General features: G+C 49.2%; 1 protein-coding gene across 2 annotated transcripts; it reads left to right on the top strand.

The window, feature by feature from the left end:
- The first annotated feature begins 325 nt into the window (after window positions 1–325).
- SCARA3 (scavenger receptor class A member 3) lies at window positions 326–33,820 on the top strand. Of its 2 annotated transcripts, XM_079139949.1 has the most exons (7): window positions 326–607; window positions 15,196–15,288; window positions 17,314–17,412; window positions 18,622–18,741; window positions 21,190–21,288; window positions 22,758–23,801; window positions 32,866–33,820. In XM_079139949.1, exons 1-7 carry the CDS (start codon window positions 601–603, stop codon window positions 33,315–33,317), a joined length of 1,914 nt encoding a protein of 637 aa, XP_078996075.1. In that variant the 5' UTR covers window positions 326–600; the 3' UTR covers window positions 33,318–33,820. The 2 variants fall into 2 exon arrangements, with proteins under 2 accessions (XP_078996075.1, XP_078996076.1); XM_079139950.1 differs by lacking the exon at window positions 15,196–15,288 and having other exon boundaries at window positions 327–607.
- Window positions 33,821–58,035: the final 24,215 nt, after the last annotated feature.

The following is a 58,035-nucleotide window of genomic DNA, read 5'->3' as shown; positions in this document are numbered from 1 at the left end:
AGAAAGGGGAACAGTGTCGGGCAAGCCGGAACAGTGGGGGCTGAGGCTGGATCCCAGGAATGCTTCCTTCTCCTGGTCCCTCGACCTCATAGATGATAAGCAAATCTGCGGGGCTGTGAAATCGGGGTCCCTGCTTCAGCCGCGAGGCAGTCCCAGGCGTGAAATGCACTACGACAGACCGCCCTCCCCGTGCGCCCGTGCAGCCGCGACGGCACAAAGAGGCCCGGCCGCGGCAGTTTTGAAAATACCAAGGAAGTTGATCTGGGCCGGGGCCCAAGAAGTGACGAGCGGCAGGGCGGGGGAGCGAGGCGAGCGGGCCGCGGGAGGAGGCGGCGGGGCGCGGGGCGCGGCAGAGCTCGCCGGCTCGGCGGGCAGCGCGGCGGCGGGGCGCGGCGCGCGGCGCCCGGCGGGGCGTCCCCAGGCGGCGACCCCGCGGGACCCTCCCCTCGGCCGCCGCCTCCGCAGCCGGCACGCGGCGGCATGATTCCCGCGGGCGGCGCGTAGGGCTGCGAGCGCTGCCTGGGGAGCACCCGCCGCCTCCGGTCCGTCGGCCGCAGCGCCAGCGCCGGCAGCGGGGCCCGAGGCCGGGCACACGGGACCATGAAAGGTAAGCGGCAGCCCCGCCGGCCGCCGGCCACCGCAGCCCTACCCAGGCCCGGACCCGCGGGGCGCCCTTCCGGCTGGCAGGGCTGGGAGCAGGGGTCTCCTGCCGTTGCGATCACCCCACGACAGGCATTGCGGGGGCTGCGGGGTGGGGGCAACGCCGAATCGTGAAGCGAAGGGCAAGGGATTGAGAGGGCTCTCACACGCCCCTGCGGAGCCCTGCCCTGCCCCTCAAAAACAAAGTCCAGAGAAGCTGCCCGCCCCGTAGCCAGTCAACACAGTCAGCAGCCCAAGCTCCAGCATGTAGCCCCCACCCTGGGTACCCGCCCCAGAGACTCCTGCAGCCCCCACCTACCCTTCTGCCCCACCCCAACTTCAGCCCCTTCCCCCAAAGAGTCGCAGCCCTCCGCTGGGCCCTATTCCTGCCAGCCTTCAACCCTACCTGTCCTGCCCTTCCCTCTGGCCTGGTACTAAGAAACCTGGGAAGTCCCATGGGCCAGAACTGAGTCCAGGTAGGGGCCATCCTCAGGTGGTCCTTTAGCCAGTTGTGGGCTGGAAATAAGAAGGACCGTGGTTGGGCCTAGCTTTCTGAGGCCCCGGGGAAGAGCATGCTTGATGTTCAAGCTCATTTCAGGGCTAGGAAAGAAGCAGACTTTGGACACAAGAACCTTTGCAGGAGTTTAGTGCCCTCTCCAGAGCCGTTTGCTAGTCCTCTGATAGGAGCCCTTCAAAGCTCAGGTGCCTAGCAGTGAGAACCTCACCGTCTCACCCTCAAGGGCCTCAGAGATAATTTGTGATGCTCTAAACGGTGCTTTCAGGTGTTGTGGAGAAAGGTAAGGAGGCATGGAGGGGATCCAGGCCTCTCAAGTCTGCCACAAACAGAGCAGCTGTTTGTCTCTTTGATGCATGAGTCTGGGGGTTTATTTGAAGAAAGGGCTTCACCAGGAAAGCTCTGACTGAAGGCAGCCTCTGCATGGCAGGGTTGAGGAAACTGAGGCCTGAACACGCAGACCGGCTTCATGAATGTGCGACTCCAGTCGTCCCACAGGGCCATGCACTCAGTTTGTTGCTCTGCTCATCCTTGTCTTGAAATTCATCATAATTTTCTAACAAGTGACCTCTTCTCGCTTTCCTTTTGCTCTGGACCCCCCCAAAGTCTGTAACTGGTCCTGTAGAGAAGAGACTTGCCTAAACCTGCTAGCTAGTCGGGGGACCAGAGTCCAGGGCTCCTGGCTTCCAGTCCTGAGTCCACCCCTGCCTCTCTGCTGCTCCCTTCCATCTGGCCTCTGGCACCTTCTGCCTGTGCTTCCTCATGGCCACACCATGTCTTGGACGGTCTGAGATGAGCCAAGCAAGTTATCAACCCCAGTGACCTCCTTTGGCAGCAGAAGGGAGCCTCACCCACTGAGCTCCTGCTCCTTGCTGCCACATCTCTGGAGCTCTCCCTTCCCTAGGGAGCAGGCCAGAAGACTCTGGGAAGCTCTTAGCCACATCTTACCACTTCCTATCGGCCACAGGCTGCCCTGGACCTTGGAGGATGGTAAGATGCTGCGCAGAGCGGTTTTGGCTGCACCAACATTCCAGACAAACACTGTAAGAGAAATTAAGAGTATGGGAAAGACAGGCCCCCTGAAAGCCCACAAAATGGAGGTGGAAAGAGCCCCTGCGAGTGAATATCTAGGAAGAGGTGCCTGAGGGGGAGCTGCTGACATGTGTCGCCAGATTCCTGAGGCCTCCTTTCAGCTGATGGGAGGCCGTGACTTCCAGAATGAAGCACCAACCCTGCCCTCTCGCCTCCTTCCCCTACTCTGAACCAGCAGCCTCCCTAGGGCCAAGGAACTCCTGGCCACTGAGGCCTTTAAGACAGCTCTTTGGAAATCCTCCATGATCTCCTGCTGCATCCCAGGGCCCCATGGGTGCACTGCTGCTGGGGAAGGCAAGGGTTGGCTTCCAGCAAGCCTCCCTCCCTCACAGCCAGAAAAGCCGCCACCTCTACCTGAGATGGAAACAGCAGGGCAGACGGCAAATATTTGGCCTTTGGGATCTGTGGAGTGTGAAGAACCAGGATTTTTCTCACCCAAGTGGAAAAAGGAAAGTGCCCCTCAGAGCTGGGCGGTGGCCCCTTCCAGAGAGCCTTTCCCTGAGGGGAGGCTGGCTCCACAGGCTGCGTCAGAGCTCCCGCCAATCTGCCAGTTACATCTGTTGGCAAAGGGTCACCGTCCCTTGCTCAAAACAAACATGGTGATGTGGTGTTTCATGGGGAAAGGGGCGTGGCGGGGACTGTACTTAAACAAGAAAACACGCCTGTGGAGCACACAGCCCACCAGTGGCTGAGTGCCAGGGCCCACTCTGCCAGCCGGGCTGTTTCCTCCAGCCAGCCAGGCCTCCCAGGCAGCCACGTCTTTTCATGTAAGCTGGCACCTGGTCCCTCTCACACAGAACCCTGAGGGACATTCAGCTGCCACCAACCCCTTGGTGACAAGCCCACCTCAGAGCTCCCACTGCTTTTGTGAGCCATTAACAGTCACTTGTGGGACCGTTTCACACCACCATCACAGGGTCTTGATGGGAGAGTCCTCCCAGACCTCCAAGAAGCCGTCAGGTTTGATTGGAGAACAGGTTGCAGACTGTCGTCCTAGTCCTGTCGAGTTCCCCCTGTGGGCCCCTTTCTCCTCTTGGGTGGTCCCTGAGGCCCAGCAGCATTTGGGGAATTGGAAGCAACTCAGTGGAGGGTGATGGGAAGCCTTGCCTGTGAGACCTGTGTGCTCGGCCGGCTGCCTGCCTTGCACAGGGCAGAGCCACCCGCTGCGCTGCAAGCTTGAGAGGAACAGGCCCTCCCAGCAGAAGCGGGTGGTACCACATAAAAGGGAGAAAGGGGGGCTGCACAAACAGCAGCCCTCCGCCTGGAGAAGGCTGCCTCCCAGCTTGGCAGAGGAGATGACCTCCACTTGGTAGCTGGCAGGCTGGGCTTCCATCCCTGAACCTCAGGGCACCAGGAGGGACCTGGGTCAGAGGCAAGGAACTGATGTCACAAAGATGAAAAGAGCCACCAAACAGCCTGATTCAGGTGGGCCTAGAGTCCTTAGGGTTCAGATATTAGAAATCCTTTCCAAACTCTCAAACATTCCCCCACAAAAATTGTCACCCTGTCATTCATTTGGGTGACTTTAATAACAGAAGGCTCACATCCCAGAGCTAATTTGTGAAAGAGGAAAAAGCATTTGCCATAGGCGTTGGTGGACAGCTTGGCAGTTTCCGTGGACAGGCAGCTGCTCTGGGTGTTAGAATTGGCACCCAGGCCAGCATGACAGCCGGTGCCACTCATATGTGCACCCCAGTGGGGTGTGTGTGTGTGTGTGTTGGAAGCACTGAAGCCCTGAGTCTGCCCAGTCCTGTTACAGACCAGCTTTATCCCTGCAACAAAGTCCCTGGACTTCTTGGGGCTTAGTCCCCCTCATCCAAAGACACTGAGTGACCTCACAGGGCAGTGTCAGCGTGAGTTTCGTCAGCAGGGTATCTGCCTTTTCCCTAGCAATTGGGGGCAAACGTGACATTTACTCAGTGTAACATGTGAGTCCCCCACTGGGCTGAAGTCCTCAGCAGCAGAAATCATACTGGGCGTCCTCAGGTCCTAACACAGGTTTCCGTAAAAATACAGGCTTCTGTTTGACAGCTATAGACCAACTGCCGGACCCCAGGGTCTGCATGTCTGCAGGTGTCTAACAGCAACGAAAGGTACAGAGGCCAGACATCGTCCTTTCTCTGAAGGCACTTAGCTTCACTAACGCCCTTCAGATTTGCGCCTGAATCATTCGAAAAAGACGTTTAGTGGTAGGTGTCGTGTGAGCGTTCCTGAGGAGGGTGCCTTTGGTTCTCTTCCTGGCTCCCTTGCTGCTCTTCTGGATGTCCCTGGCTTTGGACAGACTCCTGGGCTCTTGCTGAGCTCCTTCCCCACAGTCTCTCAGGTCTCATCCATCCAGCATGTGGGGATAGGCTGATGGCACCACCGTACTTCTCTGAGCTCCAGACCCACATTTCCAGCGGTGTCCTCCACCTCTCCTTCTGGAGACCTGCAGACACTTTCTTCACCATTCAGATGAGATACCCCCCCACCTGAATCCCGGCTGGACCCCTGGCTACTCTAGAGGCCATCTCACACTTTTTAGTCGGCCACCAGGTATAAGCACTTGCGTTTTGGAGGAAGCCTGCCAGCTGAAGGGAGGCAAGGGTGCTTCCTGCCGGCTGGGCAGGACAGGACACACACATCTAACAGACCTGAATACACAAGGCACATGGTGCAAAGGAACAAAGGAGCAACATGAACCGCGGTCCACAGAGAGCAAGTGAGCCCTTCTGAAAGGCTTCATTCAGCCCAAGGGTAGGGTAGCCTTGGACCAGGTCAGGCAGGAGAGGCAGGAAGTAGTGTTGGCCGGAGTTGGACATTAGGTTCCCAGGGTTTTGTGGTGGCCAGTAGAGAGATTAGCCTGAAATTGAGGGTTTGCCAAGAGAGGCCGAGAGCCATAGGTCTGAGTGGCCTTGAGTGCCACCTGAAGGACCTGTGATCGCATCCTGTCGGGGTGGAGAGCCCTGGAGAGTGTGTCAGGAGAAGGTCTGTTTGCCACTTCTCCCTGGAGACACCCTCTCAAGACTGTAGCTCATGCTGGGAAATCTGCACTTTGAGAGTGGGAGGAAGAAAATGTGCCTATGGCAGGGCCAAGAGGAGTGGTCAGGGACACAGGCAGAGACGAGGACGGCAATGGAAAGTGAGAGGGGACACTCCAGAGGGAGGAAAGGGTCCACCAGAGTGAGCCCCAGGGGTAGCTGCTTGGGAGAGGGACAGCTGCCAAGGGGGAGGGGGGGGAGCCAAAGGCTGGAGCAAGAAGGGACCTCGGGTTTGAGACGTTTCAGGAAAAAAGGAGTAGGTGGAATGAGAAGCAGCCAGGCAGAAAGGGACTTTCAAGGTGAGGATGGCCAGTGCTCCTTTGAAAGCAGAGGGACAGGAGAGAAGGGGAAAGAGCTGGGCGTGGGGAGGAGGGGGGAGAAGAGGTCCTCTGTGTGGGGACACAGGAAGGCACAAATGGTACAGAAAACATGAGGTCTTTGCACTCCTGACCCCATGTCATCTCTGTATGGTACTCGTTTCAAAAACATCAAAAACTTCAGAAAAGGGAAAAATATAGCTCTCCACATGTAATCCCACTCCTCAGAGATAATAAATGACAAGACGTGGATGAACGCTCTTCCAGAAATCTTTGTGGACACTTAGAGTGGACTTCACCCTCCTAACCCCACGTAGGAAGGATGACACCATCCATCTTCTGTCATATGAACTCTAAAATTTAAACAGAAAGGGCCAGAGGTGTAGCTTAGTAGCAGAGCCTAGCATGCCCAATCCCTGTTCCTTTCCTACTACCAAAATATGCTTTTTAAAAAAATCAGTAAAATGCTAGGCACAGTGGTGCACACCTGTAATTCCAGCATCTCTGGGGTTGAGGCCAGGAAGATCTCAAGTTCACAGCCAGCCTCCTCAACTTAGTGAGAGCCTGCCTCAAAATAAAAGTAGAAAGGACGGGGATGTAGCTCAGTGGTAAAGCACCCCTGGGTTCAATTCCCCAGGACCAAAAAATCAACAGAAGCACGTAGATGTCTTTTCCAGGCAATACACGTAGAGCTGTTTTGGGATGGTTGTGTAACATTCTGCACTACAGCTCTCACTGCTGGGGAGAGGCACGGGCCACTCACATACCCCTGAGGTTTATCGCAGCATGTAGCGATCTTCTCCACACACATCTTGTCTAGTCCTCCTTGACCAATTATTCTCCTAAGAAAGGTTCCTAGAAGAGGGTTGCTGAGCCAGAGAGCAGCTATTTGTGCTATTGAGATCCAAAACTGAAAGGGTCTCTTTCTACACCCCTCCCTCTGCTGGGTGTGGGGTGTAGACTTCTGGAGGGAGCTGGTGGAAGGTAAAGGAGTTGGGACCTAGTGGTCTTCATCTTTTTGGAACAGAAGGAGGTGAGCTCATCCTTGGAGAGTGACCATGGATAGAGAGGAAGAGGAACTGGGCAGTTGGAAGTGAGGGTCTTGATGGCAGGACTTGGTTGGAGCCAAGTCCATGCCACTCTCTGACATGCTGCCACTGGGCTGGGTGGGGAAAACCCACCTCAGTGCAGAGAAAGTAGGCTGAGCACTGACTGGGGCCTTGACTGGGAGCGAGCAGCAGGATCCAGGGCCCAGGCTGGCCCTGCGGCAAGGCTGCTCTTGGGGTTCAAGGTGGGTGATGCGTGAAGGAAAGGGAGTCAAGGTTTAGAGCAGGAGAGATGAGAAAAAATAATTGAGGGGTGCAGAACAGGAGCCAAGATCACGCAGGTGGAACGGCAGTAAGCTTGTGCCCAGAAGGGGCAGGCGGAGCTGTGGGCAGGCGGTGCTGCGGCCAGCGTGGAGACTCCAGGTCAGGGAGGCTCAAGTTTCCACAGAAATGTTGCCTCCAAGCGAGGGGACGGCAGGAAACAGATGAAGAAATGATCCAGCCCAGTGATGTCATTTCCTAGAACAGCGTTCTCCAAAGGGGGTGTGTCTCTGAATAACAGTCCCATAGAATTAACAGGTGTGTGTGTGTGTGTGTCTATTATATACACACATATAATATTATATACATATAAAACACACACACATACATATATGTTTTTTAAGGTTGACAGGAAGTGCTATGGTTAAATAAGTCTGAGAAACATGGAATCAAATATAGATTTAAATAGGCTTTTTTTGGGGCAGTGCTTTTCAAAATGTTTGCTATGCTAATGTGACTCTGATGGTGATATGTGCACAGCACTTACTTAACCAAAGAACCCCTTTATCACGAATATTTTGGAATTACTGTTTCATAGGACATTTTGAAAAATGCATTTCTTCAAAGTTGGAATTTTTCCTGAGTGATGGGGATTGGGATGTAACTGCAGACCACAGCCACAGTTCAGTGGGGTAGGCTAGAAAAACAACCCTAATAAGAGCCCCACATGATCCTTTTTTTTTTTTTTTTTGTATGAGGAATTGACCCCACAGGTGCTTAACCACTGAGCCACATCCCCAGCCCTACCCCCTTTTTTTTGAGACAGTCTCACTAAGTTGCTTGGGGGCCTCTCTAAATGGCTGAGGCTGGCTTTGAACTTGTGATCCTCCTGCCTTCGCTTCCTGAGCATTCACTGCGTGCCAGGTGCGCTTCATTTATCATCTTACTGGATTTTCACAACTGCCCTGGGAAGTGGAGGCCTTAGACCCAATGAACAGGAAGCTCAGAGAAGGGACACTGAGTGCCTTGGAACACACAGCATGGACCTCGAGTGGTGAAAAATAGCATGTGGGGTTTGAAGGACCTAAGGGGATGAAAGGGATCCGGCCGACTGGGGGCTTCCACCCTCCCATCCTGCTGAATTTGTGGGTTCAGGGAGTAGAAAAGGGGCTGTCCCCACGCAGGAGACCAGTGTGGATGTGACGGAGTGACTACTGAATGAGTGAAGAGCCCAGTTCTCTCCTCCGTAGAGGAAACGCCACCCTTGAGGGGTCACTTAGGAGTGGGTGGGCGTTTGGGGTTGTCACCGTGACCAGGATGTGAAATGCCTGCAGCGAAGATGAATTCCATCTAAGAAAAGTTGTGTGACCCAAACTGCCTGTGGCGTCCCCGTAAGGAAAACCAGGGGCAGGAGAGAGAGGACGGTCACCGTGGATGAGGAGGGTGTCGCATAAAGGGGGCACTTACCCCCACGCTCTGTGGTGACCGAAGCCACAGTGCAAGCAGCAGAGGAAGCGTGGCAGGGACTGGCAGAGGAGCCACCTGCCCCAGGGTAGGAAGGAGCAAAGGAACAAAGGAGCTTGAGGGTGGGGACCAAAAGGGAGGCCGCTGGGGGAAGGAAATGGCAGACAGCGAGGAGGGGGAGCCGAGCTGCAGGATCCGAGGAAGGCCAGCCTGTCTGGAGCTGAAATGGCCAGAAGCTTCCCACGGGAACACAGATGCACCGCAAAGGAAACCCGAGGGAGGGCGGTGGCGGAGGGCCCTCCTGCGACAGCCCCTCGCCTTGATTGCAGCCTTCAGCTTAAACTACAGCCGTGCTGCGCCCCTAACCACAGCATGGGCCTCAGAAGGCAGCAATCTTTACTTTTCCTGACCCAGTTGGCTGTTTTGAAAACCCACTCTGAACCCTGCTGAAGATAATCATCAAAATATGGCCCTTGAAGTGCGGGAAGAAAGGCTTCGATTCACTTCCTCGAACCCCCCGCCCCACCTCCCTGGCTGGATGGAAGAAGGCCGGTGTGAGCGGCCCCGTGGAGTCCGCAGCTGGTCAGAGGTGGGGCTGCTCTCCACCCCGGAGGGTGAGGGAGCCAGGATCAACCCCAAGAGCATCGGCAGCCCCCCGAGCCACTCCAGGACCGGCGCCCCCATCAAACCTCCACGTGGCTTGTGGGAGGAAAGGCTTAAAGACGTTGGCGTTCCTTCTCCGTGGCAGTCCTTCCAGTGTTCAGGTTGGATATTGTGGCCCATGGATGACAGGGACAGAGGCCCCTTCAGAGCTCCAGTGACCCCTTACTTCAGGTCTGCTCTTTGCAGCGCTGGCCTTCAAAGGCAGTTTGTTTTTTTGTTTTTTGTTTTTTTTTCCAAAGCACCCTGCCTGTGATTTGGGCACGTGGCCACATGGAGAGCAGACTGGGCTGACTGTGCCTAGATAATCCATGGGGCTGGTTTCTTGATGACGGGACTGGGGCCTGCCTTTGTCACGGCTTGGGTCCCTTGGGGCCTCGGGCAGGGGAGGCAGCTACTGAGTCAAAGAGCCTTAGGTGTTGGCTCCTTTATGATTCCCAGAGCAGCCCTGGTGGCTCCCCCAGGTTCAGACATGGCTTGTCTTCTCCAGTGTCTTCTCCTACACCCACCCCCTCGTGTCCTTGATTCTGAAGTCAGCAAAATAAGAGGGAAAAAGAAGAGAGAAAGACCGTGCGCCTGAAACAGGCCATTTCTGGACGCCCGAGGCCTCTTCTAACATGATTTCCCTGACATTCCCAGCAATCTGTGGGCTGTATACCCAGGTGCTCCTCAGCTTCTAGCATGTTGGAAGTTTCAAATTTCAAGGATGTTTCTGTGAGGCACATATGAGAACCACAGCCTTATCACAGGGGGCCGTGGAAATGCAGGCAATATTCTAAGACAGTTAGCTGGGACCAGTGGGGGAAATAACCCACCCCACACAGCCGAGAGCCCTTCTAATTGTAGGAGAACAGTAGCATCTCTCCCAACTGTGAAGGGGAGGCAGCAGGGCCTGCATCTTGCTGTGCCTGCTCACCCCCCAGCCTGAGGCCTCTGTGTGCTAATTTGCTCTCTGCTGCCTTAAGCCTCTGCAGACTCGGGAGCACTCCCCAGCACTCCCTAGCCAGAGAGCTCTAATAATAAACCAGATGTAAACCATATTTGAAGTCATTAATCTTCATTTATTTTAATAAAAATGAGCTCATGATTAAAGCAGCAGTGGGTGACAATTAGCTCAGGACACAGGCCCTCAAAGGGTCAGCAAGCCCTGAACACCCACCAATGGCATCAGCCCCAGGCTGAGAGGAGCAGAAGGGAGGTTTCCTGAAGTGAAGAGGGGACAAGTTGCTGGGACAGAAAGGTCTCGTCCAAGCTGTGACCTTCCTGAGCAGGGCAGTGCGTCTCTGCAGGCACTTGGTGTATGTCTGGATCTTGCTCCAGATCCTGGACATCTGGAAACCGCTGTCAGGCCGGTGGGTCACTTAGCCATGAGCCTTTGTAACACAGCGGAAGTGACTCTGTGACGTAAGCTCCCTTCCCACCCTCCTGCCTGTGGCTTGCTGTCTCTGAAGATACTTCCGAAGGCTGGTGCCCAGCACTAAGTCAGATGGCCCAGAAGGCAGCAGGGGAAGAGTATGGGGAATGGGGGGAGGGCCTTCTCCCATCAAGGTCCACCCTGCTTGGCCCAGTGCAAGGCGGGCGTCCAGCTTCCTGGCTGATCAATCATCCTCTGATCCGTCACACCTCTGTCTTCTGCCAGGCTTTTCTCCTTCTTCACGTTGGTGTGTTCATCTGTTCTCAGAGCAGAAAATCTGTCTAACGTGACTTCAGTGAGCCTGAGCTTGTGAAGGCTGGGCCCATGTCCGTCTCACGAATGTTTTGGATCACATTCTCATTAGCGGGAGCAAGGCCAAAGTGGCGAGTTGCTGCCATGTTCCAGACGCGGGTGTCTCAGGAGTCCCTCATGCCCAGGGCTCAGTTCTGGAGAACGGAAATCCAGGGATTAGGAAAAGGAGAAGCCATCTTTAGGGACCAAGGAGGGCTGTGAGTTATGGAGCTAGATGTCAGCGCCGGGAAAATGGCCAAACGCTTTGTGCGCCCCCCACGCTAGTGATCTCTGGGCTGGCAGCTGTCACTTCCGTCCCTTAGGCCCCTCCTCACCACAGCAGAAAGCGGCCGTTATTGATTCCCACTTGCTAGGGACAGCCAGTGTGAGGGGCTCTCACTGAAAGAACAAGGTCATGACAGAGCTGTGCTCTGGGAGAGTGTTTGCTGAAGGCTGGTGTCCGCCTCGCCTGATTTAAGTCATCCCAGATTCCGGCAGAGGCTGTAAACAGCAAAGTGACGAAATTGGCCTGGGAGCCAGAACAGGGAGGAGGCCCAGTCACAAGGGCAGGCCCAGGAGCACCACCAAGGGGTGGGGGGAGGGGGGGCAGGGCCGGAAGTCATCGTTGCTCCCGGGAATGGCAGGAATCCCTCCCTGAGCACCCGGGCAGGGCCTCTGCAGAGCCCGGGGGGACGAGAGGCCCCAGCGAGCTGGGTGGGGTTCAGGTCAGAGGAGCACAGGAGGCACTGGGGAATTCCAACCCTCTGGTGGGTAGGAAAGACATCAGAACCCTGTGACCAGCCAGGGAGCTGTCCCTATAAACCGTTGGCAGCTTGATGATGGAATGGCAGCCCGAGCCGCAAAGCAGGGTCGTGAGGCTGATTTTGCAGGATAACCATGAGATCGGCGGCACCCCACCCATCACTCTTCTTTCCCTCCTTCCTCCTCCCACTCAACCACCCTCTGCAAAGCGCTCACCTACACACCCAGATTCACACATGCACACCGTTGTGCCACTGGCCAATTCCATGGAGAAGAAAGCCAGGATTCAGGAAGTCTTGCACTAGTTGCTCTGTGACTTAAGCCAGGCAGTAAAGACCTGATCTCTCTCTCTCTCTCTCTCTCTCTCTCTCTCTCTCTCTCTCTCTCTCTCTCTCTCTCTCTCCAGCTCTACCTCTCTTCCCCTCTCAGCTCAGTTTCCCAACCTGTCAAGTTGAGAGACTGCTTCTCATTCCATTCCAGAGTTAGTGATCAGATGGGACAGTGGAAATGGGGGCACTTCCCAAGTCTCAAGCCCTGGTCGCCAGCTCCATTCAATCAGAATCTCTGGGGATGGGCCCCTGACCCTGTTCTCTGAGTCAGGGTGCAGCATAGAACCACTAGCAGAAACCACAATACAAAATTATTCACCACTTCTTTCAAAACTGTGTTCATTGAGCCCTTTGGTGTGCCAGCGACTGTGTCAGGGGCTCTGGATAAAGCGGAGAAGATGGATGCAATCCCTGCCCTAAGAACTTAAGTCCTGGGCGAGAGAGCCGTCAGATGAATAAGGACAGGCACCTTTGATTGCATCCTATAAGGGAAAATACAGAGCATGAGGAAGCACGGGCAACAAGGGTTTACTGGACTGCAGCCCAGGGAAGGCTTTGCTGCAGAACTGAAGTTTCTTAACTTCCCTGCTAGTCTGCTCAGGGCTGCCTTTGCTCAGCAAGTCTTCCTGGGGACTCTGCATCTCAGTTTCTGGCTGGTCACAGTGGTCACAGCACAGTACTTGGGAAATTGGATTGCAGATTCTAAAGAGGTTTAAGGCACAACTCAAGACAATTAATGGTTGTTGTCAGAGGCCTGGAGGCTCTGCATGCTCTGTACTGTGCTTGTCCCTCCTCCTTTTGACCTCATTTGCAGAAGCTAGACCTCTTAGTACTTTGCAGTGCCTTTGTGCCTTACCTTGGTGGAGGAGTTTGGTGGGAAGATGTCCGAACTCAAGTCTTGGCTTTGCCACTTATATTCTATGCTGTTGAGCAACTTTCTTCACTTCTTTGAACCTCCATTTTTTTGTCCATAAATGTGATACTTTGGACTGTAACATTTATAGGGTTGTTGCGAAATCTGCCTTGGGGCAAGAACCAGAACTTCATCCCATTTGAAAAATGAAAATGGAGAAAAGCAGAAATTGGAGCTTCTGCTTCTAGCACTAATGACCTACACAAATTCTCAGGCTATAAAATTTAGGTACTAGAAAAATAATAAACACGCAATGTGTAGTTAAATTTGGAAGAAAATAGAATGGAACTACAAGGATCAGAAGGAAGAAAGAGAGGGAAAAAATAAATTAAAGCTGAAACAGATGGTAAAATAAACAGAGAGGACATCAAGACAGAGAGCAGAGTCCTGGATGCATGAGAAGACAGGGATGAGAGGAGAGGGGACCTTGAGAGGCATAAAGCCTGGGCAGCTGGACAGAAGTCTGGTATGGTACATCCTGGACCCTGGAAGGTGCTCCTCCCGGGGTGCCACACCATCTCACCCTGGACCAGCCCCCGTCCTTCCTGAGTGATCACACCCCACGCTGACTAGTCAGTGCCAAGCCATACCTGTTGGTGAGAATTTTTACTCACCCCAGGTAGTCTGCGCTCTGAAAAATGGGGAGGAATGGAGCAAGAGGCAAGGGGGAAACTTCCATCTGCCAGACGGCCTGTCAGGAAACCTGGCATCTCCAGAGTCTCCAGGCAGTCCAGAGTCTCACTGGTAATTGTGTGTGTGTGTGAGTGTGCGTGCACACTGGAGATTGAACTCAGGGCTGCACATGTGCTAAGCACACACTCTACCACTAAGCTACACACCCCCGCCCTTCACTAATAATTTTGAAGTATATAAAATAAAATATGGAGATCCTTTGAATTAAACTCATACTTTTTATGATGAAACTCATTGGGATAGTCTAGCAGATCTGTATATAGTCATATGTAGTGTGGGTAGAAATGTAATTTGTGTACTCTGATGATAACTTGTTAATGAAGCAAAATGTGTCCTTATGATCTAAACCAGTAAATTTACTTTTAGGAAATTGTCTTAAGAAGATCATGGGTTCATAACATTTTATGCATCGGGATTTTTCACTCTGGTACACATTGCAGTCTTATTCACACACCCACATATATGCACACATATATGCACACATATATGCACACTTCATTTTTTCTAAAGCAATTGAACATGACCTACATATATCATAGTTGCTTATCTCTAAGAATAGGAATATAATCAGAGAAAAGTTAAGAATTTCATGAATTTACTTCATCTGATCTACTGGTCATATTCTAGTTTGGTCAGTTGACTGATATGCTCTATAGATGTCCTTTGCCCTCCAACCCAGGATCCAGTCTGTTCTGTGACCAAGTATTGCAGTTTGCTGTCCTGACTCTTTCACCTTTAATTGTCTTTGATGACTGATTGTTTAGACTAGCTGACTTTTATTTTTAATAGGATGATCCTTGTGTTGTATATTTCTCCTGTTTCCTTACGCATTCTTATTGAGTAAAATACATAGGTGATGGAGGATGCCTCTCACAATGCCCACCTGTCCCTTCCAGGTGAAGTCACTCTAGATCACCTGGTCAAGGTGCTTCCTGATTTCTCCAGTGTTTAAGTACTGGGTTTCCCCCTCCCTGCAAAGAACAAGGCCCCAGTAAGGAGATGCTTTAAGACCTTGCATACCTTGCTGCTCAGCAAAATTGTCCCTCAAGACACCACCCACCGATAATTCTTGCCCGATCCAGTCTCTACCATGATTGCAAATGCTGATTTCCCAACTCCAGCACCACTATAAGAAGGAGTCTTTCCTTCTCCCTTTCTGTTTATATATCTATCATTGTGAATTCATGAATTCCTACTTTTTTAATGACATGTAATCTTATCATTATACCTAATTATTTTAGTACTTGAATTGTCCCTGTTTCAGCCAGTGGGAACTTCTTCAAGCTGATTGTGTTTCTTGTGACATTTCATCTTTTCTTTCTTTTCCTCTTCCCTTTCCCTTTCCTTTCCTTCCTTTTATTTTTTAAGCAATTTTTAGAATAACAAAATGGTCCATGTTCATCTCCCTCCCACCCCAACCCTGGAATCAGACAAGATTTCTCCAAGGAGCCCTGGCTCTTTTTAGTGGGAAGTGGTCCTAGAGATCAAGACCTGGCTCTCAAAGGGTGCCCACTGCTGTCATGGCATCCACTTCCGAGGCCTTTCCACAGGCAAAGTTGTACGTATATACATGCCTACAAATATGGATACACACAAGCACATAATTATGAAGATCTTAGAAATTTGAAGTTCAGGTTGATGTCCGTTCTCGAGGGTTTCTTTCTTGACTCTCCCATTCCATATTCCAGTGTCCCTTTACCCAAGCAAGAGCCCTGGGCCCAAGCTACACCACCACATCGACTCATTCGCCCAACCCCATTTTAATCTAAAATTATTTCAGGATGGCTCCAGCCATGCTACAACAAGAAGCAAACATGCCTAAGAAGTTCAAGGTTCGTTTGCACTTTCCCACTCACACCAACCCCACCCCAAGGTGAGCCACGTGGTCTGTGTCATAACTTACTTAATGTTGGTTCTTTTCTTCTTTCTTGGTCCTCCCGAAAATACGAGTCTCTTTAGTTCCAGTTTTTCAGTTTTATTGATTAAATTTCATCAATTTAATTTCTTGAATAGTAACCTATTTTCCAAAGCCAGAAAATAAAAAGTTAGTCTCAGAGAGGTGTCACTTCTTCCTGTGGTCCTTCTGCCTGTGTGCCCTCTGCCCAAGCCCTAGCAGAAAACGGCCTCATTGCACTCTGGTTAACCCTCCTGGTATTCTTTTTATAATGAAAGCAGACATAGGTATGATTTCTAAATTTCTCTTCTTTCATATAAAAAGGTAAGTTGCTATATATGCTCCTTCACACCTTATCTTTTTCACTTATTACCTCCTGGAAATTATTACATATCAATTAGTAGCGATTTCCCTATTTGTTTATACAGCCGCATAGAGCCAGCCCCTTTGGTGAATACACACCACCGCATATTTAACCAGCGTTCTACACTCGGATACAGTTAGCGCTTGTGTTTGGAATTATAAATAACCTTGCAATGAATAACTGTCGCATGCATTTCCACAATGTCAGAGGTGTATATTCTGGATGTATTCATGGAAGTGTGACTGCTGAGTTGAAGACTAGATGCATGTGGAAGACTAAATGCACATGTCAGATCCACTCCATAAAGCATGGGCCATTTTGTGTCCCCACCCCAACTTCCCACCGCCCAGCCAGCAGACCATATTGTCAGGCCTCTGTATTTTTGCAAATCTCATGGGTGAGAAACTTCATCACAGTGTGGTTCTAAATTACGTTTATCTTATTAGTAAAGTGGAACATCTTTTCGTTTGTTCAAGGATCATCCTATATATTTTTCATAAAATGTGCAGATCTTTGGCCCATTTTTCTATAGGATTTTTGGTACTTTATTTCCTTAATCTTTAGTACTCTGTATATTTGGCACATCTGCTCTTTGTGTACACGTTGTGAACATTTCTCCCAGTGTGGAACTTGTCTTTTGATTCTGCTTCATGCTGTTTGTTTTCTGTTTCTGTTTTGTTTTTGTTTTTTTGCTTGCCGTGCAAAACTGGTTTTGTTTTATTGTCATGTGATTAAATACATCGAGATCTTTTATTGCCTCTGGATTTGGAGGCAGTTTTTAAATGCCCTCTCTAGAATTTTCCAGAGCAACCTAGGTTTCATACCCAGCTTTCCTCCCTGCTTCCCAGAACAAAATCCCCGGTCAGCTTCCAGGAGGCCAATGCTCATTTTGCAACACCCCCCAGGATTTGGCTCATTCCCCCTTATTTTAGGCATCTTCCTCCTTGTTGTCCATAAAAAGCCAGATCTTATTAAGGGGTCTGGGAAAGAAGCACAGCCTTCTGAATGAGGGAACACATCGTTTAGGTCTTATGGAAGGACCGAGCACTCCCAGGGAAGAAGCACCAAATTGGCCTCCGGACAGGGACTCTTCTTCCCCAGGACCCCTTGGCATCCCAGTGGTCCTGGGGGAGGCATGCAAGGCAGGAGTTGGTGCCCCTCCTGTATCCTCCCACCTCCTGCTTCCTCCTCTCCTTGGATCCCCAGGCTGGGCTGAATGCCAACTTGGTAGAGACTGCCGAGTCCAGATTCGGTCTTGTCCCTAGAGAAGAGGAATTTTGTTTCCCTCACCACATATCAGGACATGAGAGGACACTGAGCCATGTCAGTCAACCAGCTCTTATTTCTTCCTGCTCCGCTCCCAGAGGTCTGAGCAAGATGCAGATGGAATAAGTCACAGAGCTGCCCCAGCCCCCAGTGTCTTTCCTCATCCAGAGGGGTGGGACACACGACTCCCCCACCTCCTAAGTCTTAACTCTGTGCCCCTTTTCTTGGGCACCACCTGGAGTTCAGGTGGACTGGCTTGGACTCCAGGGTACGGTGGGCATGGACTGTAGGGACTGGTGCTGAATGGGCAGCTGGAGAGGGACGGGTGTGGGCCAGGGTACAGCCTGGGTCTGATGGCACTGGTTCCACTGCAGTGAGGTCGGCTGGTGGTGACGGGGATGCATTATGTGTTACCGAAGAGGAACTGGCCGGTGAAGACGAGGACATGCCGTCCTTCCCATGCACCCAAGAGGGTAAGAGCCCTAAGGGCTGCCCCATCTCCCCTCTGGGCTGAGAGCTCCCTGCCCCATCTCCAGGCTGCCCCATCTCACTATAGGGCTTCAAAGTCCTGATTCTTGATGCCTTCCTGCTTCCTGGAGAGTGAAGGATGGAGCCGGGTGACCCTGGGCGGGGCAGCGTGGAGGAAGCCAGCATTTGACCCAGATGCGGTCTATCACCTATGCTCCTGAGCCCTGTCAGGGACCTCACCCTCCACCCTGGTCAGATACTCTGTGCCCACAGCCTGCCTTCTAGCTGTCCCCTGATTGTCCCCTTTATTGTCTCCCACACCACTGCATTGCTATTTGGGGTAGGGCCCTTGGTGGCTTTCAGTGTGGATTAGAGCTCTTGGTCTCCACCTTGGCTGTGTGCTGTGATCAGCCAGCCACGCCTGAGACTACGTTTCCTAAGTACAGATTTGTTGTAGTTTGGAGTGAGAGTCAGGTGACATCAGGACTTTAGTCATTTCTGGTCCTCATCCTGTGCAGATGAAGTGGAGTTCACCTGGGAGTCTCACAGTAGCGGCCATCTCTGCCTCCTGGTGGGCACTGGGCACCTGCCAGAGTTTCCAGGAGTATCTGGTTCCCTCCTCCATCCACACCAGCAGCCTAACTGGTAGATGGTCAGCATGTGTCTGACTTCCAGAGGGACCGCTGGTTAACTGCCCAGTTTGGGGACTGGTGACCAATGTTCTCGTTTGCCAGGGACTCAGGGGTTTCCCAGGGTGAGAGGCTTTGAGTATTAAAATGTAGACAGTCTCTGCAAGGAGTTCCCACCACAAGAGAGTCTGGGTGCTAAAAGCCAGAAGGTCCAGGGCAAAAGGGAGCAAGTTGGTCACCCAGGGGTACAACAAGGCTGCCCCTGCTGTGGACCATCACCAGGGCCACCGAAGAGGGTAGAGGTGTTTCCCCACCCCAGGGTGAATGAATACCATAGAGAGAGAATGACCACGTGAGGGGTGGAGGGTGCTCTTTGAAGACCCTGACTCTGTCTCCTCTACTCCAGAAAGCTCTAGGACCGAGAGAGAGAGATGGGAAGACAGGTGGAGAGTGAGCGTGGGGGCTCCCCTTGTGGGCCTGGTTTGACAAGCGATGAGACAGCTCAGTGCAGGAATGTGGAACTGACACTTCTACTCCAGCCTCAGTCCCTGGCCTAAGCCATTACCCTCCTTCTGTCCCCCACAGGTCGCCCGGGACCCCGCTGCAGCCGCTGCCAGAAGAACCTGTCTTTACACACGTCAGTGCGGATTCTGTATCTCTTCCTGGCTCTGCTCCTGGTGGCTGTAGCTGTGTTGGCCTCTCTGGGTGAGTCCAGTTCCTCCATCCCAGGCTGCAGGGGAATGTCTGGGCAGGAGTTCAGCACCGAAATCTCCCCGGTGAAGACCAGCCCCTAACATCTGTAGCCCAGGCCTGAGAATCAGCATATTTCTGACTAGGAAATCTTAATGTTTGATCCACCTGGGAAGATCAGCTCCTCATTTCTGACCTGTGTGGCCCGGAGCAAGGCACTCCCCTGCTCAGGACCCTTCTTTCCCCACGGTAAATGAGATAGTGAGATGTGATCAGTGGTTCTCCACATCAGCTCCTTGTTAGAATGATCTAGGAGCTTTAAAAATTATTGGTGCCTGGACCCCACCTTGGGAAACGTAACCAACCCAGTACCTTCCAGCTCTCCAGATACCTCTGTTGTGCACCCAGAGATGAGATCACTGCTTCAGGGATTTTTAAGTTCCTTCCCTGGTCTACATGAGTGTTTCTGGAAGGGAGTTTGGGCGCCAGCCTTCCTGCATCGAGATCACCGTCAGCATTGACTAATAAGCAAATTCCTGGGTCTTACAACGGACCTACTAAGTCAGAGCCCTGCGGGTGGGGCCCAGGGATCTGAAGCGTGGTGCTTCGCATAGATACTCCAGTCTATGATGGTGGTAGCTGACCCAGGGGATAGTGTGTGGCCAGGTTCAGGTAACTTCTGCCTTCTGGGTGTTCATCCCAGTTGAAGGTAAATCAGTTAAAAGAAATTTGGTGGTGTCTCACTACAATGCCATTCCACTCGTCACTTCAGACTTTGAAGAAAACGGGCTCCAAGAGTTTTGTTTCAATCTCCTAGTCATCAGGGACAAGGCTGGGAGGAGCGAGGGGCAAAGGAGGCAGCAAGGGTGGCCTCCCTGTAGGTGCCAATGCTGAGAGGTCCTCTTCCTGATTGGGAATATTCAGTAACCAACGTTCTTGACGACAACACCATCAAACAGTAAGGAAAACAGTGAATAAGTTGATATATAAAAGACAAGTGGATTGTGCAAAGAGGGTGATGTATTACACGGAGCGAGCCCTTGCTTGCTGCTTGGAATGCAACTTCATGGAGCACCAGAATAGGAATCAAAGCCATTCGATCTCTGTACCACCTTTCCTCGGCTATACAGGGGTCCTTAATTGAGAGGAGGCTCAAATGGAATCATAACTGCTGAAAACTGAAAAATACTCTAACAGCGGATGGTTTTTCCTAGGCTGTCACCTGCTGCTGTCACTGAGTGACTGTGTCGATGTCTCTGAGACATGCGATGTTGAGTCCAGAGATAACAATTAGAAATCATAGAATTTTGAAAGCTGATGAGAGCCTTAGAAGTCATCTAGCTTTACTTTTTTATTTTATAGCTGATTAAATTGAGCTCTGGAAAGGTTAGCTGACTTGTCCAAAGTCACCCACCAGTGTTCATACCGGTTGCGTCTAGCAGTTGTTTTATCTGGCTCTTAGGGCAGAGCTGATGCTGTTCCCCCACACTTGACCTTCGAAGGATCTGTGGGAAGCATCTCGTCAACCTCCAATCCAACTTGCACCCCCACCTCACTTCCAGGCCCCTGTTGGAGAACATCAGGTGTCCTAGTGCTGCTGGGACCCCCCAACTTGGTGCCCTCCGTAGGGTTCCAGATTGTAGGGGTGTACGTGGTGTAAGTTTTTCTGGAGGGCGATTTGGCACCTTCTACCACGGACTTAAAAATGTTGGTGTCCTTTAACCCAGTGATTCTATTTCTAGCACCTTACCCTAAGAGAAATCGTACGCACACAGCCATCACACATGAGGCTTATTTCTAGGATCAAACTTTATTCGTTTTCACATGTCCAGTTTTATTTATAAGCTCAGAAGAGGCGGTACCTGAAGCGTACCCAACAACAGAAGGTATTTATGTCATCGCTGTTCCATTTCCATAGAGGACCATGCAGACACTAGAAGGAATGGTTCTGGAGTGACTTATTGAGGGAAAACGCCCGTGACATGTTGCCAGGAAGGGCAAGTGAGAGAAAACAGATGGAATATTCAGAACATCCCAAATTTGCTTTCGTTTTCTAAATAAAGTATTTATCTACATAGATGTAGAATGCCTGTTGATGTAAACACAACTAGGAGAAATGCACAAATATATTGCTGGCAGCACTTTCCAACTGGCAGGATTAAGAATAGGGTTTTGTTTTGTTTTGTTTTGTTTTTCCTGAAATTTCCCTATTCTATCATATGGTCAAGTCCTATTTCTAAAACCTGGGGTGGGGCATGATTTACTTTTTTAAAGGAATGTGTTTCGAACTTTAGCCTTTGGAAGCATCCTTCCTTACTATCACTGGGAAGCCTCCTTGGAGAAGGGCCCCACCTGGGTGCAGGGGGTGGTTTTGCTTGCAGAGGGCTGATAACAACGCTTCCTCAACAAGTGAACACTTTCACTGACCCAGGACTCTGCCCCGTTTCTCCTGTTTCCCTATAGTTTTTAGGAAAGTGGATTCTCTCTCAGAAGACATCTCTTTGGTCCAGTCCATTTATGACAAGAAGCTTGTGTCAATGCAGGAAAACCTCCAAGGACTGGGTGAGCATTTAGTGCCCGGCTGTGCTGATCCTGTAGGACCAGGCTTCATGGGGGTAGGGGGGTAGGGTCCCCCATGCCTTGGGCTTAGTTCAGGGAAGGCGTTGTCAGATTTCTGGGTGCAAGACCTGGACAGCCACGGCTCCCTGCTTCTCTCTCCTGAAGAAGGCTGCTTCCCTGGCTTCGCCTGGGACTGAGGAGGGGTGTTCTGCATGGGCAGATCTAGCCAGAGTCTAAGTACAGAAGGAAGCCAAGTATAGTCCATTCCCAAAATATCCTCACGCGTGGCAATGATCTTGTGCGCGAGTTACTGGGGACTGAACCCAGGGTCTCACGTATACCAGGCAAGTGCTCCGCCACTGAAAGACATCCCCAGCGCCCTGAAATGATTTTTAAGGCCTCTCAAAGCCCCCTACATGTCAGCCCTTACTCGTCACTGCCCTAAGCTGTAGCACAAGTCCCAATGCTCTTTATCCCCAGCTTTAGCCGGAACATTCTAAGAGAAGGAGACCAAAGGAGCCATGATGATAGGCAGCCGGGCACAGCGGGACACGCCTGTAATCCCAGCGACTTGAGAGGCTGAGGCAAGGCGATCACAAGTTCAAGGCTGGCCTCGGCAACTTAGCAAGACCTTGTCTCAAAATAAAAAGTAAAAAGGGCTGGGAGTATAGCTCAGTGGCTGATCACCCCTGGGTTCAACCCCAGTACTGCCAAAATAAACAAACAAAAATAAAAGTGGCAAGCTCTGATGCAGATGGAAAGTCCCGGTCTGCCACTGACTGGCTGAGTGCTATCTGGCAAGCCACACTTCTGTGCCCCATTCCTCCTGAGTCACAAGGCGAAAATCCCTGCTCTACTTTCCCACAAGCATACTGTGAGAGGGTCGAATAACAGGCAAAAAAATATTTGGAGAAATGTTTAAATAAAGTACAAAAGGAGGTTCTTGGCCACCTCAGAGAAGGTACTGAGATCTGGTCTTGAGAATGCAGTGACCAGGTGGAGAAAATGTCCTGAATTCTTCAGATCAGATGACAAGGACATTTGGTAAAAAAAAACTAAATTCATAAAGATGACAAGGCTTTTCTGAGAAAGATTCCATAGCAAGACTTGGGAAAGGAAGCAGGGTCAGGAAGCCCCTTCCAATTCATTATGCTCTGAAATGTTTAGTTTAAAGAAGCACTTATAACCCGTCGCAGTGGCTCACGCCTGTCATCCCAGCGGTTTGAGAAGCTGAGGCCCCAGGATCTCAAGTTCAAAGCCAGCCTCAGCAATTTAGCAAGGCCCTAAACAACTCAGTGAAACCCTGCCTCTAAATAAAATATATTTTTTAAAAGGGCTGGGGATGTGGCTCAGTGCTTAAGTGCCCTTGGGTTCAATCCCTGGGACCAAAAATAAATAAATAAATAAAAATAAAGAAGCACCATGTCCCCCAGTTATTCAGCAACTCAAAATGTTGTCCCTTTCTCCTGAAGACCCGAAAGCCTTGAACAACTGCTCTTTCTGCCACGAGGCTGGGCAGCTGGGGCAAGAAATCAGGAAACTTCAGGAAGAGCTGGAGGGGCTTCAGAAGATGCTTCTGGCCCAGGAAGTCCAGCTGGATCAGACCTCTCAGGCCCATGAACTGCTCTCCACCACCAGCAATCAAATCTCTCAGGAGATGGGCGGTTGCTCCTTCTCTGTCCACCAGGTCAACCAGTCCCTGGGGCTCTTCCTGACACAGGTGAGGGGCTGGCAGGCCACTACCACTGGCCTGGACCTCTCCCTGAAGGACCTCACCCAGGAGTGCTACGATGTCAAGGCTGCTGTGCACCAGATGAACTTCACTGTGGGGCAGACTGCTGAGTGGATCCACAGGATCCAGAGGAAGACAGATGAGGAGACCCTCACCCTCCAGAAGATCGTCACTGACTGGCAGAACTACACCCGGCTCTTCGGTGGCCTGCGCACCACCTCTGCCAAGACTGGGGAAGCAGTCAAGAACATTCAGACCACCCTGGGGGTCTCCTTGCAGCGCATCAGCCAGAATTCCGAGAGCATGCATGACCTGGTGCTGCAGGTCATGGGCTTGCAGCTGCAGCTGGACAACATCTCATCCTTCCTGGACGACCACGAAGAGAACATGCACGACCTCCAGTACCACACTCGCTATGCCCAGAACCGCACAGTGGAGAGGTTCGAGTCACTGGAGGGACGCATGACATCCCACGAGATTGAAATCGGCACCATCTTCACCAACATCAATGCCACCGACAGCCACGTGCACAGCATGCTCAAGTACCTGGACGACGTCCGGCTGTCCTGCACGCTGGGCTTCCACACCCACGCCGAGGAGCTCTACTACCTGAACAAGTCGGTCTCCCTCATGCTGGGCACCACGGACCTGCTCCGGCAGCGCTTCGGCCTGCTCAGTGCCCGGCTGGACTTCAACGTCCGCAACCTCTCCATGATCGTGGAGGAGATGAAGGCAGTGGACACGCAGCATGGAGCAATCCTTCGCAACGTCACCATCCTGCGAGGTAAGAAGCGGGTCAGGCAGGGCTGCTGTCAGGCTCTCAAGGGCCTTTCTGATCTTGCGCCTGGTTTTAGGCTGAAATCCTGGAGGGCTAGCACTATCCTGTAGCACGTGTCGAAAGCAGCGGGCAGTTTAAGAAATATTCTTACAAACCTCTTTGGTGGCTTCTAACTTTGCTCATCATATAAACCTGGGTTGTTTTTTTTTTTTTTTTCCTAGATGTTGGTGGACCTTTATTTTGCTCATTTATTTATATGTGGTGCTGAGAATCAAACCCAGTGCTTCACACATGCTAGGCTAGCGCTCTCAGTGCTACTGAGCCACAACCGCAGCCCTAAACCTGGGTTTTTATATGTGGATTTGTTTAATTCGTCCCATTAGAGAAATAGGTGCCTCGGCTTTCAGAAACTCTCTGCTCCTGTCTTTTTCCTTTCCCACTCTCTCATTAATACCCTCACCTGCCCATCAGTTATCTGCCCCCCAGAAGCCCAGCACTCTGAGGTACCCTTCTCCTCCTATACACCCCCATACACTTCTGTGTTTCTCTGAGTTCTCCAGAGAAGCAGAACCAATAGCATATGGATGTAAATATGATAGATTGCTTTTATAAGCAATTGGGTAATGTGATTTTGAAGGCTGGAAAGTACAAAATCCGCAGAGCTGATGTTCCAGTTGGGAGACAGTAAGGCAGAAAATTCTCTTACTGAAGGGAGAGTCAGTTTTTTGTTCTACTCATGCCTTCAACTGCTTGTATGAGGCTCACCCATGTTAGGGAAAGCAATCTGTCTCACTTGGTCTTCCAATTTAAATGTCAATCTCATCCAAAATTACCCACATGGAAACACCCAAACTGATGTTAGACCAAATATCTAGGCCTCCCACAGTTCAGTTAGATCAGTACATAAAATTAACCATGACAAGTCCGCTCCTTGAGCTGGATGTGGTGGCACATGCCTGTAATCCCAGCTCCTCAGGAGACTGAGGCAGGAGGATTCCAAGTTCAAGGCCAGCCTGGGCAACTTAGCAAGACCCTATCTCAAAATTTAAAAAAAATAAAAAGGACTAGGGATATAGGTCAGTGGTAAAATGCCCCTGAGTTCAATACCCACCAAAAAAAAAAAAAAAAAAAAAGTTTATTGCTTGTCAATTTGGCAGCCATATACATTTCCTGAGACCACCACACTTAATTTTCAAATAAAAACAATAGCAAGGTCATACTTCTCTGTACCATGATACAACTGTCCTGTGTACCACCCAAAACACACTAACCCTTTCCCAGAAGAGTGAAAGTCCTCAAGTGATTCTTAATTTTCTCTTTACATCCCATAACTCAAATACTATGATGTGAAGCTAACAATATTTAAATACTATGATATAAAATCAATGAAACAACAGCTGCAGTTGAAGACCCCACCAGTTAAGCCTATAAAAACCCACTGTAGCTCTCCAAGATCCAGCTGTCTTCTGCCCTGGGAAATAAGAGTTGTACGGGAAGGCGGTGGGTATCACCGCCCTTCACCTCAGTCTTTCCTGGTGGCATTGATCTCTGAAGTGCCTCCAGCATTGCAGCATGGCTTTTGGTTTACTGTTGTCCTTGGTGGAGACAGCTGTAGTCTTTCACTTGACTTTTCCCACCATAAGAGCCCTCGCTCCCAGGGCAGGGAACCAACATGGGGGTTCTGCCAGCTCTGGGTGTATCTATGCCACCTACACATCCTGGAACTGGATGTGGTGGGAAGTCACAGGGTGGATTTAGGGTCCACTGACCCCACTGTGAGCCAACAGGAGCTCCCCCATTCATTTCACCAATCTAGATGAAAGACCACCCAACCTCCACAAGCCCTGACTCTGACTAGGGGGCACCGTGATGTTTTGGGTTCATCAGTTCAGAGCCAGGGTCCAGTAGTCCCTCCCAGTGTGGGTAAGCCATAACAAAGCCACTCCAACAGCTCCGTCTCCTAACCTTTGCGTCCTTCCTCCACACCATCCAGGGCAGGTCTGGCACTTGCAACCCGTTTACTAGGGGTCACATTTTGGTCCATGCTTCAGACAGGTCCAACTCACCAACCAACCTGTTACAGTTCTTTCTAACTCCCTGGATGTCCCAACTGGCAAGGAGTGGACCCAGGACTCAAATCCAAGGCTGCTCAGATCCTTGAGTGACCTTCCACTCCAAAGTCACACATTCTGAAAGCCAGCAGGGGAACAAGACATGCTTTCCAGTACAGATGGCCCCATGTGCTTACTTCAGTCACCTCTGGTCCTCTTTCCACCAAATCCCAACAAGGATTAACTTCTCCCAGGCAACTGTACCAGCGACTTGCCCTCAGATTCACATTTTAGAGAGTTCTAAACTGAATTCCCCTACACCAGGAATTTGAATGACTCCTTGAATCCATCCCCAGAATGGGTTTGTCTCTGTGAGAAAATTTAGCAGATCTTGGTTCTAGAGAATAGGGTAAGTAGGCACTGTAACCTGGTGGTTCCAGAAGCTACAGCTAGATGTCTTGGCCCAATCACCCGGAGAGCACCGAGAGGTAGGTGGGGGACCTCAGGATCCCAGACAACTCTTCTCTCCACAAAACTCAGGCTTAGCACCAACCTTTCTCATCCTCTGGTTCTCTTTGGCCATTTAGTTCCAAATCTACGTTGACATCCTTTCATACCTTTGAGCGTTTCTACTGCCGCTAGGACTAATTTATTCTTTAGTTTTGATGAATGAAGCATATGTAGAGAGATCCTGTTTGCTCATTGTTATTTTTTAGTTTTGCAGCTAAGCCAGGTACTGAGTCTTTTGATGGAAACCGAAACCTTTGTCCAGTATGTCACCTAAAATGTGTATCTGTGGCCTCTAAGGAGCCATGTTCCAGTGAAGGCACCGGTCGGTAGTTCTTATGGATGACAAAGCCCATCCACACACTTCGTTACATGTCGGCCTCACAATGACCCTGGTACAGTGCCCCCCACAACTGTGGTTTCAGCTGTTCACCGTCAATTGCAGCAACAACAAAAAAGGAAAATTTCTTATTTTGAGAGAGAGAAACAACAGTGATATGTTTTATCTTGGCATATTTGTTATAGTTGTCCTATTTTATTAGTTATTATTTTACTGTCTTCCTGAGCCTGGTTTATGAACTGAACTTCACCATAGGCATAGTTGTATGGGAAGAAACACAGTGTATATAGGTTTTGGTGGCATCCCTGGCAGGCTTGTAGAACATGCCCTCTGCAGAAAAGGGGGATTACAGTGCAGTAGAAAGGTAGATGTTGGTGTCTCTGTTTCGTAGGAAGGTAGGTGACAGCAGGGAGGAGGTGGTTGAGGAATGAGCTCAAGGTCACCGTGACCCCTCACTATAATTCCTAGATGCACACATCCATTGCTCACCCGGAAAAGCAAATGAGGAGAGCTTGAGGCTTCACATACCCCAAAACATTTCTGCTCAGGCCTGCTGAGGTGCAGGGTGCTGGGCAGAATGGAGGAGAAGGAGACAGTACCGAGGGTCTGGACAGGAGAACGGCCTCGCAGACGAACACTTGCCTCTGTGCTGACTATGGCAGAGTTCTCGTCAGGGGGCCTCAGCTTAGCTTGAGAACAAAGTGGGACATCTGTTTGAGTGACATGTGACCTTTGGTTCAGCCTCTGAACAACTATTTAAATTGCGTCCATTGGTCAACAAACCTGCTGGTCCTTGAAGTCACCACATGTAAAATCTCCCAAATCTGAAAAAAAAAAAATTGGGGGGACATCATGCACATCCATCCTGAAGGGACCTGGTCACTTATTCATTCCTCCACAGGCAGCCTCTGGGCTCCCTCCGCCAGAGCTGAGCTGCTGACTGGAACGAAGGGAGAGGGTGACAGTGGCCTCAGGTGACAAGGGCAGTGCCGAGAGGAGCCTGGCTTCGCTGGGTCTCTAGGCAGAATCACCCCATCTCTCTGGCCCTCTGCTCTTTGTCACCTGTGAATGAAGGGGTAAGGCCACTTATCTCTGAGTCCTGTGCCAGCTTGAATCCCAGGCCTCCGCTGACTCACCCAACGCCTGTGGTGCTCCCAGGGTGTTTGCGCTTCTCTAGAGCTTTTCTCTCTTCCTGCTCTGCGGGGTTGTGTCTGGGTCTGAGCTAGACAGTGTCTCTGCCAGGCCTATCCTTTGGGAATGGAAGACAAACCCATCACCTCTCATTAACCGAGCCACTCAACCACCGAGCGCTTGGCTAGTTTCAACTTCCTTTCTTCCACCACAGATGGGAATATCAATACCTGCCCTGCCTGTTCTCCCTGGGGTGTTTGTAAGGATCACTGGTAACTCTGAAAGGGTGTCCTAGTGTAGGGGATTGTCATGAAGCGAAAGTGCTTGAAGGCCCAGGCTCTTTGTCCTACTTAGAAATACCCAGCTGAGTGTGTGGCCTCCAAAAGGTACTCAAGCAATGTTTGCTTGATGGACAAATAAATAAAAATATGAACAAGGAATAGAAGCCAAGAGTAGTGGGGGTGGGGGGCAAAGCAAGGAGGGGTCACATTGGCGAGCGTTTCCTATAGGCTCCCCCTCCACCCCACTGCCAAACCCAAAGGGCCCAGGGTTTGCATTTGAGACAGGAAAGGCAGAGTGGTCCCATCTTTCTGTCGTTCAAGGAGGGAGCTATGGCCAGAGGTCAAGGAAGAAAGGATGGTACCCCTGGACCCAGTTTCTCTCTCCCCTGACTGTGAAGCCACCGAGAGCTCTACTCAGCACCTCAGCCTAAGGACTGAAGCCTTTTGTTGGGCTTCTCAGACTCTCTGCCCAGACCAGTCACTAGCCCACAGAATGCCTATGGAGGAAAGCAGCCACAGATGCCAAGTAGCTTCAGAGAGCCCTTCCGCTGGGATCTCGGCCTTCGGTGTTCTCGAGGGCTCTCAGAAAGATGCTTCGGCTTTTACCTTGCGGTTCTGGTTGCTCTTGGTGGGAGGTTTAGTCTGTGACAAACTATCCATCAGGGCAGGAGCGCAAGTCCCTCAGCAGTTCTTCAGAGCTCCCTGGGAGACCACAGTCAGGAAAGAATCCCTGGAAGTGCCCAGGTCGATATTCTCATGAAACAGGAGCCAGAGCCCAGCCACTCAACATGCCAACTCCAGAGCTGGCGCTCCCACCTGGGCCCCATGTCCAGGCCAGCGCACTTCCACTGGGGCCATCCTCCATTTTCTAGTCCCTTCTACCCTGGTACACTGACTCTGTGAGAGGCACTGGGGCTCCTCCTGCCCATGCCCCACCCCACCCACGGGTGGGCACTGTCAGTATCTTGAGAAATTGGATACTTCTGGCTACCCCTGTGTCCCCCTCCCACATGGAGTGCCGACCACAGAGCTGACCACCCTATTCATCTCAGACATGCAGTCACTTGTGGCTGGACCCTAATGGGCCTGACAGACTAATTACAGCCTATGGCTTCCTGAGTAATTATGGGTCTCCCCAGGACTCCAGAGTGCTCTGGTCCCCTCTCCCAGCTCACACCTCAGCCACCATTGCTGGAGTTTCCTCCTCAGCCTGAAAAGTCTCCCCTCTGCTAAGAGCAGCAACTAATCCTCCCCTCCACCTCACCCTCATCCCATTTCTTATCACTGGCTGGGTCAGGGGCACCTGTCCTGGAGAGGGCCTTGGCAGCCTCCAGCCACTTTCCTTCCCCCTGTGATAACTGCAGGTCGTTGGCTTTGTCCCCAGACAGACCAGGTCCCACGCTTTACAATTCTCATACCCATGCTGTCCAGAGGGCAGCAGGGGCCCCAGGGGCTCTGGAGCCCTCTCCCTCCTCCAGGAAGCTCCCAGACCGGTCAGCCTGGCCCTGGGAGACTGGGAGTCACTGCCACAGTGATGAGGGGCACGGGGGAGACAGCAGGGTGTGGGGGAGGACCCTGGGCCTCAAAGCCTCTCAGGCCTGGGCAGCATCCTAGCTTCACAACCAACTGGTTAGTGGTCTCAGGCAGGTTGCCACCTGTGCACAGTGGTTTACCACCTGTAAAGTGACAACGACAACCTAACGCCAGCCACACAGCAGACTGAGTTGACAGACGGTGACAAATGTTAGCTACTGTCAGGACCCTTTCCTGCCCGAGTCTGTAGCACAGGCCCCCATCAGGAGCCCCCACAGATGCCCAGCCCTGACAACCTTCCTCCACTTGGTCTCCTGTTGCCTGGGACCCACCCCAGTCTGGGTTCTCAGAAATGGGGTCAGAGGTGGCAGCTGTGGCTGGGCAATCCAAACCTGGGGCAATAAAGTGAGCACTGCGCCTGAGACTTCTGCCCAAAGGTCCAGCAGGAGTGCATGGGCAGTTGGTTCCTCATCCAGAGATAGCATGGAACTGCCTGGAAAGAGGAGCCAAAGAGGGGCTGGCAGTGGGGAGAGGAGGCTTGTGTCTCTGCCTTTGCTCCTCTACTGCTGGTATGGAGACCTTTAAAAGCCCTCATGCCCAAGCCACTATGTCCCTTGGACCAGGGAGGAGAGGTCACTTACCAAAAATGGTGGCACCAGAAGGAATGGGTCCCAGGGAGAACAGGAGAGGATGTCAGCTGGTCCTGGGGAAGGGCAAGGCGTCCTTGTCAAGATGAGACTGCTCAGGCTGGAGATGGGGCTGTGGCCGCTCCCACCCAGAGGTCAAGGGCAGAGAGAGTGGAGAACCGGGGAGCTGGGGGCAGGCCTAGGGGAATCTCAGTCCCCAGAGTAGGCAGAGGACAAACCCAAAGGAGCCACTGTGGAGGAGCAGGGTCAGAGGCAGGGAAGAGTGCCCAGACAGAGAGGGAAGGGTAGAGAGAGGGGACAGAGAGCTCCAGGGGCACATGCAGACTGTTAAGTGTGACCCTCAGTTGCATTGACTCAATTGTGTGAAGTTGTATGAAGTGCAACACAATTGTGCTACATTATATTAAGTGTAACTTAATTGTGTGTATTAAGTGCAACTCATCTGAGAGTCTCAACTGCATTAAGTGCAATTCTCAATTGCAGTCTGAGTTTTGGAATGGGGAGGGACTTGCCCAGTATCGCCTCACCGCCCACACAGCCTCATGGGCCTCTCTGCCTCTGAATGGCTTTCTGCTTTTCCAACTGGCCCAGGTGCCAGGAGGAGAGGTAAGATGAAGACAGCTGCCGTGGCTTTGTCCGTTGCCAGCAGGGCCTGACGAGATGAGGGAGGCAGCCCCTCAAGGGTGTCTGCTTCAAGGGCGTCAAGCCCAGGGGCTTGCTGGGCACCAAAGGGCAGGTCCTGCCTCCTGTCCTCTCCAAAGCGAAATGGGTACCATCTCCTGCCAGTTGCCCCCACCCCCCATCCAACCAACAACTGAATCTAAGCCTCTGCTGCTGACATGCCACGTGAGCCAGCCATGCAGGGCCACATCCCTGAGGTGGGATGAGAACAGATGGGAAGGTCTGCATCGGCTCTGGGGGCTGGCTCTGTCCGGGCTCTGCTTTCCACTGTAGGTCATAATAGGGACAGTGTTCTCCAGTGCCGTTCCACACAGAAACACTCTGAGGAAGATGTAGACGAGGACACCACAGAGGCCGGGAGCATAGAAGGTGGAGGCAGAAGGCTGCAGGCCACATCTTCCAGGAAGAAGGGGCCCTGATGCCACAGAACTGGATTTTAGCAACACAGAGAGTTCCCAGCTCCCAGCACACATCCCTTCCCGCGACCTGGCTTCCGCTTTCCCCTCGGGGGGCCTTGGGGATATCCCTTCACCTCTCCGGACTGTGGTTGACTCCTCTGTCAAATGAAAGATTTGGACTAGATTCCATTTAGTTGGAGGATTTATATTACATAACAGAAATAGATCCAAATATATTCTACTGTCATGTATAACTAAAAAGAACCAATTAAAAAAAAAAAACAAAACAAAACTATAGGATTCCATTGCAAAGCATTTAATATAAGTTCTCATAGAACCTCAGAACTCACAGCCCCCATCAACCCTAGCCCTGACCCCTGCACAGGCCACCAAAGACCCAGATCTGCCCTGGGCCCTGGGCTAGTGATGGCGAAGCTGTGGCTCTCCATGGATGCCATCCTCATGAGGCCAGACGTTTCTCTTTGTGCTCCTAGGGCATTCTAACAGGCCTAGCAGTGACAGTCACTTTCTGCTGTGTCCTTAGGGCGGAACAGCTCTGAGAGGTGTCAACTCTTCAGCTGGGAGAGCATGTGGTCCTCTCACCCCTGGCATGGACGCACCTTAGGTGTGGCTCCATAAGGAAGCCACGTGTCCTTCCTCCCCAGGTCCCAACCCAGAGCCAGCCCTCTAGCAGGGGTCCACAGCTGCCTGGTGCACCGCCCTCCTCCAGCGTATTACTGAGTCTTCTTGACTACACACCAGGCTCTGAGCCTAGGGAGGCACATGAGTCATGGCCCTCCCTCACTGTCTTTCTGGGGCTCCAGAGTCTAGTAGTGCCCACCAGGTGGGCCCCGGGCATTGGCTTTCACTGTACTGTGGTTTCTTTCTGTGTGTCAGCTGAAAGATCCAGAAAGCAGTGGCCTCGACAGCTCAGAGAAGAGGCTGGAGGTTCAGGGTGGGCTTCCTGGAGCAACAGCCTCTCAGCTGTCACTCTGCGTCCTCACTCACTCTGGGACACTCCCGCTCCTCGCGCCTTACTCTCCTGGCCTTCTCCTCCATGTGACCAGACTCCAGCCCTTTTCTAGTTACCTGAGAGGTCGTGGAGGTGGGTCAGGGGGTAGGGACATCAGGTATAAACCACGAGGAGGTGTAGAAGGCCAGACCAGCCTCCAGAGCTGGACAGACAATCCCAGATCACCTTGGCCTTTACCCAGCACAATCTGGCTCTCAGGGTCCCCAAGTGGGGAGCCCATGTGGAGCTGCAGGCGGGCCTGGAAATCAGAACACAGGCCTCGTGCTGGTTGCTGGCATGTGTTGTACACAGAAGTGGCTGTTACCGGCACCTCGCCAACGGTGGAGACATCGGCCTGAATGCCAGAGGGGGCAGCCCGGGCTGGGCTTCTTCCGACCCTCTTTGTCACTGGGCTCTGCCCTGTTTGTGGGAAGCTTTGTGAAGACAGCTCCTTATGACTGACATGTCCCCTCTTCTCTTCCATCCTAGGTGTCCCCGGCCCTCCAGGACCAAGAGGACTCAAAGGAGATGCAGGCATGAAAGGATCTCTTGGTGGCAGAGGACCAAAAGGAGACCCTGGCAGCTTGGGCCCCCCCGGACCCCAGGGTCCTCAGGGGCAGCCTGGGGAGCCTGGACCTGCTGGAGAAAGGGGGCCAGAGGGCCCACGAGGCTTCCCTGGCCTCAAAGGCTCCAAGGGCAGCTTTGGTAGTGGAGGGCCAAGGGGACAGCCAGGCCCCAAAGGGGATGTGGGACCCCCAGGACCAGAGGGGCCACCGGGGTCTCCAGGGCCTTCTGGGCCTCAGGGAAAACCAGGGATTGCAGGGAAGACAGGGTCACCAGGCCAGCGGGGAGCTATGGGGCCTAAGGGTGAGCCAGGGATCCAGGGTCCCCCAGGCCTGCCTGGGCCCCCCGGCCCACCAGGAAGTCAGAGCCACTACTGAGAAGGGTCCGTGGCTCAGACATCACCACACAGAAGGGGAAGGGAGCTCAGGGCAGCTCAAAAGCCACAGAAGATTGTGGTCCTTTGATTCCGATGTGGGGGTGTTCCCCAGAGCTGATGCTGCAGCTTTGGGCTCCCCAAAGTGACTCTACCATAGGGAAGCAGCCCCTGCACATGCACACACACACACACACACACACACACACACACACATTTCCCTGCTGGCCAGGGGCCCGACGGGGTCTCCTTGGCTAGGCAGGAGGACAGGACAGAGAACCCCTCTCCTGTGACTGAGCCTGCCAGGGAGTGTGGCTACCTCAGGAAGAAGGTCCGAATCCATCTGAATGGTGACCAGCTCCCGTCTTTCCAGCGTCTTCACATTCCCGCTACCTGGTTTCCTGGGGCTCCCCCTGGTCGAAAAGACCCAGGAAATGCTTTGTGGGGCATTATAATTAAAACTCCAGGGACGGAGGGCTTGGCGATAGGAGGCCCCACCCCGTCGTCACAGGATGCTGTCTCACTTGCACAGGCCCTGGGACCCTGCCCAGGCTGGCATCTTCAGTCCCTGCGCACAGTGCCCCTGAAAAGGTGGATTGTCTAGAAAACTCCCGACGTCAGTCTTGCCTCAGGCTTCAGCTAGAGAGGGAAGGCAGAGGCGGGCAAAGCCACCCCTGCTCCCCGCAAGGCTGGTGTGCCCTGTTCCTATAGAGCACACCACACCACGGTGGCTAGAGACCAGGCTGCAGGAGGGCCCTCCCTGATAACAGTGTGACTCTCACCCCCGCCTCCTGCTGCCTCCTGCCCCCAGCTGCGCATCGACCTAGAAGCACTGGGCACTGGGACTCTGAAGGCTGAGTCTTCTCTGAATAAGCAGTGAGTGGACTGAGCAGGGGAAGAGCCTGAACATCTACGGGTGGCTCCTTTGACATCGCCCCATGTCCTCCATCAATTTTCTGCACACACTAGCAGAAGGGGATGCTGGGAGTTGGTCAAACTCACTGTAAAGGCCCCCACCCCCGCCACATCATGTCAAGCAGATTCCGACAGCCCTGGTGGGGCATGGAGCTGTCTCCTCCCCAACATCGCCTCAGAGACCTGCCCTCTTCCTGTTCAAAGCCTTCATGACACCGTCCTTTAATACAGATGTGCAACTGGTTTGTACCCCCTTCCCCCCACCACTGCCATGTAATTCTCCTGTCTACGTATGATAATACCACGCAACATGATATTACTGACCCAGTAAAGAGCTGTTTCCAGAAGGGAGTTGTCTTCTAGTTCTTTCTGCCCAACCTGGGGGCATGATCTTTCAGGGCTTTGCCTCACATTGATCTTTGAAGGGTCCCACTGGGAACCTGGGTCTAAACCCCTGGTCCCTTGTTCTAGAAGTGCTGAGCTTTGCTGGGAGTTCCCAGTGGTTTTTGGAGAGCCACCCCGAGAGGGCAGGAACCAGGCAGTGTTATGGGGAAAAATTAAGAACAGACTGATCACCACTGAGAAGTCCAAATTTGAGAGTCTTTATTAAGCTGGCCAGCTGACTGTCTCACACAATGCCCCAAAAAAATGGCTATTGGGAGAACAGCCCCAACCACAGGGTTGTAGGGGTTTTTATACCAAAAATCACATCAATCATAAGTGTTGCTATGATTTAAAATTACAAACTAACATCATGAGATCATTCACAGAGGGGGAAGTGGGTCAAACTGACCCTTACCTAGGTACAAACTAAAGAATGGTTGCTAATAGCCACACAATTATCATTTACATGGTACATTGGTTACTACATAGGAGTTGCCATTATATATTATTAAATATGTCACGCTAAGTAACTGATGATGGGTACAGAGGCGGAGTGTTCCCATGGGAGAAGCTTATTTCCTACATAACATGGAGTCTCAGAGCAAAATGGAGTCTGTTTAGTCATTTCCCTTAGAGTCTGGCCTATAACATTCTCATGGAGTCAGATCTGTCAGCCTGTCAAAGCAGGGGTCACTGAGCCCTGTGAGTCTTGCAGCATGACCCTGTTGTTCTTTGGCTAAGATGAAATTGGAAAGTTGGACAGTCCTGGACACCTGAGGGATACCTCATCCTTCCCCCTTTTGTCTCTAAGACAAAAGGAGAGAGAACAGAAAAGAAGGAAGAGACTAGACCAGACCTGTCCCAAGAGACCCAGGCCACAGGTTCTGCAGGAACAGAGGTCAGCTAGGCCCCTGGAAGTCAGCCAGGGCCTGCTCCAGGAAGACTTGTAAGGCATGGTAACCTCATTCACTCATTCACTCGTAGAACATGGCTTAGTGCCAGCCCAGGGCACTGGTTCACTTTTTTTAAGGGGGAGGGGTGCTTCAGAGGAAGTAACAAAAGTGCAGAAGAACAGGGATGAGGCCGAATAGGGCCACCATACAGAGGTCTCCTGCCCCCTCACCATCTGTGCAGCATGAAGGCCCCTCCCACCAGCACCTGAGATGTGTGGGGCACTGAGCTAGGTGCTTTGAGGGTCCTGGGGTGAGTGAGGCCTGAAGCCCACCCATCCTAGGGGAGAGGAGCACACAGTGAACTCAGTTTTCTGCCTAGAGCAGGATGGAGAACAGGCCAGGGCTGCTGGGTGGAAGGATTCCTGGGGCAAGTCTGGCAGGTGAGACTGGGAGATCCAGGAAGGTTACACCCAGCTGGTGGCACAAGAACAAACGGAACGTGCCTGTGGATTCAGCTCACAGCCCTAAGCAAACCTCCAGGGAACTTGAATTACTGGTTGTCGGGCGGATGGAGAATTCTTCCAGGAGGAGCAGGAAACCATCCAGTGTGAGGACCAGCCAAAGTCCTAGAGTCAAACTTCCCACGAAAGCTAGATATAGGGTCAGATCCACGGGCCAAGTTTGGGATCAAAAGGAGACACAAGACCACAAGTTACAGAACAATAGATCTGAGAACATAAGAGCAAAGACAAGAAAAACTCATGAGACTGGACAGTTGCCATGAACTAGTCCCTGGCTATGTGGCTTGATCTAAGGACACAGGACAGAGGAAGACACTGAGCATACCCATGCAGTCACAGGGGGCCTCTCAAGCTTCATGGAGAAGTAAAGAAGGAATTCCTGGGGTGACCCCAGCAAGTGAACTCCAGGCTGCTGAAACTGAAGTCCTCTGAGCCCATGGGTAGCAGGAGGAAAGCTATCAGCACTGAATGCTGTTCTCTTCACCCCAGAGAACTTGCTGGTCTCTCATCTGTCTGTCCATAGCCACTGATCTCCGTGCACCTGTCCATTTCCTGTGCCCAGCAGCTCCTGTTTGCACAAGGCCCAATGGAACAGGACACTTAATTCACCACCAGTGGAACTGGCCCTTAATTACCAATTCCCAGTTCCTAGGTGAGAAGTCCCATTTTTAGCCCCTGACCAGTGTTGACCCTGATGCTATGAGCTAAAGACACAAAGGGGAAGAAGGAGGTAGTAGCACAGGTGGTAAAATGAGAGACACAATAGCAAGAAAGACTGTGGGCAAGCCGGCAAGGAAATCAGGTGGCACCTTAGAAACAGGGCAACGTCAACAGTCACAGAGAACTCCCGTGGAGGCACTAAAACGCAGCAGAACCCGTTTTAGTAACTCGTTCAGTCTTCTCTGATTGATAATATACCTGCTGTGATTATCCCTACTATGCAGATGAGGAAACTGAGTTTTGGAGAGATTCATTAACTTCCCAGTCACAGAGATAATGACTCCTTCGATGTATCTGTGCTCAACGCAGCCTTGAGCAAGTGACTTAACCACTTATGCTTGTTTCTTCCCATGAGATCCGAGGAACTTGGTTTGCTCAGGCTGCCCTAACAAAACTCCACAGATGGCACGACTTGAACAACAGAGCTTCATTTTCTCACAGTTCTAGAGGCCAGGACGTTCAGAACCAAGGTGCCAGCTCTTCCTGGTTTGCAGATAGCCACCTTCTCACTGTGTCCTTACATGGCACCAGGCAAACTTCCTCTTCTTACAAGGCCACCCTCCTATCAGATTATGACTTCACTTAACCTTAATTACTCCTAAAGACCATATCCCCAGATAACTGGGGGTTAGGGCTTCACCATAGGAATCTTTCAGGACAGAAGTCAACCCATAGCACCTGGAAATGGTTGACACTCCATGAACATCAGCCATTGTCCCAAGGGTACTCATTTCGTGACTGTGAAGTTTCTTGAATCGCAGTGGGCACTGCCACTGTCCTTTGCAGATGAGGGCCCCTGTATACCCCCGTTCCCAAATGACCCCTGTACTGTGAGAGCCAGGAGAGACCTGTGAGTCAGGCCTCACACCTTTGCTCCAAGTGAGAAGGCGAAGCCTGACACCCAGGACGTGAGCACAGGCTCTCGGTTCCTGGGCTCTGCAGATTCTCGTGTCTCTGGCTCCTCTGCCACTCCAGTTCTCAGCCACCTCCCGGTAGGTCAGAACCATTCAACGGCTCCTGCTGAACCCTCCCCAGGAAGTGTCCACCCGCCCCAGCCCTCCCTCTGTCCCAGATCATCATGTAGTGCGGTCATTTATGGGTGCCACTGAAACTCCAAAGAGCTGACCGTGGGGCGTAAGGCGTGGGCAGTCAGAACCATTCAGCCTGAAGCAAACTCTATGAATCAATAGGTTCATAGATCTTTCGAGATGGATCTGACCTGCCTCACAGTGGAGAATTAGTGGTCCATGATGGAGGTCCCTCAGTGGACATGGAAGCAGGAGAGGTCTTATTTCTGCCCTGCTGGGCCCTTCATCTTTGTGGGACCGCAGACCCAGCACTGGCCCTCTCGGACATTTAGTCTCTTCAGAGAACAGAGAGTGGGCCAGTCTTGACTGCACTGGGCCAGCATGCTGCACGCTCTGTCCTGTGACTCTAATACTTTTAACTGAGCATTCTTCCTCCTGCTCAGCTTGGTTGCTTTCCTGGAACTTGCCAGGGCCAAGGCAATAAAGTCTGAACCCAAACTGAAAGGCGACAGCTAGTGGAATTTCAGTCACTGGATTAGAAGCACAGATTCTGTCGTTGGGGTGATTTTAATTCCCACCAGATTTGCAAAACCTTGAAGTCACTCCTGAGCCTCCTCAGGAGAGCAAGGAGCTTCCTGGAAGCTGGAAGCCTGGACTATGGCCCCCGGGCACCTCTAAAAATCCTGGGCCCACCCATTCACTTCGCCCCAGCTACCTCACCATTCCTCCTTGCCTTCAGTGCAGGATGGAGCTGGGCAAACCTCCTGACCTTCCTCCAGCTCCTCTCCCCAGGGCCAGGGCTGAGCTGGCAACTTCTGCTGTGCCAGCCTTGGATACACCTGTCAAAATAGAGTCACAGGAGGGGAGAACAGGGAGCTGAAAAACATGATCTGACCACACTGAACTTTCCAGTAAGGCTGGGCTGGGCTGAGCTGGGAAAGGCCAGCCATTCCGGAAAGCCTCATTTTAACCGTGCTAGAGCACTTTCCTGGAGATATTGGTTGACCTGCAAAAACCCAGGTCATTTGTTTTCCTTGCTTTTTCCTGCCCAGTCCTTTTGTTGTGTTTTGAACACTTGCAAGTGTGAAGTTCTGTGCTTGGTGTGGTCAGGTTACAAAAGCTGGTGGAGAAGGGGCCACTTGATGGGTATGACCACCCAAGAGAATGTAAAGATACAGTGTGTGCATCTCTACCAGGACCCACTGATTCAGAAGGGCAGAGATGGGGTGGGGTGGGAAATGTGCACTTTAAGCAAGTTCCCCAGGGAATTCAGACGCCCCATAAATTTGAGAACCACAGATACAGGAGACAAAGAAAGGGACATACTAGATTTTGATCTACGTGTATTATCTCTTTTAATCCTCACAAACAAAGTGCGCTTGCACGTTATTGGTCAGAAAACCAAGGCTCGGAAAGGCTGTCATTTGCTCAAGGCCACACAGATGTCAAGTGGATTTGAACCTACAATTTAGGGAAGTTGCATATACTGAGCTACCTTTTACAAAATGGAGGGATTGGAAAGTCATTGAATCCTGTGTTTGTACCTGAGAAAGTTGAAATCCACAAAAGAGGACTTGTCCAAGGTCCCAGAGCAAGTGGGTGACAAAGTTGTGACAAGGTCCCAAGTAAAGAACTGCCAGTGTTGCTGAACACCAAGAGACAGAGCAGTGTGGGAGGGAGAGACAGGAGTGTGCCTCACCAGGAGCGCTGAAGCCTTCTCAAAGGAAGCCAGGTGCTGCCTTCAGGTGACATCCACTCCCTTCTTCTTCTAGACATAGAAGTGTTTAACATCTTAATAGACAGTTTAACATCTTAATAGTGTTTAACATCTTAATGAGGATCCTACTGAATTTGTTCTCCCATCCACAAATAGTGAGCTTCCTCTGGCTGCCATGTGCTGCAGCAGGCACAGGAGAGTGGAGATCCAGAGTCTTCTCAGCTTCCTGCCCACAGATGCTTTCCAAACTGCCAAACAGAGAGGTGGACCCATACAAGGGGCAGCGGTCTCATGGGTGTAGAATAGAAATCGGGGGTTCCAAGGCACCTGGAATTGGGTTCTGGACAAGGTACAGGGCAGGAGAAGCTATGCAGAGAATGAGCTCAGAAATCCACAAAGACTTCCCCTAGAGCGGTCGGTTCTATGGGTAGGGCAAGGATGCGACAGACCCAATACCTCATTTCTCTTTCTTACACACGTTTCTATTTCTTCTTGCGCAGGGTGCACTTCTGTGTGGCACTTTGGAAGGAAACCCACCCACACCTGGGAGCACTTAGTCTATGCTTAAGACTGTGCTAAGCACCTGACATGTGCATGATGTTATCTAATTTCATGTACTGACACTACTTGTCCCCTGTTCAGAAAGCTCCTCCGTCACCTGGTAAGCTCTGAGCACCCCTTCAAGACCCAGATCACATGCTGCCTTTCATGGAGACTTCCCTGGCGCAGACCCGGGATCGCCCTCCTCTGAGCTCTCAGGGACCTCTGTCATCTGGGCACTGGGCAGCTGTGATGCAGCCACCTGCACAGCCTCAGGAGTGTCTCAGGAAAAGTTCTCTGCCTCACCAGTCACTTGGGCCAGGCCTGACGGTGCCTCAGAAATGTTTACCTAATTCATTTGGATTGAGAAAAAAGTTCCCCAAAATATGCAAGTGAAGCCCATTCCCAGGAAAAGCAACATGACCAACAGTTAGATCTTTGAGAAAACAAATAAAGATTATAAAACCCTAACTAAACTGATGGGGGGGGGGGGTGGAAGAATAAACAATATTAGCAATGAAAGAGAGGATATTGCTATGGACCCTATAGACAATAAAAGATATTAAAGAATATTGGGAGTAGTGTTATGTCACCAAATGCAGCAGCCTAGATGCACGACAAACAAAACCTGTAGAAACTCATACAATAAATGACAGAAAATTTCCATAGCCCTATGAATATTTTAAAAATTGAATTCACAGTTTAAAACTTTTCCCTAAAGAAAACTCTAGGCCTAGAATGTTTCATTAATAATTTATTTCAAACATTCAAAGAACAAATAATGTTGATCTTATCCAAACTCTTTCAAAAGAGAAACAGGAAAATATAATCAGATAAAATCATAGATCAATAATTCTCACAAATATAAAGCAAAGATTCTTAACAGATTGAATTAGCAGACATAGAAAATCAAATGTGGCCATACATAAAGAAGGCAAGGCATTGTGATTAAGTGGGGTTCACCACAGGAATGTCAAGTTAGTTGACCATCTTAAAAATCAATCAATGTAGTTCATCATATATATACAATTAAGGAGAAAACCCAGTTTATCATCTTGATAGTTAGAGAAAATGTGATTCAGATTCAGCAACATTTTGTAATTAAAACTCTCAGCAAACTGGGAATCAAAAGCAACTTCAACTAAAAATAAAATCATCTGACTGACGTCATGCAGTGATCCCTCCTTATCCTTGGGGGACCCCCAAGGATGCCTGAAATAGCAGATCGTGCTAAACCCTGGAGATACTATGTTCTTCACAATCTGTACACACACAAAATTAACGATTTTGCATCTTAACTAAACACTTACACATTGTGGTCGTAACTTTTACAGTTTGAGGTGTGACAGCAAAACTATCATGAATTCATTTTTCCTTTTTCACAATTTAATGGGAAGAAGAAGACTCATTCATACTTCCTTGGAACTTAGCTATCTCCACATACAATTTTACTTCTGTCACCATCTCACTTAATGAAAGCATTTTAGGGGTTCTCTTTGGTGTACCCAAATTGCTGGCATCACTACTCTCATGCTTTGGGACCATTATTAACTAGAACAAGGACTACTTAAACACAAGCACCGCAACACCATGACGGTTCCTGTGACAACTGAGACAGTACTAAATGACTAACGGGAGAGTAGAATATGCAGCGTGGACACACTGGACCAAAGGACGATTCCCGTCCCAGCAGGACACAGCATGATGGCATGAAATTTCATCACACTTCTCAGAATGGTGCGCAATCTAAAATTTGTGAATTGTTTATTTCTGGTATTTTCTGTTGAATATTTTCAAGCTTCAGCTGACAGAGGATAACGGAAACCTCAAGAAAAAAACATGAATAAAGGAGAACTACTGTTCTTAAAGATGGAAGACCGAATGCTTTATGGCCAAAATTAGAAACAAGGCAAGAGTGTGGCCTTTTCCAATTCATTTCCAATGAATCTCCAAAAAAATTTCTACTTTTACTAAAGCATAAATTTTGGTCAAGGTCATAGGATGCAAGATCAATATATAAAAGTCAATTTTATCTGTATACACTAGCTACAACAAATTAAGAAATAAAATTCAAGAAATGTCATCTACAAGAGCCCCAAAGAAGATAAAATACTTGGGAATAAATTTAAAAACACTTTTGTAAAATGTATACCTCTAAAATTATAACCATAGCTAAGAAGATTTTTTAAAAGAGCAGAATAAATAGAGAAGGACTATGTTCATGAATTGGAAGACTCAATATTGTTAAGATAAATGTTTTCACCCAAATTGATTGTTATGGTTTAGATGTGAGGTATCTCCCAAAAGCTCATGTGTGAGACAATGCAAGAATGTTTAGAGATGAAATGGTTCAATTTTAAGAGTTGTCACCTAATGAGTAGATATGGATTAACTGGGTGGTAACTGAAGGCAGGGAGGGTGTGGCTAGAGGAAGTGGGTCACTGGGACATGACTTTAAGGTTTATGTTTCGCCCCTGGTAAGCAGAGCTCTCTCTCTTCTTCCTGATTGCCATGTCCTGAGCTGCCTTCCTCCACCATGCCTTCCACCATAATGTTCTACCTCACCTTGGGCCCAGAGCTGTGGAGTCGGCTGACTATGGACTGGACCTCTGAAACCATGAGCCAAAATAAACATTTTTCTCTCTAGATTGTTCTTGTTAGGTCTTTTGTTCACAGTGATTAAAAAGCTAACTAAAACATTTATCAATGAAATCCCAACCAAATTTATAGGGCATTTTTTAAAAGAAATTAAGAAGCTGATGTCAGTGCACAGGACACAGAATAGCAAAAAGAAAAATAAAATGCCTTGAAGAAGGAATTAATTTGGAGGACTTATATTGCCTGATTTCAATGATAACTATAAAGATACTATAATCAAGACAGTTTGTATTATAACAGGACTTAGAGGCTGCTTTTGCTATAGTTACTCTTCACTTGGGCCTGCAAATATAAAAAAAATCTTTGTATCTCTGTCTGCCTCAATTTTATATCTGTCTGCTTTGCTCTGAGTCACCTTGGATTCCAATAACCACAGGCATGATAGATGAACTTCTCATGGTGAGTCAAAACTACCCCCCAGGCAACAGCAACAGGACCCCACTAGACCTATTCAGAGACGATGATCAGCCAAACCACAGTTGAACCCTGGCTGCTTGATGATGCATATTTCTGGTCTTCCTTATCTGTATAATCTGGAAGCTCATATCAGGGCCCCTGAAGACAGGGTTGGAAATGCTGGTCTCCTCTGTCTTCCAGGTATGGCCACACTGATTAAGTTCCTTTCTTGCTTTCAACATTACTTGGATTTTGGGGTGAGTAGCTAGACCTAATTTGTTGGGATCCCCAGAGTCAGGCCTCTGAACTAAGACTCCAGTAATAGCACTGGCACAAAGGGAGATTAATAGACAAATAAAACAGAACAGAAAAAAAAAAAAAAAAAGAATGGAGTCTAAGCTGAACTTAATATTCAATTGTCAACTGAGTGTATACAAAGGCTCCAAAAGAAATTAATGGGGAAAAGAAAGATTCTTCAAATATCAGGCTAAAATAATTACATATGTGTATATATATATAGATATTATATATATATATATATAATATATATGGGAAAATATATCTTGACCCCTATCTCATACAATACAAAAAAATTTTTGAGATGGATTAAGACCTATATATAAAAGCCAAGACTAGAAAGCTTCTATAATAAAATATCATGACCTTGAGGTGGCAAAGATTTTTTTAACTCAAGAAAAGCATTAGCCATAAAAGAAAAAACTGATTAACTAGATTTCATCAAAATTAAAATCTTCTAGGGCTAGTGGTCCAGCTTAGGGCAGAGCCCTTGCCTAGCAGGTATAAAACCCTGGGTTCCAACCCCAGAACTTCAAGTTAATTAATTAATTAGTCAATTAAATTGCTCATTAAGACATCTATTTAAGTAAATGATAAGATATGTTACCCATTGGGAGATGATCTTTGACAAATAATTTATAAATGAAATATATAAATATCTCTTATGACTGAGTAATAAACAATTCACAAAAATAGGTGAAACATGAGGCTCAGGGTAGAGAGCTTGCCTAGTATGTGTGGGGCACTGGGATTGATTCTCAGCAGCACATAGAAATAAATGAATAAAATAAAGGTAATGTGTCCATCTACATCTAAAAAAATAGATTAAACAGCTTAAATAAATATTTCACAAAATAATGTATTAGCCTGTAAAAAGATGCCCCATATCACTAGTGATCAGAAAAATGCAAATTAAAAGCACGACACCTGTAGTAGAACGGTTAAAATTAAGATTTCCCATCACTATTGGCTTCAAAGATTCGTGGAGCAACTGAAACCCTCACTCACAGCTGGCGGGGTTGTGAAAATCACAGAACCACTTTGGAAAGCAGTTTGGTAGTTTCTTTAAAATTAAATATATACCTCCCATGTGGTCCAGCCATTCCATTCCTAGGAATGTATCCAAGAGAAATAAAAACATATATGCAGAAAGTACTTGTATGAAAATAATCATAGATGATTCATTCACAAGAGCCCAACTAAAAACAAACCACGTGTCCATCATCGGCTGAGTGGATACGCAGGCAGCAATGCAGCCACACGATGGAACAGCACCTGGAGATGAACAGAAATGAATAATGCTGAACACACAAAAATACGGAAGAACTTGGAAAAATGAATGCTGACTGAAAGAAGCCAAACAAGAAAGAGTACCTGCTGTGTGACTCCACTTGGGTGGAGAACAGGCAGTACTAATCCAGAGGAGTAGAAGTAAGGTCAGTGGTTACCTGGGGCAGAAGTGGGTGGGAGAGACATAAAGGGGCACCACGAGGTGTTCTCTTTCCTGATGTGTCAAGACTCACCAAATAATACACTTAAAAGGTGTGCATGTTGTAGTGTGTATATTGTACATCATAAAGGTGATTCTTAAAAGACAAACTAGGATAGCCAGCACTGTGGCACATGCCCTAATTCCAGTGACTTGGGAGGCTGAGGCAGGAGGATCACAAGTTTGAGGTCAGCCTCAGCAACTGAGAAAGACCCTAAACAACTTAGTGAAATCCTGTCTCAAAATTTAAAAAAATTTAAAAAGACAACTAGGTTACCATATTTTACTCACTAGAATAATTAAAATCTGAAAGACTTAAAATGTTAAATGTTAGTAAGGATTTTCTTGGTACAAGGGTAAACTGGAAACACTTTTTTAGAAAACTGCTTGGTTTCTTATAAAGACAAATACACACCTACCATAGGACTCAACTTTTCCACTCCTACATACTTGCCTGAGAGAAATAAGAACATATTCCACAAAAAGTCCTGTATAAAACATTCACAGCAACTTTAATCATAATTGCCAAAACCTGGAAACAGCCTGTGTATCCATGGACAGGAAAACGTGTAAATAAACTGTGCTACTTACATGCAGTAGAAGGCTGAGAGAGAAAGAGGAGGCAGAAGGGGGAAGGAGCGGGGACGGAGAAAGTCAAAAGAGAAGCAAAAGAGGAAGTTTAAGAAAGCTCTAATGAAGAGAAGAAACCAAACAAAAAAGAATACGTGTAATATGATTCCATTGGTACTGAAGTTTAGCAAAGGCAAGACTCTATGATGCTAAAATCAGAAGAGTCCTCGCCTAGGGCTGAGCAGGGGAAAAGCAAGGGTTGGTGGAGAAAACCCCAGGAGCTTGTGCCGCCCGGAGGTGCCTCTGTGTGGACAGATGTATGATTGACTCACACGGTGTTACGCCTTGAAGCCCGATGGTCTGTGCACTTCATTGGATGTGAATTAAAACTCATTTCTTTAAAAAGTCATCAAAATAGAAATTCACTTCCCCAAACTCACTAATCAAAAAAAAAAAAAAAAAGAAAAGAAATATAATAGAAGAAATATAACAGGTTTTTAGAAGAATAAAAGAAATCATAATAGATTTTTTAAATACAGGAGTTATCTTCTAAGTCTTTTGTAATGAAAAGACTACATGTCAGGAGTTTAGGAGTGTGGCGGAGGCGAGACTCGGAGAGAAAATTAAATCTGTATGTTAGACAAAGACAAAGGGAAAAATTAATGAGCTGTATGTCCAGCTAAGAACACAGAACACACAGGAAGAAAATAGAAAGAAGGATCCAACGGACAGCGGAGATTAAGAAAATGGGAAGGAGAAAGTTCGGAACAGAAGGATCCACAAAGTCAAAAGCTGGCTCTTTTGAAAGACTGAGAAAATGATAAAACTCAGGCCGTGTTGATCAAGAAAAGTACAAGAAGCCTGAACAGAGACTGTCAGTATAAGGTGGCAGAAAGAGGAAATAGTTTGGAAACTTGATGCCAATAACTTTGAAAACTTAGATGGAACAAACAAATTCATAGGAAAATATAACTCACCGAATTCACTCAAGAAGTAAGAAACCTGAAGAGTCTGAAACCATGAAAGAAATTGAATCAGTGGTTTAAAATATTCCCCCAAGAAAAATAGCAGGCCCACACTGAAAGAACTTACAGGAAAGTTCTACCAAAACACTCAAAGGCCACGCTCCAATCCAACAGAAACTCCTCTGGAGGACAGAAGAAGTGGGGAACACGCCCAACGCATTCTCTGAGGATTGAAAGGAAAAAAAAAAAAAAAAAAAACTCAGTTACCAAAAACCAGAAAATAAATAGATGCAAAAAGCAAATTTAATAAATTAATCATCCATTCACGGTTTTTTAAAACATTTTATCAAACCAGGAATAAAGGGGAATTTTTAGATATAATATGTAGTATCTACCCCCAAAGCCCACAACAAACCTCTCTCCTAAAGGTGAAGTTTGAAAGTGTTCATTTAAGAGTATCAGACACGGCATGCCTCCCAAGAGAACCCAAGAGAAAATAGACCCATGAGAGGAAGACCTGTCAGAAAAGAAAAAAAGAAAAGAAAAGAAAATTGACCCAAAACGTCTAGATCTATCTAAACCTACCATCCCATCCAGTTTACAGGTAACAGATCCAAAGAGAGAACTATGTTAAACATCTTCATGATACTGAGATGTTGGCGAATCTAGAATAACTCAGTTTCTTCAACAAATAAAAGGAATTGGGTGGGGGGGGGGGAAGCAGGAAGAACGTTGGATTTGCTTTAAAATACTCCGTGGAGGAAGATAAGATAGATAAGATTTTGGCAGAATATTACTAATTGCTAAACTGGGTGATGGCTGCCTGGAGAGTCATTGTCTCATCCACTTATCTTTGGGTATGTTTGGAGTCTTCCAGAAGAAAACCTCTAAAGACACACACTCACAAATAACGGTGATAGCAACAGTAAAGGTTATTTTGAAAAGAAGGAGGAAGAGTGAGGCTTCTTTGTTTGCCACCAGGGGGTCTCCTAGGAGGACCAGGCTTCTAGTCAAGCCTCTCTGGCCCACAGCTTGGGCCTGACCCTCTTCTTCCTCCCAGAATTCCCTTTCTCTTTTTACTGCCAACATACCTCAAACGCCACCTATCAGACAGCTGTGGGATTGGTTTACCAAGCACCCACTCCCTCTTCAGGTGACAACAGCCCTGTATTCCTTTGGATAAACACCTTTAATCACATCATGTGGTTCCACGGGGCTGACCTCACCACCCACATCCCCCCAGAACTGGGCAAGTGACTCAAGTCTGGCCAGTGACTGCAGGGATGGGCACACGGCCTGGGTCAGACCCATGAGCCAAAGAACATCAGCTCCTGGACTTGCTGGAAATATTAGGAAAGATGCACTTTTTCCTCTGAACTAGTTGCTAATTCAGAAGGCTATAAGCCAGGAGTTCTTGTGGTCTTTTGCCTAATTGTGAGAGAAGACACTGCCCAAGCAAGAAGCCACCATGAGACAGCAAAGACACAAAGCCTGGTGACAGCATTCGTCTGCACACAGCCACACACCCCTCCACACCAGCCTCCTTTCTCCATCCTCCCGTGTATTGGTTAATACAGGACGCTCGTGTTAGGCAGCTTTTCACTGCTGGGACCAAAATATCTGGCAAGAACAACTTAGAATGTAGTGTCACACCCAGAGTCAAGGTAACAGAATCATTGTTTATTAGTATTCAAATAGATTATAGAAAGCAGCATCTATTTTGTGCAGTTTTTAAGGGCCTTGGAAATAAAAATCTATGATTTGCAAAAATACAACATTCCAAAGGATTGAATAACATCTACATTTAAAGATACTTTTTATTAAAGTTTAGGAGAACTGATTTTTAAAAGATTCTGTCTCTTTAAATTAGTGCGTAATTGTTTTTCTCCTCCTACCTATTCAGACATGACACAAGGCCCATAACAAAGAGGTTTTCCATATTTGAGGTGGCTCCCAGTTATGCTCAACAGCTTCCTCCAGATGTCTGATTGTCTCATCAATTTCATTGCTCATAATTTGAGATTGAAGTGGTGTGCTTATGTTCTCTGTAAGGTATTAGTCTCCTTCTGCAGACACTGGAGAGGTTCATCCTCATTTAAACCTGGACTGTAGTTGGAGCAGCGATAAAGACAACAAAGGAGCCAACTCTATAGTTCTCAGGACCTTTGGTGCCTGATTTTATGGGCTGGAATATCTTTCTTTCCTTTATTTATTTGAAATAATTAGTCTAGTGATTACAAAACAGTCATAAATTTTTAAAGGCCTTTTCTCTCTCTCTTTTTTAGAATAGTGGTTTTTAAGTCCTTTATGTAACATTCAGATAATGTGATACTGTCTCTTTGAAGCACCCTGTAAACCTTTTAGAGTTTAAGTTTTAAGTTGCGTCTTGTGGACAATCGTGAGTGTTTATGCCTTGGGTGTGTCTGTGCTGGACAAATCAATCTATAATCTACAGCAGTACGTCCCATTCACCGGCTGCCCTCGGGGGAATAAGAATACAATGCTACAATGCTATGATGACTAAGTTGTAAACCTATGCACATTCCTTGCATTTCGGGCAACTTTATGAAAAAAGGAGGAGGAGGAGGAGGAGGAGGAGGAGGAGGAGGAGGAGAAGAAGAAGAGAAACTGATTTTTATTAATAATAAACATGTAGTAAAATATGTCTATGATTGTGTCCCCATTTAATTTACTGTAAGGTGAGAGGGGGATTGGCTGGTTTCACCATTTCAGATCTGTGTTGTCTAAGAGTATTAATGTTTTAATCAAGCACAGAAATGAGGATTTTTTAAAATCTGTATGTAATTGTTTTAAAAGCACCCATGTTAAAAGAAAATATTGTGCAATGAAGAAACCAGTTTAGGCATTTGCTATAAACTTAATTGTTCCAAAAGAATAATCTATAAAAGCCCTGTAAATTCCTTTAAAATGATATCAGGACAGTCTGACCAATTTTTTAAAAATATACTTCCTTTTTATGTGTTCAATTAAAAAAAAAGAAGAAGAAGAAGAAGAACTTGGAGAGGAAAAGTCTATGCGGAGCTCACGGTTTCAGAGGTTCAGTCCAAGGTGTCTGACTCCATAGCTCTGGGCCTGAACCACAGCAGCACATCATGGTAGAAGGCGGCGAGGAAAGCGGCTCAGCTGGTGGCGGCCAAGAAGCACAGAGAGAGCAGCCAGGGACAAGACATGGTCCCTAAGAGCACACCCCAAGTGACACGCTCCCTCCAGTCTCGCCCCACCTACCTACAGTCACCACCTGGTCGTCCATCAAGTCATGAATCCGTCGACGGGCCGGGGCCCCGGCGAGGCGCGGCTTTCAGAACCCACCCGCTCACCTCGCTCGTTGCTACGTGGCTCCACGCGCCGGCTCTCTGCAGACATTTTCAAATCCAAATCATAACGACCTTTGCTTGAAGGAAGAGGAAGGGCAGGAGAAAAGACAGAAGAAGAGAGAGAAGAGGGAGAGAACGAAAAAGAGAGAGAGAGACAAAGCAGGGGGGAGAGAGAGACCCTGGTGATGATGGTCATGCCGATGAGGATGACAACGAGAAAGAGTGGAGAGAGTCAGCGGGAAGGAGGGAAGGCGGCTGAGGACGCATCCTCCTCAGGATCCAGAAGGGGACCAGGGGGCCTGGCGCCACCACTGCATCCAGCGCTGACTGGAGGCCCATTCATTTCTCTAAAGACAAAAAGCGAGTCTAGAAGGCAGAGGGGCTGACGGGGAGTGCTTTACTCTCCATCTCTTGTTTTCTACAGTGCTGTGTTAATTCAGTCAACATCCTTTATTTTGCCATGTGTCTTTTTTTTTTAATTGGCGCCTGATAACTAAACAGAGCAGCGGGAATCCCTGGGCCGTGCGTGTGCCAGCGCATCACGGCTGCATGCCCCCCCCCCTCCTGCCCGGTTTCTTTAAATTAGAGCGTTATAGCTGTACATAAAAGCTGTGTCCGAGGTCGTCCATCTGCGCATGGACATGGCATTTGCTGGATTCCATTTCCCAGGACCCCCCCAGCCCCTCTCTCCGCCCCCGCTGTCCATTCCCTTGTTCTATTTTGTTAGTCTCCCTTCTATTTTCATAAGACCCCATTTTTAAAAATCCCTTTCTCTCTCTGTAATTTCCACATATGAGAGGAAACACTTGACCCTTGACCTTCGCCTCTCCCAGGAACTGAGCCCACTTGGCCTCCGCGTCTGTGAGCCCGCTCCTCTCTGGCCCACCCACCTCCACCGTAACTCAGGGGACAGTTCCTCCCCCTTCCCTGCTGGAGCCTAGAAGCAGAGCAAGGCAGAGCTGGAGCGGGCAGAGAAGGCACTCCATCCTCGGTGTCTAGATTTGAACCTCAGCCTGACCCGTGGGCAGCTCTCCGAGTCTCGCTTTCCTCCCTCTAACGAGAGGTAATGCCCCCCACCCCGGGGCCGTGCGGAGATTTAGTTCAAGTGACGCCGGTGCGCTCGCTTCCCGCACCCTCTGGCCTTCCCGTTGCTTCCTGCTCCTGTTCTCCATCCGGCAGCCAGAATCCTTTCTCTGTTTGCTTGCAGCATAAATCACATCACCGCTTTTCTGTGTTAAAAGCTCTGTGACAGTTTCCCTCACACTTTAGACTAAAACCCAAACTGTTTCACGAGACTCATGGACCCAGCTCCCTTCCCCCACCTCTCTGCTCTTCTGCGTATCGCTCCCTCCCCCAGAAGCATCGCCTTCCTGACCTTCCTCAAGCAGGCCTGGCAGGTTCCAATCTCAGGGAACACCCGGGGAATTTCAGTCTCCCGTGACCTTCCCGTGACCTTCCCGGCCTTCATCTGTATGAGCTGTCTTCTTCCCTCTCTTCAGAACTACTCAAAAGTCACTCCCTCCTCCCGGCGACTTCTCAGATCACTCTTTCTCCAAGAGGGGAGAAATAAATAGCCCAGGGTTGGTTGGTTAGGCTGTGCTGGCCAGTATTTCACGCTTACTGCTGGCAGCCTAGTAATCTGCTGAAGTCCCTGAGGGTAGGCACCATGCCTTTTAGACAGGGAGGAAGTGCTCAGCCTGCCTGAGCTGAAACAAGCTCATGTCCAAGCTGGACTTGGCCCTGGGCAGGTGGTCTCAGGGAGCCCATCCAGGGCCGCCCTTCGGAACACCTGGGCTGGCCATCAAGCCGCTGTCTCTCAGCCTCATTTTCTGCCCTCTGCGCTGGGCCTGCTTTCTGACGCAGGGCTGGGATTCTCCTCTCACCCAGCCTCATTGCTCTTACCCGCCAGGCTCTGCCTGTAGGAAGGAGACCGCAATCCCAGAGGAGAAGGCCTCCGATCCGCTTGCTGTGGCACGGGCTCCTGAGAGCATCCCAGCCTCCCCTCACTGTGTAATGGCAGCAGTGATCCCTCCCATAGTAGCAACTGAATCCCGCCTAAAGCCTCTCCGCACGGCATCTGCCTTCTGGCACGCTTTGTTTGGAGACATCAGTACCGAACGGTGGCTTCTCTGAGATCAGACTCCAGCAGTGGCTGAGCCTCCTCTTCCAGCATCTGAGTTTCAGCTCCACGACCCCTCCTCCGAATTTCTGAGTTTGAGTCACTGGGTCTCTTGCCTAGTTCCTGTGTCCCCAAGGGTGGTGGCTGCTTCCTGCAGTTACCACCTCCATGACATCAGGTTTGCTTCTCTCCTTGGGACAAACTTGTGCCTGCCAACAATCCTTTCTATTAAATTTTCTTTCTATTAAGCTTTCTGCTCCTGGCGGAACCCTGAATGGGACAGCAGCCCAGGAGGCAAAGAGTGCGCTGTCAGACCACCCCATCGAGACAGGCCAAGTGGGCCAGAGGATGCCCACCTAAGACAGCAAGGAGAAGCACAGGAGAACTAGGAATCTGGTAGGCTTCTAGAGGGTCCAGCAGGATAGGGCAGGATAGTATGTGCGGTCCAAGAAGCTTTCATTTATTCAGAAATACACGTTAAATGCCCCCTATGGTTCAGTATTCTAACTAAAAATGATAGAGCTGGATTTCACAATGGGTCTTTGCAGCTGTGACCAGCAGCTTGTGTGGGGCTCAGACTCTGTTCTTACTTCATCCACAGGAGGGAATGTGTTGTTGTCATGACTGATGGTCATGATGACATGCTGAGGAAGGAGGGAAAGTGAAGAAAGAAAGGACACAAATAACGGGAAGGCACAGCCAAACTCCTTGGTATCAACCCCAAAAGTGCTTTCAAAAAAAATCCTCTCTCCCTCACCTGCACATGTGTGTGCGTGTGTGTGTGTGTGTTGTTAACTCTTCTTCCTTACTCAGTTGTGTGGTAGGGAGAGAGGCCGGCAGTCCAGAGAGAACAAAGTTCCAGAACCTCAGAGACCTGGAGAGGAGACAGGAATCTATATGGTTAGATGCAGTAGAGACAGCTGCAGGGGAATTCAGGTAAGGATACACTTAAATCAGCGTTTTCAGACTTGCCTAGGAAGGGAGACCTTACCTGTAAATTCAACATATAATGTAGGTGAGGTAGGCTGCCCAGGGCTGCTAGGGGGCTGCCATATTCTATTTCTTGACCTGGTGAAAGTCACACAGGTAGTAGCTGCTTGATGATGATGATGATTACTATTATTATTTGCAATCCTGGGGGTTGAACCCAAGGGTGTTCTACCACTGAGCTACACCCCCAGCCCTTGTTTTTAATTTTGAGACAGAGTCTCACCAAGTTGACGAGGCTGGCTTTGAACTTGTAATCCTCCTGCCTCAGCCTCCTGAGTCTCTGGGAATACAGGTATGTGACACTGTGCCCAGCATAGAACTATTTTTTAAATGTAGAATTTTTTTTTATTTCTCCAAATATATACTTCACAAGTTTTTCCTTTTTTTTGAAGAAGGGACCTCTGTGTTTAAAGGGTCTTTCTGTAGCAGACCCATGCTACCTCCTTAGATGATGAGATTCCATGGGAAATAATCGGAAAAAAAAGTGACCAGAAATCTACAACTCAGAAGAAGTCTTAAAGGTGCTTGTGCAGATGGGCCCAAAAGTGTCCTGGGAAAAGAGATTGGATATAAGTTCTGGAAGTGTCCAGGGAAATGGAGCCACCCCGTGGTCTGTGAGTCGATAGGCTCTGGTTCCAGTCAGAGTGGACTTGGTGGGGGACAGTGGGAACCGCTCTAGTTCCCTCAGAACCTGGCATGCTAAGAGGAACCAGGCTTTGTGCCAGGCCGGGGGTGGAAGCCCCTGAGGAACAAGGAAGTGAAACAGGAGCTGCTGATCAAAAGCCTGATTATTCTGTGACCCTTCCACGCGAAGCCAGTGACCCAGTGTAATGCTGAGGTGATGCCCTGAGCTGTGGTACATTTATCCCTCATAATCTTCCCACATCACAGACGGGATCAGGTGGGAAAACAGGATTCCCAAGGTCCTGTCTTTGGAAACAAAAGTCCTGTTGTATTTGGATGGCAGATACCCAATCACAAGTGAATCTGGGGAGTCCTGTGTCTGCAGGTGGCTAGTTGGTCATCTCAGGGGCCTCACAGAAGCGGGTGGGATGGAAGCTGGCATGAGTGGGCTCTCTCAACTCTGTCAGACCCAGCAGAGGATCCGGGGCCCATGCCTAATGCCAATTTGGGCCAGAAACCTGGCTTTGGTATTTATCATGAGCAGCACAATTCTAGAAACCAAATATCTGTACTTTTATCCAGCAAGACACTGACTTTCCTAGCACTAGAGTATCTGAGAGACTCATCCAAATTACAGTTCCTTCTAGAACTTTCTAAGCTTGACCATCTGGGACAAAGACTATATCTAACGGCATTGTAGGAAGAGCTGAAATGAACAGAAAATAGTCTCCTCCCACAAGTCAGAAAGTTCAAGGCCATCTCTACCGATCCACACAGGAGGAGCCCACAACAATTAAAGAAGGGAGAGAACCATTCTTCATATTTTAAAATGACTTCAACCCTGCAGCTCCATGCTGGTTCTCTCACTCTCTTTCTGTCTCTCTCTCTCACACACAGGAAATAATGTATGTTCAAGGATGTTTATCACAATAGTATATAATAGAAAAAGATTGTAAATTAACTTGAATTCTCAATGGTAGGAAACGAGCCAAATTATGATACACCTATAAAGTGGAAAATTATGTGGTTGTTAGAAAGTAATAAGGCAGCTCTCTTTGTACTGGTAAGGATCATTCAGTGGAAGTCTCCTTGGAACCTGGGAACAGAAGCAGTAGCCTCTGGCAAGGGGGCCAGGGGAGCAGACATAGGAGGAAGGATGATTTTTCCCTGTATATTCTTTTGCCCATTTGGATTATGTCAATGTGTGAAGCAATGGTTTTTATTTTTAAATGAAAAAAAAAAAAGGTCAGAAAGGCGGGCTGCCTTTCCGAAACAGGAAGTATTTGCATTTAATCCAGGTGGGGGAGAGTTTACGGATCATCCCTCCAGACTCTCTGCCTCCGTCCCTTCTTTCACTTCATGACATCATGCTTCATTTCAGTACCCTGCCGCAGCCTGCTGACCTTCCCAGCCTGACCGCTTATTTCATGCTGGTTCTGGCTCATGTGGGCAGCACCCCCGCTGAGACCTGGGAGGCTGGTTTTCTCACTGCATTTCTCTCTCCACAGTGAGCTGCTTCTGGGAAGACCCTTATCTGCTGCACTAATCCTGCCCCTGGGGCATTCCTGTAAATTACAGAGCACAAATGACCCTTTTGTCACCAGAGGTTTCTGTTCTTTCTCTGACCTCATCCTCAATCCCTGACCACTGGACCCAGGAACTTGTGAGTTCTATGGTTCCCTTTCTGTATTTCCAGCTACTTAAATCTCCAACCCTCCTCCCACATCGCCCCACCCTTATCATTCTCCTGTGTCTGATCACAAATCCCCCCAGATCATTAAAGTTTCAGGAAGGAGGCTTCGATAAAGGACCCCTAAGATCCTCCCAGTTCCAATAAGGCACGCTGGACCTTGAGTTTGCTTCTTCTGCCCTTGGTTCTAACTTCATGGGTATGGGAACGATATACCCTTTGATTACCTGCTGAAGAGTCCAGATTAGGGGCAAAGAGACATTAGTTTGAATCTTTGCTCCACTGGTTACTAGTAGCATGGTCCTGGGCAAGTTTGTGCTTCACCTCGTTGAGCTTTAGTGCTCTTTCTGAAAGATGAATGTAAGAATGCTTACCTCCTAGGGATGAACTGAGATTTATATGTAAAGGGTATAATCTAAGGCCTGCTCAGAGTTGGTGCTTAGCAAACGGTGTTATCCCCGCCCCCCGCCAGCCCGCGCAATCTCCAGCCTCACTCTGCCAACTTCCTTCCATGGACTAGGCTACATACTCTCTCTGGCACATGCAAGAACACCTGCTGTGAGCTACCTATACATGAATTTGCTGCACAGAGATGCATAGAAACACATCTGTGACCCAACGCTCCCAGGTGGAGTTTCATCGGTTCTTCTGGAAAAAAGATTTCAGTTCAGAGACATGGATCGAAAAACCATAAAGTTGATTTCATCCAATGGAAGTGTGGCAGAAGAGACCCAGAGCGGAGCTTGAGCCAGGCAGCTGTGGAAGTCCCCCTGCGCCAGATACTTGTGTTCTTGCTTAGAGGATTCCAGGCAAGACATGAAACTCAGTAAAAGAATAGCAAAGCTTAATCAGAGGGATGGGAAAAGGGGACACTCTCAAGGGAGAAAATGGGTCCACTCAGAGAGGAGGACAAAGGTCATTACCAAGTCAGGGGTTTTAAAGAACTTCTGGGTCCCATTGTTCTTGCTTCAATTTCTTATACCCCCTTAACCTGATCATTACCTTTGGATAGCCCTCAGCAAACTTTTTGTGAGGCTCTGGGATGTCCTGGTCCCAGGAGTGGTTTATGCTTCTACTGTCCACATCTCTCGACTGAAAACTTTCTTTCCAGAAGAACTGAGAAAACTCCACCTGGGAATCTGGGGTCACATGGATGTGTTTCTATGCATCTCTGTGCAGCAATTTCGTAAATAGATAGCTCACAACAGGTGTTCCCGCAAATGCCAGTGAAAGTAGGTGAGGTAGTCTCCATGTGGCATAGTCTACTTGTGGCATAGTTTCGATGATAAGGGAGGGCCCAGGCCACCAGGTAGGGTGTGACATAATCTTGAAACAATCTTTTTTCTTAAGGAGATGTAATTAATTATGGCCGGGGGAGGTTTTGACGTACCAGGGCCCCAACCTCCAGGTGCTTGCCTGTCCAATAAGGCTTTCTGTGGTTTTCAGCCACCCTTCACTGTCCTTTCCCTCCTCAGACGTTCCCTGATGACTAGCTACCTGAAGAAAGTACATTCTCAACAGCTTTGCTCTTCTGTGACCAAAACACCCTACAAGAATAACCCAGAGGAGGGAAAGTGTATTTGGGTGCTGGCGGTTTCAGAGAGCTCAGTCTACAGAGACAGCTGAGTCCATTGCTCTGGTCCATCATGGCAGAGGGCCTGACAGAGGAAATGCTCAGCTTATGACAGCAAGGAAGCAGGGGGCACAGGGAAGAGGCACACTTCCAGGGCACATTGCAGCAACCACCTCCTCTAGCCATGCCCCACCTGTCTATAGTTACAACCCAGTCATTCAACCCAGGATGGACTGATTAGGTTACAGCTATTATAATCTAATCATTTTACCGCCAAACATACCTGCATCAATAAAGGAACTTTTAGGGGACACTTCATATCCAAACCATAACAGTATACTCCATGGAGAACATGGAGTGAACCGTTCTAAGGGAGTGTTGTTTCTCATTTTTATGGTTGGTGTGGGAAACTCCCTCTCTGTGAATTACTTATTTGGGGTGGGTATCATGGTTTCCCTCTATGGATTAGTGCCTCAGTGTTAGAAAGTTCCTTTGGCTGGTTACACCCATATTTTGTTTGTTTGTTTGTTTTCATTTGAAGAAGGTAGCATCTGACCCAGAAGGAGGCAGTTTATGGGTGGGGTTTTGCATCACTAAAGTGGAGTCATCTTTTTCACTGAAAATGGAGCAAGCCCTATTCTCTCTCCCCTGATCCCTCTGCTGAGTCTATCAACCTATTCTAACACCAAGAAATAAGAATTTTTTTTCTTTTATAAAAGGGAAAGAAAGTAAAGAGAGGAAAAGCAAGTACAGAAAAAGAGAGGAATGAGTAGGTAGTTGAGGAAATGGACAGCTGAGAGGTCAAAGTAGAAGGCAAGGGAGTATATGGGCCAGCAAGCAATCAGAACTCTGAGTGACAAGAAGCTTACTTCCATGACAGTTTGGTAACTGCAGGTTATTTACCACCCAATTTGTGGACTTGTCCCATCCAGGATAAGAGAAGATGTGGAGGATGAATAGGAGTACACCATAGAGAGAGGTTTGTGGACATTTATGGCCTGCTGAGAGGTGACCCTGAGCTGAAGTGTTAAGCACATCTGTGTGTCACCTCAGATTCTAGAAGGACAAATTACCAGAGGTAGGAATGTATCTGGGAAAAGGAAAAATGGGGAGAATGTAAAGATAAATAACGGAGTAGAGTCCAGTAAGGAAACCCAGTCACATCTCAGAGTAGCATGAGTTCTTCCAAATCAAATGGTCTCCCCAATGTTTTACCACATAACACAGACTAGAGTGATTTTGAAATCCAAAATCATTACTTGAAATTCCATAGGTGACTCTCACTTCAACAGCCTCCT

This window comes from Sciurus vulgaris (assembly GCF_902686455.1).
Source record: "Sciurus vulgaris genome assembly, chromosome: 5".
Lineage (NCBI taxonomy): Eukaryota > Metazoa > Chordata > Mammalia > Rodentia > Sciuridae > Sciurus > Sciurus vulgaris.
This window is presented reverse-complemented; position numbering and strand designations above follow the sequence as displayed.

What these genes read in the sequence shown, in the direction of transcription:
- SCARA3 (XM_079139949.1), top strand. An exon ending in AGCTGTGTTGGCCTCTCTGG is followed by an intron (nt 18,742 to 21,189) that starts GTGAGTCCAGTT and finishes GTTTCCCTATAG; the next exon opens with TTTTTAGGAAAGTGGATTCT. An exon ending in CAACGTCACCATCCTGCGAG is followed by an intron (nt 23,802 to 32,865) that starts GTAAGAAGCGGG and finishes CTTCCATCCTAG; the next exon opens with GTGTCCCCGGCCCTCCAGGA.